The following is a 72089-nucleotide window of genomic DNA, read 5'->3' on the forward strand; positions in this document are numbered from 1 at the left end:
TTGTCTTATTTGCATTTTGCAAAAGACCTATGTAAAAGTTCATTTTTTTGTAATGATTGTATTCTCGGAAAAATGCAAAGTTTACCTTTTGAGCAAAGAACCATGTTCTCTTCTAAAAATTTTGAAATTGTTCATTCGGATGTTTGGGGACCCGCACCTGTGACTTCAAAAGGTGGCTTTTCTTATTATGTCATTTTTGTGGATGATTTTTCCAGATATTCATGGATCTATTTTCTTAAGTTCAAACATGAAGTTTTTTCGTGTTTTAAAACCTTTCATTCAATGATCAAGAATCAATTCAACAGTAATATAAAGATATTTAGGAGTGATTCTGGAGGGGAATATTTCTCTAATCAATTTAAAGTATATCTTGAGGATCATGGAATTATCCATCAAAGGTCTTGTCCTAAAACCCCTCAACAGAATGGGTTGGCCGAAAGAAAACATAGGCACATCATTGAGACCACTAGGACCCTTCTTATTTCCCAAAACATTCCTAAAAATTTTTGTGCAGAAGCAGCTCTTGCTTCTATTTATCTGATAGATCGCCTGCCATCTAGGATATTAGGAAAAATATCCCATTTTGAGATTTTATATAAACTTGAACCGGATTATAATAGGTTACGTGTCTTTGGGTGTAAGTGTTTTATACTTACGGATAAGAATGACAAATTATCTCCTAAGGCTATCCCTTGCGCCTTTCTTGGATATTCCGAAACTCAAAAAGGGTTTCGTTGTTATGATCTTCGAAATGATAAGTTATATGTCTCTAGAAATGTAACTTTTTTGGAAAATGAAAGTGGCTTTGAAAAAATTGTTTCTCAACAAGAAAATTTTGATTATTCCTTCTTATTTGATCTATTGTCTAGTAATGATGATATATCTAGTGATGATGATGTATCATCAAATCACGATGAGGAAAATGATGGTGACATTGGTGAACATAACTCACTCAATGAACAAGAAAGTAGACTTTCAAATGATCCAATAACCTACTCTCGTAGAAACCAAGACACCTTTAGAAGTGTTATTGACCAGTATAGTGAGCTTGTTCCTACTGTCGACCATCGAAGATCTGAAAGGAATAGAAGACCTCCAACTCATTTTGTTTCTTTTGATTCTTTCTCACCCCGATATAGGGCTTGCCTTAGTGTCATTCACTCTTATTTTGAACCAAGGAATTTTGAAGAAGCCAAAAAATGTATAGAATGGCAAGAAGCTATGCAAAATGAACTTAATGCCCTTAAAAGGGCTTAAACTTGGGATTTCCAAACTCTACCCATAGGAAAGAAAACTATAGGTTGTCGATGGGTTTTTAAGGTTAAAACTAAAAGCGATGGATCCTTGGAAAGGTATAAAGCTCGTTTAGTTGCTAAAGGGTATGTGCAGGAGTATGAGATTGATTATGAGGAAACTTTTGCCCCTGTAGCCCGAATGGTTACAGTTAGATGTCTTATTACTATTGTATCTATTAAAAATTGGAATATTTTTCAAATGGATGTGAAAAATGTTTTTTTAAATGGTGATCTTAACGAAGAAGTATATATGGATGCTCCACCAGGCATGAAGATTCCTAAAGATAAAGTTCTGCGTCTTCGTAAATCCCTCTATGGTTTGAAACAGGCCCCCAAGGCCTAGTATGATAGATTTACTAGTGTAATGTTGGAAAATGGTTTTTCCTCATGTTATACTGACACTGCTCTATTTACTAGAAGATCTAATGCTGGAATTGTGATTCTATTACTCTATGTTGATGACATGTTAATTACAGTTGATGATGTTCAAGGAGTCAAGGGTATTAAGTCAGTCTTGACTTCAAAATTTGAGATGTCACATTTGGGTTTTCTGACATATTTTCTTGGTATTGAGGTTGCCTATTCGCAACGTGGTTATTTTTTATCTCAGTCTAAGCTTGCTTGTGAGATTATTGACAGATCAGGAATTTCTGATGACAAAGTATGTGAAACTCTTGAAGTCGTGGGATCAAAAATGCAGATTGACGATGGTGTTCCCCTAACCGATCCTACTCCTTACAGGCAGTTGGTAGGCTCTCTAATGTACCTTAGCATTACTCGACCCGACTTGCCGCATGCTATTCACATCGTCAGCCAGTTCCAGCACGCTCCTACAACCGTTCATATGAGTGATGTCCTTCGCATCATCAGATATTTGAAGGGAATCATGAACAAGGGAGTATTTCTATCTTCTTCCTCTGAATTAAAATTGCTTGCTTATACTGACTCAGATTGGGGAGGTGACCCTAGTAACCGTCACTCCACCACTGGTTTTTGTATTTTCTTAGGGGAATCTTTGATCTCATGACGATGTAAAAAGCAACAGAAGGTCTCTTTATCATCCACTGAAGCCGAATATAGAGCCATGGAAATTGTATGGATTCGACGTCTTTTGGAAGATATGGGAGTAGTTGTCGAAGAACCAATAAAGCTATGTTGTGACAATAAAAGTGCAATCTACATTGCCAAGAACCACACCTTTCACGAGCGAACAAAGCATATAGAGATGGATTGTCATTATGTCAGAGAAGAATACTTGAAGAAGGTCATTGATCTACTATATGTGACATCTGAGTATCAACTTGCCGACTTCTTCACAAAAGCTCTCTGTTCGCCCAGATTTCATTTCCTTCTTGACAAACTTGCGGTTATCACACCGTAAGTTTGAGGGGGGGTGTTAAAATGTATCTCCTAAAATCATTATTGTAAATATAAATATATATATTTATATACATAGAGATACATTTACATATAATATATTATATGTATATATATCTCTATATATATAAATATATATTTATATATATTTACCTGAAAGCGTATTTTTGTAATTTCCTGTTTTGCGCATATTCCTTTTGGAATATGTTGTAATTTTCTTATTTATTTTTTGTAATTCTTTTTTATCTTTTCTTTTTTATTTTTTGATATTATTTAAAGTGCATTGGGGGTCCCCCAACAGAGTCGTTGGGGGCCCCCAACGGTCACAAATGTGACCGTTGGGGGCTCCCAACGACTCCTTTGGGAGCCCCCCCTTTGCACCTTTTGGCACTTGTATAAATAGGGGTGTTCTCCCCTTGTATTTCCTAAGCTTGAGAGTCTCAAGCAATTGTTCTTTTTATTCAATACATGCATTATTGCATGTTTACTACTTTTACGCTTTTTGCGTATTTTGTTCAAGTGTTGTGAGAGTGTTTGTGAACACTTCTTTTATAAAGTATTCATGCTTGTATGCATATTGTCTTTCCATAGACAATTTCACACTTTATGCAGGTATGACAACTCGAGAGAGAGGATTATGGGAAGGCTAGAGCTCGTTCTCTCTAAGGTTAGCGCTCAGACGTGGAGTTTTCAAATGATCAGGCTCCATGGGGAGAGCCCTATTTATAGTTTTTTGAGTGGGATACGAATCACTAGATTCTTTCGGGTTCAGATCCAGTCCCAATAGATTAGAGTTTATCCCAAATGGGGATAAGACTCATCCAAAAGAATCCTCCCCTCTTGAAAATCGTGCAGGAGGGGGGAGGTTGGAATGTGATAAGATTAGGATAACCCAAATGGCTTATCCTTTAATCGACATACTGGACGACGGAGATGTTTGCCAAACAAATTGACATCTCATTGGTGGGACAATCGACGCTAAGTATCGATGTCCTTGGGTATGGGATAAGACAAGGAGAATAGGGGTCGAACGACGGCAGTGTTGTCGTCCGGCAACAGAATAAGGAAGATGGGTCAGACAGTGTCAAGCCCACCGTCTGGACCGAAATCTTGACTGTGAGGGAGTTGGACGACGGGACTATCATCGTCCGGGTCCCAAATGAGGAAAGAGAGGGAGTCAGACGTCAGGATGGGCCGCCATCTGGATCCTAAATAGGGAGAGAGAGGGACGAATGGCTAAGGTACCCATCGTTCGAGACCCCGCAAAGGGGACAGCAGGAACCCAAAGATGACCGGACGACGAGGTACCCACCATTCGGGACCCCAAAGAGGGGAGAGAGAGTGGGGGAGGGTGGGGGTACCCATCATCCGGGACCCCCAAAGAGGAGAGAGGAGGGACAGCGGGGGTACTCGTTCTCCGGGACCCCCAAAGAGGGGAGAGAGAGGAGGGATGGTGGGGGTACCCATCGTCTGGGACCCCAAAAGATGGGAGAGCGAAGAGGGACGATGGGGGTATCTGTCGTTCGGGTTTGGCTTGGCCGTCGGACGGTGGGGCTTCCATCGTCCGAGTGTGGGCCGCAGAGAGAAAGGGTCGTCAGACAGGACCTCCTCGAGACAAATTGGGGTTGACAGTGAGTGTGTCACCATCAGAGACAAGTTCATGATGATAGGATGAGACCTAAAGGTGACGGGACAATGGTTTGGACAGGAAGACGACACACAGTCTGTCGTCCCCTGACAAGACCCAGGGTTTTTGGCAATTTGGAAAAAATGGTGTCTACATATGCCCCTCTTTGTCATTAATCGATGTGATTTAATTTATGACAAAAAAATAGACATGCCTTAATTTTCAAACACAACTGTGTTGTCGAGACCATGCTTGGTCTCGCCGAACAAGGTTGAGTCAGTTTTAAAACCACTAGATTTTGGGGACCGTTTGGGTCCCGTCGAACAAGGTTGGGCCAGTGTTTTTGGAGAAAAACCAGGTTGTCAAGATTGTGGTTGATCTCACCGAACAAGGTCGGGCTAGTTTGAAAACCACTGGGTTGTGGATACTGTGTGGGTCTCGTCGAATGAGGATGGGTCAGTGTTTTTGGAAAAAAACTGGGTTGTCAAGGCCATGGTTGATCTTGTCGAACGAGATCGGACCAGTTTTTGAAACCACTGGGTTTAGAGGACCGTTTAAGTCCCATCGAACGATGTCGGACCAGTGTTTTTGGAGAAAACTGAGTTGTCGAGATCATACTTGGTCTCGCCGAACAAAGTCAGATCAGTTTGAAAAACCACTGAGTTTTGAGGACCGTTTGGATCCCGCCGAACAAGGTCGGGCCAGTGTTTTTGGAGAAAAATTGGGTTGTCAAGACCGTTGTTGATCTCACCGAACGAGGTCGGGCCAGTTTGAAAACCACTAGGTTGTGGATACCATTTGGGTCTCTCCGAATGAGGACAGGCCCGTATTTTTGGAGAAAAATTGGGTTGTGAAGACCATGGTTGATCTTGCCGAACGAGATTGGACCAGTTTTTGAAAACCACTGGGCTTGGGGGATCGTTTAAGTCCTGTTGATCGATGTCAGACCAGTGTTTTTGGAGAAAACTGGGTTGTCGAGATCATACTTGGTCTCGCCGAACAAGCTCAGGCTAGTTTGAAAAACCACTGAGTTTTGGGGACTGTTTGGGTCCCACCGAACGAGGTCAGTTCAGTGTTTTGGAGTTAAATTAGGTTGTCGAGATTGTACTTGGTCTCGCCGAGTGTGGTCGGGCCAATATCCAAAGGAAGTGGATTGTCAAGACCGTTATGGGTCTTACCGAGCGAGGTCAGATCAGTTCAATGACAACTGAATTGTCAAGACCAGTGTTGTGAAAAGCGTTGAGGCGTAGCGAGGTGCTCCACCAAAATCTGAGGCGAGGCGTAAGCCTCAAAAAAAATAAATAACTTAAAAAAATATAAAAAATATCTAAAATTATAAATAAATAAAAAATGCTTTATTGATGAAGCAACAACCAACAAGAAATAAAAAATCTCAAATAAATACTGAAAAAATATGAGATTAACATGTAAAAGTATCTTTAATGCAACAACTTGATCTATGTAAGTATCTAAGAAATAAAATATGAGCATTCATTCAATAAAAAATTAACATTAATAACGAAATGCATATTAGCATTAACAACATCATGTCATAATTAGAAAATGAATGTTAGCATTAACAACCAAATGTTAATATATTTGTCCAAAACTCTTTAAAATGGTTTCTTTGTTCACATTATCGTCTGTTGATGATCCAAAATAAACACTCCTCCTGATATCCAACTTGTTTTGTTCTTTCTCTTATTTCTTTTGCTTTTGATCCTTTAGATTATTCTAAAAGAATCTTTTCACATCAGTTGGAACCGCTTCGCACATGCTTACACCATGTTTTGTGCCAGCTAAGTGACGTTTTAACCTATAGATGCCTCCTTTAGTCTGTTTATGACAGTAATTGCAAATTACATGTCCTACGAGTTTGAGATCTTTAATGAGATTTGGAATTTTAACTCCATGATCCCATCCTACATCTTTTCTCATTGTTCAACTGCAAAAATATATATAACAAAATATATATTAACACAAAAAATTAGATTCATATTGAATAAGAATCAATATATATAAATTAAAAACTAATGGAAACACAAACACATGAAGTCAGAGATGATCAAATACATGTCGAAGTTGACTTCTTACTACATAAACAAGATCAAAAGGAGCATAACACATGACAGACTGCTAAAGATCCTAGCTTGCAATTGACAGGGACACCAAATGTAGGACCAACATGATAAGTTGTGGAGCCTGATTTAGAGTTTTTGCTCTTGCAGGGAGGGGGGTCCGGGGGCTCCCCCCCGGTGCGGGTCCTGCTTAAAACAATAAATGGCAGGGGCCTTGGCCACTGCCTGACAAGGACCATAATTGGCAGGGGCCAAGGGCCCTAGCTGCTAGAATAAATCGCACAGTAGGGGTCATGCCCCTACCTGATGGAGAAATTGAAGAGAGGAAGGCAGACACGAAGGGAAAAAATGAAGGGAGTCGGGATTACCTGGGGTCTGGCAAGGGTTGTCGGCGTCGCAGCTGCTTCCGGCAAGGAGGAATCCGAGAAGGGTGAGACTATGAGAGACGAGAGAGAAAGGTGGGAGACTGTGAGAGATGGGAGAGAGGGGTTGCGAGAGACGAGAGAGAGAGAGGGAGAGACTGTGAGAGACGAGAGAGAGGGGCTACGAGAGACAAATTAGGGGCCCCGAGCCTCATTGGCGTCGAGGGTAGCATTTTAATGTTGGTCAAATGAGGGCTTTGACCCTCATTTGACCAACAACATGAGGCGTGCATGCCTCACCGTGAGGCGTGCATGCCTCACCGTGAGGCATGCACGCCTCACGATGAGGCGTGTCTCGCCTCAAAGCATACGCCTTAATGCTTTTATGCTTCATGACTGCGCCTCAAGGCACAAAGGCCCTCGCCTTGAGGCAAGGGGTGCTTTTTGCGCCTTGAGGCGCATTTTTAATAACATTGGTCAAGACCATTTGGTGGTCTCGCCGAGCAAGGTCGGTGCCAGTGCAGGGACAACTAGATTGTTATGACCATTTGTCAGTCCTGCCGAACGAGGTCGGTGCTAGTATCAGAAAGGGATGTGGAGACCATTGTGGGTCTCGCCGAACGAGGTCGGTAAGAACCACTTTATTTGTAGTAGAGAGAGAAAATGTTAGGCTTCAGGCAGGGGCAGCACAAGAGGAATGTATCTTCCTTTTATGCCTTTTAGGCCCATTTTGATTTTTGATATCTTTATAATAATCTTCTTTCAAAACTTTTGCAGAGACTACATGGGGACAAATACTATGAGTCATACATCTCCTGTGGGTTCGTGAATATGGTAGTGTTGCCCCAGTAAGGCCTTAGGGTGGAGGTGCCCTTCTTAGGATGATCAATTCAGACATGAGACTTTCTGCCCCAGTAAAGGGATTCAGGCATACTTTGGTCAGGTGGCACCGAAGAAAGGACAGATCTTTCTGTGTACTCTTTAGACTCAGGATCTCTATAGTTAAACTCTTTAGTGCATTATGATGCATGCAATGGGACTCATGCATTTGTAGTAGAGTTGGTAGCTTATGACAACCATGAATGATTGATCATATATGATCAGGGATTTTTGTTTTTTTTTTCTCTTCTCAAAAATTAGAATCTTTCTAACAAGTTGATTCTTACACTTGAGATTTCTATACTATACACTTTTCTCTTCTCAGGTTGGTCTAAGATATCGACACTCAGCTTCATTGGTATTTTTCTCCTCTAATTCTGTCTCGGTTTCAAATAACTAGTTATAAGGATATGAGATTAGGTTTCAAAGCATTTTTGTTTGGTATAATGATCCCCACTAAGGCTTGAACTCCGAAGGACTTGGACTTGATGAGAACGCCTTGAGTATACCTCTTGCCCCTAGGTAAGTTTTCTAGAGTCTTTGTTTTTACCTCGAAATGATTTATTCCTTTTTTTTTTCAAACCTCTACCTCCAAGGCAACCTCATGACTTGAGCCTGCTACCTCGCCATGGGCTCGGAGTAGGTGTCAGCCTAAATGCACTGCTCTTTTTTTGTTCTTTATTTTTTTTTTAGCATTTTTCTCTTTTTGTACTTTTATTTTTTTCTCTTTTTTTATGCCTTTTCAATGTCATTTCCTATCGAGATCCTCAAGAGGCCAACCTATGAAGTTTATTTGCATCGAAGGTATTCAATACCTAACTCTTTTCTTGGAAAATCGGTTGCCTAAGCGGGTTTTCATTGGATCTACATTCATGCATTGATAAATATCTCATGCCTCTATAATTTATTCTTATAGAATCATGGGCTAGAATCATTGGATTGGAGTGCCTTGGCCTCACCATATTGTTGCATATTCTCTCCTTAAGAATTGGATGTCTTATGTGATAAACTCTCGAGTGTAGGGACATAATTGAGGGAAGGACCATTTTGAAGAGAATTAGATCTATTTTGGGACAAGATTCTTGTCCTTTAATGATCTTTCAATGACATGCCTAGCATCATGATAAAGCTCTATCATCTTCTTATGACCATTAGAACCAAGGTAAACTGGACTGCTAAGACCATTATGATTCTTATTAGACCAGTTCAAGGACAACTGGAATGTGGAAACCGCTGTGTAGTTTCACCGAACAAGGCCTTCCTTTCAGATCTACTATCGATATACCCAAACTAACTGCTTAAAGGTAATCATAGATGGATTATCCACTTCAGAAGGTATCATCATTGATATACTCAAGTTCATCGCTTAAGAGTACTAGTGGGAGATCCAGAGATCCAAATAATAGGATAGGATTTTTTGAAAATTTCCAACAAAAATAAGGGGCTCTAATCCTAATTGAAAGATAAAATCAAAAGCACACAAAAAAGATCAAACAATGTCTCACCCAAAGATCCTAACTTATTGTATGTGATATTTTCCTAAATTTTGTGTATTTTTTAGTAAGGGTTTTCTAAACAGTATTATAAAATGTAGCCCTATTATAAATAAATGCAAGTAATGCAAAAAAAACTATACACAAGGAGAGAAAAAGAAAAACGATCCTAAAATTAATTAAATAAATAAATAAAACTATTGGAAAAATCACTAAAACTATCAAGTGAATGCAATGTTCTGGACAACGGGAGTTCGGACAGCAGAAGTTTGACGACAAATTCTTGGCGAACGGTGAGTCCTGCCGACATGTGGGTCTACAAACGGCAGGGGTCCAAGAACAGGGTTGTCAGATAGCAACTCTAGGAATAGACCGTTGTCTGAGACGCCAGGTCCCGGGAACAGAGATGTCAAACGGCAGCTCCTGAGAGGAGAATCCTTCTGACACGTGGGGTCTACGAAGGGTGAATCAACAATAGACTTCATGTCTACAAACGGCGAGTCCTAGAGACAGTGGGTCTGTGGATGGTGAAAGCCACACGATGGGGGTCTGGACGATGAATCCCACAAACTTTGGGTCTTCAGACGACGAGTCCCACAGACAGTGGGTTTACGTATGGTGAAAGTTGGACAGCAGGATCCAGATGGCGGCAGTCTGGACAGCAGGAAACCTAACGGTGAATCCCGTTGATGGAGCAATAACAGACTTTGAGTCTGCAGACAGCGAGTCCTGCAGACAGTGGGACTGTAGATGGCATAAGCCAGATGGCGGGGTCCAGACGACGGGATTCCAAACGGTGGATTCCTGACGGCTACAGGGTTTGACCGTCCGAATAAAAAAAATGGACTTTTTGAATCCTGGGATGCTTTTCTAACTATAGAAATTCAAGAAAAAACTACGAGGTCCCACCATGATCGCCAAAATTGTTTACAAAAAAATTTCAAATGGGGGAAAGAAGGGACTTACTCGGATTCGTTGAAATCATTTTTGAAATTATGGGGACATTGTATACGAGCCTCGATCGTCCTTCGCCTGACGGGAAGGTAGGATCCAGGCAACTTCTCCGATCTTTGTAGCCTGAATTGCACTGTCAAGACGCTCGAATATGCAAAGAAGATCACGAGTGTATTAGTATCCATTCTTTAAAATAATAAAAAATGAAATGAAAGAAAGAATACAAGAGAATGATATGGAAAATTACCTTTTACGGACTCAAGGGTCCGTTAAGCTTTTAGGTTCTTTTTTGGCTCGAACAACGTTCTTGCGTAGGTATGAAGTTGATTGCAACTGTTCTGGTAGCACCTTTGTGCAAATATGACAGAGAGAGTGTGTTATGAGAAGGTTAGGGCTCATTCTCTTTAAAGTCAGCGTTCAGACATGGAATTTCTACATGATCATGCTTCTAGGGGAGGGCCTTATTTATAGTTTTTGGAGTGGGATACGGATCACTAGGGATGCACATGAGCAGAGTCTAGGTTGTTTGAACTCGGCTCAGTGCAAAATATTTTTGTCCAAGCTCGGCTCGATCTCAAAGCCGAGCTTGAATGGCTTTGTCTGGACTCGGCTCGGTTCTAAGCTCGAGTCGAGCCGAGCCGAGCTTCAAGGCATTCCAAAAAAAATCATCTTTTCAAAATATTGTTGAAGGTGGGTTTCGAACCCTAACCTCTCTCAAGTTTCCCAAATCCCAACTGACCTACCACTATGCCAAAGCACATATTTTAGTCATCACTGAAAATATTATATACATACTAAAAGTACTCTATATTAGCAATGGGAAAAGTGAAAAATGGGATTCGAACTACGAACCTTTTGATAAAAACCTAAGGGCCTACCCATTACAGTAACAATAACTTGTTGAATAGAATTGCAAATATGTTATATATATACTTATATCCGAGCCTACCGAGCTTTATCGAGATCGGTAGGTTGATCAAGCTCGGCTCGTTCGAGCCTTAGAACCATGTTCAAACTCGGCTCATTTAAAGCACGGATGAGCTTCGGGCCGAGCTTGAGCCAGCTCGGTTCGTTGTGCATCCCTACAGATCACTGGATTCTTTCGGGTTCAGATTCAGTCCCAATGGATGAGAGTCTATCACAAATGGGGATAAGACTTATCCAAAAGAGTCCTCTCATCCTGAAAATCACACAGGAGGGAGGGATGTTGGAATGTGATAATATTAGGATAAGCTAAATGGCTTGCCCTTTAATCGATGTGCAGGGTGGTGGAGCTGTCCCAGGCAGGGATGGCCAAACAAACTGTCGTCCCATAAGTGGGACGGCCAGACGATCTGCCGTCACAAGATGGAACGGCACCAAGTGTCGCCCTCCCTTGGTACAGGATAAGACGGAGAATAGGGATCGGACGACAGCGATGTTGTCATCCGAGGCCTGACCAGACAAGGAAGAAGGGCCTGATGGCAGCAAGCCTGTCGTCCAGACCGAAAACAAGACTGAGAGGGAGCCGGACGACGGGACTATTGTCGTTCGGGTCCCAAATGAGGAGAGAGAGGGAGCCGAACGGCGGGATAGGCCGCCATCCAGATCCCAAATGGGGAGAGAGAGGAACGGACAAGGGGGTACCCACCATCCAGGACCCCACAGAGGACAGGATGGTGGGGGTACCTGCTGTCCGAGAACCCAAAGACGACCAAACAGCAGCGTACCCACCATTTGAGACCCCAAAGAGGGGAGAGAGAGTGGAGGACGGCGGGGGTATCCGCCGTCCGAGTTCAGCTGGGGCACCAGACGGCAGGGCTTTTGCCGTCCAGGTGTGCGGCCGCGGAGAGAGAGGGCCACCGGACGGGACCTGCTCAAGACAAACTGGGGCCGGCAGTGGGTGTGTCGCCGTCCGAGACAAGTTCAGGATGACAGGACAGGACCTAAAGGTGACGGGAAGACGACACCCCGTATGTCGTCCCCGTCCCCAGACAAGGCCCAGGTTTTAGGCATTTTGAAAAAAATTGGGTGTCTGCAATCATATATGGGCAGTAACCAAATTACTAGTAAGCAATAGGTCGATCAAGTGATACTCCCAACACATACATTCAACAAATTATCCAGTTCTACAAAAACACAAAAACACTAGCTTTAAATAAACTTCCGGAGAAATTTCCCAGTAAAATAAATGGTGTTTTACTGTTGTTGCTTGATTTATACATATTCATTTATTTGTAATCATGTGGTGGTTTTAAAAACTAAACCTATATATTGGTCTCTTTTGTGCTTCTGATTGACTTGATGTCTAAAAAATAAGGCTTCAATTTCTGCATAAAATCTTTTCTGTTGCAGTTGTGTTTAAACTAACTGGATCTGTTCATTTTCATTTCATGGTCATGTTTATGTTTTTTAAGCTTTCTTAAATCACCTATGCAAATGACCCTGACAATTTGCTTGCATTACTGGGAATACGGAGATATGGATAAACAATTGAAAGTTGTTTATCGTGGCATAAATTCTCGACTCTATGTTTTCCCTTTATCAAATTTGTGTCTCACCTAGGAAAATGTCACAAACGTTTATCCTGTGTGGACAAAAAGTACCTACACAGAGGAAATACTGCTTCAGTTAATCGGGTAGTATTCTATTTTTAGGTCCATTCCTATTATATGATGATCGGCCAGGCCATGTATTCTACCAATGATCTCTGAAAGTACTAATATGTCCCTGATCCATCATTCATATATTTCAGCTGTTTTTTCAAGATTCATAACTAAAGCTTCTCCGTCTGTGTGTGCATAATTCAACAGGCAACCCTGCTGATAAGCTGGTCGCTGTGCTGAACAGCAACCGCACTGCTCACAATTCTACTTCACTCTATGATAATCCTGGCCTAGGTTGCATTGCTTTGCAGTACATAAAAGCCTACCAGGGCCAATGTGGTGAAGTGTCAGGTCCTGATGCCAAGAAGCCTGCAAATTCTGATTTTGCACAAGTCTTTGCACCCAACTGTGGGGTTGATGCATCCACACTGGGCACCATTACTGGACGTCTAATTGGTTGCCAAACCAAATATGTCCATGCTCCTGAAGCTTTTTCTGAAATTTTGGTAAAAGATGCACCTGGCTTGTCCATTGTTTATGACAAGAACCACACAGAGTTGGGTGCTGGATTGAGTGGAACAGATGGTGGGTCACCATATTTCTGGTGCATTTTGTTCAGCAGCGGGGAACCGAATAACAGCTTTGTTTTGCTGGGAGGCACAGCCAAAATTCAGAGGCCTGGGTGCTACAGTGGCACCAATGACTCTTGCAGTGGTGCATCAAGGCATACAGCAGTTGGAAGTGTCACTCTGAGTGGGTTTTTTCTTGCATTGGGCTGTGCATCTCTTCTCTTGGTTGTATGATTTGACCGATTTTGAGGGCTGGAGGTATTATATATCGTGAATGTTGTTCTGTTGCATGTTTGAGAATTGTTTGATACTGTTCTCTTTTTCATCCATTTTAGTTTTGTGAGAGCGGCAGCAAATATTTGTTTGCTTTTCCTGTCTTTCTGTACATGTATGTGCACAAAAATATCAAGAATGCATGTGCTTCCTGTTCTTTAGATATATGTGCAAGCTTTGTTGCCACAGTTGAAGTCTAGCCAAGTCACAGGCTCAGGGCCTTGAGTATTTGCGTATCAAACTGAATGGATTCATCTTACATTGATAGGACTCGAGTGTAAACATATGGTTTGGTGCTCGAGTGGTATCTCCTACTTAGTTCCAGTGCAAAGTAGATGGAGTCATAGCTGGGCTTCGACTACTTGCTGCCCTAGCTAAATTCTTTTAGATGAATACATAGATACCGAGTAGATGTGCATTCATTGTTGATGAAATGTACAAAATTTTGTCAAAGTCAACTTTCTCTTAAATATCTTAGAAGCTAGATTTTATTTATAATGAACACACATTGAACCTTACAATTCAGATGGATTAAATATCACCTTGATATGAAGTTGCAGGGAAATTTGATTTCCCATATTTACTTGAATTTATCCTTCTTTAACGTTGAAATATCTGCCTTTAACTTATTGATATTTAAAACAATATTCATGAACCAAAAAGATGCAAGTTAAGAAAGTACAATCTAAGAATGCTACTTTTGACATTCCAAACTTTGGACCCATCATGTCTGAATGATGTAACATATTAAATGCAACAAAACTTTCAGCTTTAATATTTCATTTATTGCAGATTGTACCCTCAACTTTGAAGTCAAGTTGTTAATTATGATCAGTTTTGCTTGCAAATGAGTTGAGCCAAAGGCTATTTGATAAGAAATATTAGATAATCATTATATATAGAGAGGCGATAATATGTGCTCTTTTAAAGTTGCTTTTTTTTATCAGGATTTGATTTGGATCCAGTTTGATATCATATTGGGCTTGCTATAGACTATTTCTGTCAGTTTTCACTAGGATCGGTCACACGTAAAAAGAGAGATGAAAGAGAAAGGAGTTTTGGCTGTCACGATTTCCAATACTAAAATTGTGACCTAAAATTTGTATATATATCCTTCATTTACAGTATGGGTTGGGTCTGATATATTATCAAGACTCATAATACAAAATAACAAATACAAGTAAAGAATACATAGACAAATATATTTTTTCACCCCCTCTCAAGTAATCATGGTTTTGAACCATGAACAACTTGCCTTTAAGTATCCAAAAATGATCCTTGGTCAAGCCTTTTGTGAATATGTCTACAACTTGCCTTTCAGTGTTAACAAATTTGGGCTTGATCTCCTTTTTTTCAACCTTTTGTCTCACAAAATGTTGATCTATCTCAATGTGCTTGGCACGACTGTAATGAACCGGATTGAATGACATGTTGAGAGCACTTTGATTGTCGCACAACAAGACAGACTGAGATATCACTTCTCCCATTTCAGTTAGCAAATGCCTGACCCATGTGACTTCAACAATAGCGGCAACCATGGATCTGTACTCAGCTTCAGTACTTGATCTAGCAATGGCCTTTTATTTTCTACTGCTCCAAGATACTAAGTTTTTTTCAATGAAGATGTAATATCCTGATGTAGACCTTCGTTCATCTGGATCTCATGTCCAGTCTACATCACAATATACAGTAATCTCGCGCATGTCCTTGCCAGATGATTTTGGAAAATATATCAATTCATCCTCAACTATTCTTTTCAGATATCTGAGTATCCTTTTAACAGCCTCTATATGCCCAGTACGCAGTCCATGCATGAACTGGGACACCTGATTGACTGAATAACAATATCAAGTTAAGTGAATGTGAAATACTGTAACATCCCTATTAGGTTGCGGTACCTGGTGGGATTCTCACACAAGTCTTCATCATGGGCACTTATTTTTTGGTGAAGAATACTTGGAGTTCCTAGGGGTTTACAATCCTTCATACATGCTTTGGTTAGAACGTTCATCGTATACTTATGTTGATTGAGAGTCAACCCATCAGCTCGACTATCAACTTCAACTCCAAGAAAATAGCGTAGGGCTCCAAGGTCTTTCATTTTGAATCTTTAACTCAGTAGTTTCTTTACTTCTTTGATATGATCCTCAAAGTTTCATGTGATGACAATATCATCAACATAAATTAGAAATAAGGTGATCACATTTTGCCCTCTAAAGATGAACAATGAGTGATCTAGTAGGGAGTGAGCAAAGTCATGCTTCGAGTCTCAAGAGAGAAGCTATCAAACCAAAACGAGATGCTTGCTTTAGGCCATAGATAGCCCTTTTTGGTCTACATACATTTGTCTTACAATCTTCCTCATAGTATCCAGGTGGTTGTTCCATGTAAACTTTCTCCTTCAAATCTGCATGCAAAAATGCATTATTGACATCAAGCTAACTCAGTGTCCATCCGTGTTCAACAACTAAAGAAAGAATGATTTGAATCATTTTCATTCTCACCACTGGATTAAATGTCTCATCATAGTCTTGTCTTGCTTCTTGTGTGAAACCCTTTGCCATGAGTCTTGTCTTGTATCGTTCAATGGTCTCATTTGGTTTATATTTTATTTTGTAGACCCATTTACATCCTACCACATTTCTGTTAGGCAGTATGGGAATAATTTCTCATGTTCCACATTCATGCAAGGCTTTTATCTCATCATTCATGGCTTCTACCCATTTCTTAGAAGTGGTTGCCTGGTAGTACATAATAGGTTCATCTTCCTTGTTGAGAGCAGTAAAAAAGAGTTGAAAATCCATGGAGAAATTATTGTAGTTAACCCACCTATCAATAGGATGTCGTATGTGATTGGATCTCTTGACGTCAAGGGTGTGTGAGGAGTTAGGTGCAGCCTCTTGAGCCCGATTTAAGAGTCATGAAGCAGTCATTCTCTGTCTGGTGTAGGAAATGCCCTTATACCTTTCTGATTCCAATGGTGGTGGTGCTTCACAGTTTTGTGATTCTGATGTACCAACGATTTTGGGACTCTCTTCTTCATGTTGCACACAGTCTGAATGACATTCTTCATTCAAACTATCAAAGAGCTCTGAATTCAGCCAAGGGTAATAAACTTTAACTGAGGTAGAGGACATGACACCTATGTCAATTTTATGATCGCAGTTCAGCTCATCAAAAATAACATTTCTTGATATTTTGATGCATCTGCTAATGAGATCATAACATATGTATCCTTTGTAGTCATCCGCATATCCCATAAATCTACACTTCTGAGCCTTATCCTAAAACTTGTTTCTCAAGGACTGATCAATATGCACATAACAAATACATTCAAAAATATGTAAGTCATGATAATCAGGATGAATTCCAAAAAAGCAATGATAAGGAGACTTGTTTTCTAAAGCAACCATGGGCAATCTATTTATCACATGTACAGCAGAATGAAAGACTTATGTCCACAGATTGATGAAAAGATGATTGTCATGAAGCATACTCATCATACTTTCAACAATATGCCTATGTTTGTGCTCAACAATCTCATTATGTTGTGGCGTGTGTGGGCAGGACACTCTTCTTCCAATCTCATTAATTTGAAGAAAGAAAATAAAGTCACTGGATGTGAACTCCCCTCCTCCATCACATTGAAAAAATTGAATGGACTCGGAGAATTAATTTTTTACTAAGGACAGGAAGTTCTGAAACAAAAGGAAAGCTTCAGACTTATTTGTCATGAAGTATATCCAGGTGTATCGGGAGTAACTGTCAACAAAAATTAGATAGTACTTGCTTTCATATCCAGAGATGACTGGAGCAGGCCCCCATACATCAGAACATATTATCTTAAAAGGCTTTGAAGCTCTCTTATTAATGGAACGAAAAGGTAATACATGACTCTTGCATAAAAGACAACTAGAACAATTTTGACTTCTCTCTTCCACATTGAGACTTTCTTTTGGAATGAGATTATTAGAAACAAGTTTATCGATAAAATAACTCCCACAATGTCCTAAACAATTGTGCTATAGAGAAGGCTTACTATATTCAGAAATACTAAGAACATTTTCAGAAAGACATAACTCTAATAGAGACTTCAAAACCAGGTGAGTAGGATAGGCCGAATGACATGAATCTTCTTGAAATACATATATATTGTCTTGTCTCTTTCCTTCAGTGAATGTTTTTCTCGTACGAAGGTCCTTGACCTGCACAGAGAAGGGAGCAAATTCGACTGAAGTATGATTATCATCAACAAGTTTAGAAACATAGATAATATTTTTCTTGATATTGGGAGCATGAAGGACATTAGAGAGTTCAAGAGTAGAATGTGACATGGGAATGATAGACTTTTCAATGTGAATAACAGGGTGGTAAGATCCATCTTCATTGACAATTTTACTTTTTTCAAAATAAAAAATAGGTTTGAAAAGTTTACCTACATCACTAGTCACGTGAGTTGTTGCCCCAGAGTCAACGAACCAAGTTTCTTGTTCATTCTGCTTTAGATTCAATCCCGACAAGGCAGATACTAACAACTCTTTAATCTCTCCATTGTCTTTGGTGTTGTTGAACTTCTTTTTGGATGTTTTCTGATGGGACTTTTTTTTATTTTCAGGATTAAGCTAATAATTCGCCTTAATATGCCCTTTTTTTATGCAAAAGAAGCATGTCAGAATAGGTCTTGATCCCTGAGTAACGGTGGGTGTGGGAAGTAATTCACGTCCCCCATATCCATTTTGTTGTTGTCCTCCTCGCCCTCATTCTCGATCATAAGTCATTCCTGTGACAAAGATCTCTTTGGTATTCGTATGAGTGTGAGTATCTTCAGAAAAGCCTTTCAGGGTCATTTCATACTAAATTAATTTAGCCTGAAGCTCATTAAAGGTGGGAAGAGCAAGTAAACACAGTAATGAAGTAACAATTATGTTATATTCTGATCCCAATCCACTCAAGGTTTGTTGCATCATATCATTGTTGCTCACAACACATCCTATAACCGCAAGTTGATCTGTGATGGTTTTCATCTTGTTTAGATACTCCATGATGGTCATGGAGTCTTTTCTCAGTAGCTTAAATTCTCTCTTGAGAAAAAACATTCTTGCCTGAGAAACTTGTGAATATGTTTGAACCAATCTCTCTCAAAGTTGCATGGTTGTATAATTGTCAGAAATTACAATAAGTACCTCTTGAGAGAGTGTAGAGGTAATGTACGCGACCACTGACTGGGCTTTCTTTTCTCAGTTGAGATATTCTGCATTTTTTAGATACACAATTGAGACTGCCCCTTTATCATCCTTCTCTTCTTGCGCAACAAATTTCAGTGGAGTTGAAGCAGTTTCATTCAGATGACCTAAGAGACATTGACTCTTTATAAAAGGAATGATGTCTTTTCCAAATCAAGAAGTTTGAGGTGGTCAATTTTTCAGAAACAAGTTGATTGAGAAAACTCGAAGAGAGACCAGATTAGAAAGAATGAGAGGAATCCATAGCTTAAGGTTAACAAGGTATTCTCGAGATGCACAGTCCACTGCTTGAGAAACTTGTTGGTCATTCCTTCTTGCCTTTGTCCTTTTTTTTATTTGCTATGATAAATGCAAAAAAAGGAGCAGAACAGCTCACGCTGAACAAACTTTCATAAATCGCAGATGGGAACTATGTTGGTTCAAGAATAAAGAGTTTCGTGAATATGGAATTTGACAACAAGTGTATTTCAGGCATAACGATTTGTAGGCACAACGATTTACAGACACAATGATTTGTAGGCACAGCGATTTGTGGACACAATGATTTGTAGGCACGACGATTTGTAGGCACGACGATTTGTAGGCACAGCGATTTATAGACACAACGATTTGTAGGCACAACGATTTGTAGGCCCGATGATTTGCGTGATTCAGCAATCAAGAAATATGGTATTCCAAATCTGATATTGATGGATGATCAAACCGATTGTTTCAGACAAGGTTTGGCATAAATAAGAATTGCGAGACCAAGAATATTCACGATCAGAGAGTATTTCAGATCTGAGAAAATTTAGGATCTGACGCAAGGATTAAATATTTCAGATTTGACGCATGTACACAATCAGATCTGAATATTCAATACAAACCGTGAGACGAGAGTAAAAAGAAGAACTGGGAGAAAGAAGAAATGGAACCTTTCAGGTCTAACGTAGATTCACATCAAATCTGAATACTCAAGCACTAAAAATAGTAGAGAAGGAGTATATGAAAGAAAGAAGAAGAAAATAGAAGAAAAGTGTGGAAGAAGAAAACCTCTTGATTGGATGCAGGTCGATCTCTCAGGTCAGACCTTCTGGAAGCAACTTCGAAGCCCTAGATTGATCTCTGCTCTGATACCATGTCAGTTTTCACTAAGATCGATCACACGTAAAATGAGAGATGAAAGAGAAAGGAGGAGTTGCGACTGTCACAATTTCCAATACTGAAATCATGATCTAAAATATGTATATATATCCTTTGTTTACAGTATGGGTTGGGTCTGATATATTATCCAGACTCGGAATACAAAATAACAAATACAAGTAAAGAATACATAGACAAATAGACTTTTTCAATTTCAACCCAAATGTGGCCCAAAACTTAAATGATTCAGCTTTTGAGCTTGTTCCCAGCCAATGGTGTCAGAATATGTTTATAAATTGAACTAGTTTTCAGAAGATAAAAGGCTGAATTGATTGAAATCAAATGCGAATAGAATCGTTTTGAATTGGTTTCAAAAAAATTAAGTTTTTGAATATATATATATATATATATATATATATAGAGAGAGAGAGATAGATAGATAGATAGATAGATAGATAGATAGACAGATAGAGAGAGAGAAAAATGGGTACATGCTAAATGGGTTTTTCTGCTCTTTCGGTATTTTTTCACAGTTCTGACCCCATAAATGTATTGGGCATGGTCAATTTATGAGAAATTCACACCTGGATCATGTGTTTTCGATGAAAAAATGATATTTGGAGCCTCAAAATTTTACAAAGATTTTGGACCGTTGATTTTTCGAACCTTATAAAAACCCACCATGTGTCCGAATCGAACAGTTCAATATGATCAGAAATTAAAAATAAAATGAAAAAACCTGAAAAACTCATTTAGCATGTTTTATTTAACATATTTCATTTAACACTTACCCATCACTCTCTCTCTCTCTCTCTCTCTCTCTCTCTCTCTCTCTCTATATATATATATATATATATATATATATATATATATATAGTGAACTGTATCATCAAACACATAAATCATCTGACATAATCGCAAGATGAGTGGCGCAAGTACTGAAAAGATTTTTTAGCGGCAGTCTTGACCGCCCTAAAAAACCTGAGCAGAAAAAAGATTTTTAACGCTGGTCATGACCGCCGCTAATAATGCCTTTTTTTTGTGCGACTGAGCGTCGTTCAATGCTTATCCCGTCCACTGTTTCTGGATTTTATATATATATATATATATATATATATATATATATATATATATATATATATATATAGAGAGAGAGAGAGAGAGAGAGAGAGAGTTGGCCTGGCACTGCCTGAATTAGTTCTTTTTCGATTCAGGCGGATTCAATTAGATTTTGATAACATTGTACCCAATCCAACTTTGAGATGAAACAAGACCAAGTCATCTTATGGCCTAGGTTTCACAAACATCAAAATCAACTGGTGTCTCAACCATATAGATGAAAGAAGCCTGACCAATAATGCAATTTAAGCCTCCCATAAGAGTTGAGAGAAATCACGAAAGAATATGGAAGAAAAAGAATCGAGAGAAATCACGAAAGAATTATGGAAGAAAAAGACGAAGATAAAGCATTTTATTCCTTTCTTTTTTCTGCTGTTACAAAAAAGGCATAGCATCTGCAATTAGTAGCAGATCAATCAAAAAACAGACTGGCATCAACCCATCGACAGCTTGCACCAGGAGTGCAGATGTAAGCCAACATGCACTTTTGTTAATCAATAATGGCAGTAGGTCTAATTTCTCCCCACAAGGACTGTGGTTGCGCTCATCTTCGGGGATCCAGCACAGAAATTGTTGCTTTTTTTTTTTACCTTGTTTACCTTAGTTATTAGGGTCTTTAGGGAAGACCTGTGTGGGACAGTTTTCAGGTGTAGGATGCTTTATTTACCTAGGTATACTGTGTTTTCAAAAGCTTCTTGTTGAACCAGCTCCCATTTCAATATATACCAACAAAATTGTCTTCTATCCACTGGTCGAAGACATCGCATCAACCTGAGAGCATTAGTAGATCTGATAAATCAATTCATGTTTCTCTGTCCATTCCAATCTTTGTCCAGCTTTGCTAACTCTAGCTTCTCAACCTGTATCTTCTTCGTTATGGAAGCACGTATTCTTATTCCATCTTTTCCCAAATCTCCTTTAATGGAAGGAATATAAGCTTAAGATGAAAGACCTGCTACTTAGTGCACTGGCTATTTATTCCAAAATTTCAGACATGGAAGGATGTCACGAGTTCAAAGCCCAGGGGGCCATCCATGCCACAAGGGCTAAGTTGGGTGTATAGAAAGGTTCTCAATAGTTTTATCAATCAGAGGTCTGCCAATGTGCAGTTGGTGATTTGTAAAGGGAGTTGTTCAATTTGACCGGGACAAAATAAAATCTAATTTCTGATGTCTGATCGAAATCGATTACTGGTCCTTAGAGAGAGAGAGAGAGCACTATCGGCAAGAGACATGATTGAAAAAAATACTAAATTTTCTCATAAAATGCCAATTGAAGAAAATATCATTTATTCAATGAGAAAACCTGGGGGATGGCCTTGGCCCCACTTCCATTTATTAACCACAGAAGAATACAACAGTTTGCTTCACCCCACAAACATGACAGTTTTTCTAATAAGAGCTGCTCGGTTTTTGCAAAACAAATGAAAAATGATCATACAGGTAATTTAATGTGTTTCGCTAAAAACCCTATAATTTTTTATATTTTTTCTCATATCCAAAATCGCAAATATCTGCATTTAGAATAACCTTTTTACCCTTCGCAAGTGCAATTTTTAAAATATATATGAATTTTCTTTTAAATATGTGACTATTTTTTGAAGACTAGTCTCTATTCTCAGGTTTGTAACTCTTCGCTTTGATATCGAAAACGTGTATTTTTACTGTCATTGAAAACCTGAGACATAAGCCTATAACTTTTCTGTTTTGAGTCAGAACTGAAAACCCCTTTAGAGCTCTTGGTTTTTACCTCCAAAATAGAAATAAAAGCATATGTGCAGATTGGAACATACACAATTGCGGCTTTTCTGTCTCTTTTATGCTATTTTTTTGTCACATGTGTTGAAATGAAGAAAAATATAAAAAAATACAAAAATATATGAGGACGTTAGATTTTCAATGCCACTAAGATTACTTTGATTTGATGAGCGATTAGGGAGAAACATTATCTGAAATATAAAATGTTTGATTGTTTCAATCTACAGAGCATGCTTTTATTCCAGTTTTTTAGGTCAAAAATAGAAACCTCAGCTTTTCAATGACTATAAAAACATAGGATTTTGACATCGAAGCAAAAAGGACTTAAGAAACAGAAAATATATATGTAATTTTTGCATATATTTTCTGTGATTTTTTCTTAAATATATGTGATTTTCTCCTATATATACGTCATTTTCTCCTATATATGCAATTTTCACATATATTTTCTATAATTTTCTATTAAATATATATGATTTTCTTTTATATATGTGATTTTTCTCGTATGTGGTTTTTTTCTATATACATAATTTTTTACTTAAATATATATGATTACCTCCCAAAATATATAATTTTTCTCTTAAATATATGAATTTCATGCATAAAAATTTGCATATATAAAAGAAACTCCATATATATTTTGGAGAAAACTATATATATAGAAGAAAAATCACATATGTTTAAGAGAAAATCACATATATTAAAGAAAATTTGCATATATTTAAGAGAAAATTGCATATTTAAGAGAAAAATCACATATATAGAAAGAAATCACATTTATTTAAAAGAAAATTGTATATATCAAAGAAAAATTGCATATATTTAAGAGAAAATCAAATATATAAGAAAAAAATCATATATAAGAAGAAATTGTATATATTTAGAAGAAAATCACATATATACAAAAAACTCACATATATTTAAGAAAAAATTTACATATATCTAAGAGAAAATTACATGTTTAGGAGAAAATTTGTATATATTTAGAAAAAAATCACATATATAAAAAATATATATATATATATTTAATAAAAAATCACATATATTTAAGAGAAAATTGCATGTATAAAAGAAAATCATGTATATAAGAGAAAATTGCATATATTTAAGCAGTCATAAAAAAATAGATGTAAAACCTATATGTAAAAAAATTTAAGCAATCATAAAAATCATATATATATATATATATAGTCGAACAATCATTGTTCTCATTGTTCTCATATCTATATCTCTCTGCTTCTATGACGAAAACCTACATTTTTATAATCGTTGAAAAGCTTAGACATAGGCCTATAACTTTCGTGTTTTAAGTTAGAGCTAAAAACCTTTATAGACCTCCTATTTTTCAGATCCAAAATCGGAATAGAAGCATGATCTACAATCTGAAATAACTGAACAGTCTATCTTCCAAATGATGTTTATCTTCAACCACTTATCATATCAAAGTGATCTTGATGACGTTAAAAAGCTAACGTCTTGATTTATATCATCTTGATGACGTTAAAAAGCTAACGTCCTGATTTAGATCTAAAATTTCTTTTGTTTTTCTCAATTTTTAATACATGTAACTAAAAAATAGCATAGAACATACAAAAAAAAATAGTTCTAATATGCATAACATGCTTCTATTTTAATTTTGGAGCTCAAAAACAAGAACCTTAGAGAGGTTTTAGACTCTTAGTCAAAACAGAAAAATTATAGGCCTATGCTTTAACTTTTTGACAACTATAAAAAAGCAAGTTTTCAACGTTGGAGCGAAGAGATACAAACCTAAGAACAAAGACCAAAAAAATTAGCACAAATTTAAAAGAATGCATGTGCAAAAAATAAAAAAAACTTTTTAAATCTAAATATTTACAATTTGACATGTTAAGGATATCAAAAATTGTAGTTATTAGAGAAACACGTCAAATTAGGTGTACAGTACGGTTTTTCGAAAAACAAACTAATGTGGGGAAACTGCTCAGTTTATCACCTAATGCAGTGAAATAATGAAACCTCAAGCACCAGTTCTAGAGACATGACCAAAAAAACAAAATATTAACTCTTTTTTAGGTCCTCTACGGAAGTTTGTCTTTGTAATACATCTCCCGGAGGAGGGAAGTACTAATAAAATCATTTTGACTTCCCACGAATCACCAGTGTACTCCAGGAATATGATTCCTACCAGTTCTGGAAGTTATCATATGCAAATGAATACATGAATCACTCTACACATAGTATTCCAACAGGGAAGAACATTATTAAATAATCTCAACCAAAATCCCGAAATGGTGGGAATGCTGTTTACAACTCTGTCGTATCAGCAACTATACAATCTGCAGAAGAGATGAAAGCACTATTGCTTGACACAAACGTTACCCATGAATTATCGCTGTGGTTACTCGCTGTTTTATTGCATCCTTGCAAACTAATATTCTAATATACAAACCCCAGGAAGTTCTGCCATGGCTTCTGTTGTTGAAACTACCGAATTATCTGAGTCACTATTCCAACAGCAACTGTTTGACCAGACGCTCGCAGGTATGCCCTCCCAAGAGCCCTATAGTTTGAGAACTCCTCAACACAGAGTTCTTTACCCAGAATGACCTGATGTTAACAATTTCACTGACATCAATCTTATTGATGTAGCTTTTACAGAATCTGTTATTGTTACTAACGCAAAAGCCAACAAAGAAGTGCAAAGTAACTTATAGAGATCTAGGTTACCTCGACCATAGCACTCTGCTTGGAGGTAAGACACCGTGGGGCTCTTTTTGAGATCTTTGCAGTTTTAGGATCAAGCAAAGATACAATCTTCTCGATTCTTGCAGCTTCTTTGGCGTGATGTATGTGGAACTCAACCTACAATTTTGCTTATCACACACTGAACAGGATGTCTTAAAAAGGCAAAGAAAAGCACTCATGGACATTCACCTGAGATCCAACTATGATTGGCATTTTAATGTCCAAGACCAACACCTTAAGCTCTAAATGGGAAGCCACTGCTACTGGAAAATCTGGGTGGCACAAGACCCCACCCGTCATCAAAGAAGTCCCATCAACTCCTTGCAAACCAACATCCACATTGTCTCCTGCTCTGGCTATACTGCATGCATGTGAATCTTGTTCAATGCACCGTACTGTTGCAATGTCTCCTGACGGCATTACCAGGACCTGCAAATAGCATGCACGTAAGCCATCACTAGGTGAATATGCAGGCTATTTTGAATATTCCCACATTCCGTATAAATCATGTTACCCCGAAAACAAAGAATGACATAATTGCATGAAGATGAGAAAGGTTACCATGAGTTTAAATCAAATAAATGCTTAAATTTACATGAAATCAAAAGGTTTGGACTCTCTCTCCAACGTGACCCAAGTCTTTTGTGCATAGCAAAAGAAACTAATGATGTGTCGGCGTCAATTTCGCCGCCTTCATTGAACAGTCTCACATGAATGTCAAACCTTAAAAGGGCAACAAAATGCAACAAGACAAGCAAAGCAGAATGTCGTAAGAGCCTCACCTTTGTACCATTTCTGATGGCTCCAGCCTCCACTTTACCACTGACAGCTGCCTGTCCCAGTGAACGAGACTTTATAACATCACATATAGGCAACCTTAGTGGTTTGAAAATCTCACGTTCTGGTGGCTGCAAAGAGTCAATGGCATCCAGGAGATGAAATCCTTTGTACCTGCCACACACCTCATATAAGAGAATTTCTACAGTTGTATGCATGAAATATCAAAATCAATAGACCAATCAGATGAATATTTTGGTCGATAAATATGCCAGATTTTCACACAAATCTAGAGGTTGAATGCACTTGTAGTCAAGACTTCATTGAAGGTAAGAAATGATTCTTGAGCCAACTATATGAAGGCCTAGCACAATTTAGTAACCTCGACCGATGGTGAGTGATGAAAAAATTTCATCTGGAAGATAAAATATTTATTGCAAAGATATAGAAAATTATGAGTAATTTTCAAAAGCCACCTAACTTATCAGCTATTTTCTAAATCCGCCTAACATTTTAGTTATTATATTTAATCACCTGATTTTGTAAGTCCTGTTCTTAGTTGTAATTTGTGTACAAGTCTAGTACTAATTTAGTACTAAAATCTACCAAATCCACTTAGCATATGTTTCTTTGGTGGCATGTTTACACCGTTTCAAGGGTCACAAATAGAAAAGGTTGCATTTCTTGAAGTCTGGTTGAATATGCCTTCCACCCTAAACAATATTGTACACCAATATTCTTCCTTCAGATGGCATTTCTTATAAACTAGGCAGAATAAATCAAAACAAGACCATGAACCATGAACTCAAACCCTCCAATTAAGATAATACCAAGATTTCAAATATCTGAGTTGTGGAAAGATGGTAAAAAGTAATAACTATACAAGTCGTGGAATAACATACACCCATTTAGAATCTGGTTATCAGGGGCAAGAGAGAGAGGGGGGGGGGGGAAACAGATCAGTTTTTGCTTCGGTGGAGAGATAATGACCTATCAATTCTGGGAAATTTATACAGAAATAGATGGAAATGGTTTCACAAATTAACTTTCATTCTTCACGTCAATTTTAGCAAAAAAAAATGCAAGCAGCATTAACTATTTCCAGTGATGAAGAAAGTAGCACAACAATTGAAACAAGACTATAAATGAACACACACCATGAAAAACGAGGTTCAGTTGAAGCTGCAGCAAGATTTTGGTTTTCCATAGCACTCAAGGGGACCCATAAAAGAAGTGATTCCTTAAATCCACAGGAACGGAGAAATGCTCCAAGCTGCACCTTGATGGAATCAAACCTTTCTTTAGAATACCCTACTGAGTCTATCTTGTTTACAGCAACAACTAGCTGCTCAACACCAAAACTGCGGACAAGCTGTGCATGCTCCTTTGTCTGTCCTCCTCCTCCATTTAAACCCATACCTGCCTCAAAGGAACCAATAGAGGCATCTACAACAAGAATAGCCGCATCTGCCTGTGTAGCACCAGATATCATATTTGGAACAAAATCTTTATGCCCTGGTGAGTCAAGCATAACAATATGAAATTTCTTTGATTCAAAATGAGCAACAGCAACAGCCATGGTTATTCCTCTTTCCCTTTCCTCAACACTTTCATCCAGTGCCCATGCATAGGCAAACGAACCTTTCCCCTGCATTAAATATAAGGACTAAATTTGAGGTTCTTGTTGAAATGTCAACCATCAAGCCACAAATAAACATGCGAATAAAGTATAACACCTGCTGTTTAGCTTCCTTTTCATTCTTATGCATATCCTTCTGAGAAATCCGCCCTAGAATGTGCAGAAGTCTTCCTGACAGTGTTGATTTGCCAGAATCAACATGGCCAACCTATGTGTGGTAATGAAAGTGAAAAAAAGGATACATAAGTCAATCTACAGATATTTTAAAGTAGAATTTGTTACATTGTTCAAGCTAAAAATTAAAGCTATATAAAAAAGTGAAAAAAAGGATACATTAGTCAATCTGCAAATATTTGAAAGTAGAATTCACTACTTTATTCAAGCTAAAAATTGAAGTCTATATAATAAAATATTTCCATGCACTTCAACTAGAGTCAATGGCCTTACAATGGCAACATTTAGCTGAGATAAGCCCCCTTCTTTTTTATCAGGAAACATCCATGTCTCTGGTTTGTATGCATCTAATGAAGCAGCTTTTCTGGTATCTTTAATTATCTTTGGAGAATCAGAAACTGTATTCAGTTTCAAATTACGAAAACCGCCAACTGGACTCTGTGGTTGATTATCTTTGAGGAAAGCTGAACCATTGCTTGTGTACCTCTTGTTATCTGCTCTCTTGTCATCTGCCTTTAACTGTACAACTTCCACAGAATATTTAGATGATGAAGCCCCTATTTTTGAATCATTAGGCAAGAAATCAACAATCCCCTGCTTTTTGTTTGTGCCCAAAGAAGTTTTTGATAATGCAACTTGTGAGCTTCCTGTCATGAAGAGAGAAAAAAGAAAAGCTTCTCAATGATCCATAATTAGATCAAAACACTCAAAGGTGATGGTCATTGTGCCCAGAAAAAAGAAAAAAAAATACAGACTTTAAGGAAACATGTATTATGTATTATAGATTCATGCAACCTACATTCAAAAACAGAAAGGGTTCAGACTTGAATGGCAACAAAAAATGAAGGTGAAAATTATACATTCACACCATTTTCTTCCATCAAGGGGTTCAGCAGGTGGAATTCTCATCATGTGGTGCTACCCCAAGAGGGTTCCTGGGGTTCGATAGGGGACTATTCGATCTCAGTAGAATTTTCCCCAACTTTACTAGAGGATAGGTTTAGATAGTGCATGTTTATATATATATATATATATTTGGTTAATTAAAGGGGTAAAAAGGGGATCCCTTAAGAGTCATTGGGACTCTCCCCAACGGTCACAAATGTAACCGTTGGGGAGCTCCCAACGACTCTTTTGGGGGCTCCCCTTGGCCCCTCTTGTGGTGTATGTAAAGGGGACTTCTCCCCTATTCTTCTTAATGCTTTTTCAAGCATTTCAATAAATGTTCCACTATTATTTCAAGTTCTCTTTTCTCTTGTGTGTTTTTGGTGTTTGCACCTTGTGGCATATTGTATTTTGTCCAGTAGAGACATTATTCTTATGTGATTGTGACTTCTTGTAGTCACTTTATGACATTGTTTTCGGCACTTGAATTTCCTTACATGGTATCAGAACTCTTAGGTGTTGGAAGCACTGTTGGGACTTCTTTCTCTTATGTTGGAGTGTTATTAAGCCTCGTACTCTTGTTCTTCCGCAACGGCCAACAAAGATGCAAAGATAGACCTCTTATTCAAATTAAATGGGATCAACTATAGAATGTGGACGGCCGTTATGGAAAACAACCTCAAAGGTAAGAAACTTTTGGGATATGTATGTAGAACCGTTCTGGAACCACAATTGAAGTTCACCGAGAAGGAATGTAATGAAGAAAAAGCGGGTGATAAAGAAAAGGCCAAAGCTATTGAAGTTTGAGAAAGTGAGCATGCCAAAATATTGGACATGGTTCATGAATAATGTAGAGCTCAAGACTTTTGCTAATCTAGTCAAATTTAAAAAGGTAAATGAAGCATGGTTCTTCATGAAAGGTATGTACACTCAAAAAGACTTTGCTAGACATTTCTTTTTACAAGAAAAAGTAAGAGGAATCAAGCAAAGAGATATGAGCATAGATACTATTATAGTACTTTATCTCTTCTATGGGATAAACTTGCTCCCCTTGAACCACAATGAGAAGGAAGCGCTATTGCCATGAGGGAAGAGAAAATTGAGAGACAAAGATTTTTTCAATTTATTCATGGGCTTCGTCCCGAATTTGAACAACTAAGAGGATCCCTTCTTCATAAAGCTTCTACTCCTTTACATATCATGAAGATAAGGGTTAGCTTAACAAGAACATTATGAAATGTGATATGAGAATAGGAAGAGGGATCAACTGAAAAGGAAGGAATATGAATGGTCAGTTAAAGTAAACGACTATATGCTAATGATTAAGATGTCAGAGAAAAGAAACTATGCAAGAAAAGTAATAAAAGAAGGATAAAGAAGATGATAAAAATAATGAAGATAACAAATAAAGACATTTCGGGGAACATTTCCTTAATCAATCCAGGAATCTGTCCAAAAGTATGTAGATCAAGCACTGTCTATTACTACATGAATACACTTTGGATTCCTTCAAAATACCACACACCCTTTTTATATACTACAACCTAATTTCCATCTTGAATTGGAGGAATAATTACACGGGTGACCAGCAATGTAAACATACAATTTCTACAAATTCTAAAAAAATAATTACCAAAAAAAGAAATATTGAATCATCACATGCAGTTGGAAGAAAAACGTGCCTTTTTTACTCTTCCCAGAATGTTTTGCAGCAGACACCAGGTCATCCGGGGAGGAGCTATCAAATTTGAAAGGCGCTGCAATGCATCAATTCAGTTATTCGATGGTAATAACAAATAAAAACAACTCAAATTAAGAATGCAAAGCTCATATAATTGAGGAACTCATCTCCAGGTTTATGACAGATTAAAAGATACTAAAGATTAGATTTGAGTGGAGAGCTAGAATTTGTAAGAACACAAAATAAGTACAAAGGCACTAATTCACCATTAGCCAACCTATATTAAAACGGCATCTTAAATCAGGAATAATAAAAGCATCCAGAAAATCAGAAAAATTCCCCTGAATCTTTCCAACCCCATGGGAGTTATCAACTTCTTTGCTCAAAGAATATAGTGGCTGAAACATAACACCCATTTTTGACTTCTGAGCAGGCAATGCTGGGAAAAGAGATTTGGCCAATTTTGAAGCTCCCAGACCTTTGCATAATTCATCAACTGCATGAAATAGACTACAGTGACAGTTTATACGGAAAAGCAGAAGACTTTCATGAAGTTCAACTGAAAATATCAACTCAGCATATGTTTTGGAGCGGGGGTTGGGAAGTGGGGATGCATGCTACCCAAAGTAAAAAGTTAATACACATTCACTAACCTGCTTCCTCATTAGCTTTCCTTAAGGATTCGACAGGCAAATCACGAATTACACCACAAATATCACAAGATGTTAAGTTCTCATCGTTATCATATGTGCAAATTCCACAGCGCCAAGAACCAGGTTTAGGCAAGATCTCATCAACATTAGACTCCTTACCTGTTAAACAACAATAAGAATAGCAGATAAAAAGATTATTTTGGAGTCATGGACAAGAAATGCTGACCACACACAAGCCTAGACTGTTTATCTAATATGAATATAAAATGCTTAATGGAAAATGCAACAATTACGAAGTGGAAACATTCAGACTGTAAAGCCAGAAGTTTTTCATGCTAACCATAGAATGACTAATCAAAATATTACAACAAATAGCATAATGTACCTGAAAGACTAATGCTTTTTAGTCACAATGACATATACAATGTAAGATTGATGAATTGCAGTTCCCTCGTATCCATATTATCTTAACAGAAGCTTCTGATAAGGTGAAACAAAATATGGAAGAAGTTACTGATTCTATGAAAGTATACCCATTAAGTTCTCAGCTATGCACAGCAAGAATCATTTTTTTTATTATGTCAATTAAGTACTCATATTGAAATGCCAGGAAAGATGAAAGTCTATTTATTTCAACATAACATGAATGGTAATGTTTCATGATTTTTGTCATCTTACTGTGTGTCGCCCGGTTGAATTGAATAAACAGCAAAGTTCATTTATGCAATTTACCATATCAATTAGTATAAGTAACAAAACAAAAAAAAGATATATGATTATTTTTTCTGAATATAAAAAAAAGTAACAAAAAGAAAGGAGATATAGAAGTCTGATATTTCCAAAGGTAAGAAAAAGTTTATATTTAACAAAGAGACTGCAAAAAAGGGGGGGAAAGGACAACCAATGAACTGATAAGAAAACACGTGAAAGAACAACTAAATTGATGGAATAAAGAAAAACAGGAGAAAATGAGATCAAAGAACAAGACTCACCTTCACAGATACCTACTCCAATGCCATTTAGAAATCCACTATAGAGTTATGAAATAGAGGAAAAGATTGCCTTGAAGCCAAGAGGTTCATCCTCTAATAGATTGGATGTCCGCAGCATTATATTGTAGACAACTTAATTTTGATCAATGGGAGTTTTGGGAATCCGACCTTTGGATTAAGTTAGAAACAATTGGGACTTCTACAGAGATTGGATGCAGTTACTATCTGTACGCGGAATCCCTAACTAAAATGGATATGTACAAGATCCTGGTTTTTCTTGTATCAATTTTGATATTGTGGAATACTCCAAAAGCATGGTGTTTCGAATAAAAAATAAAGTTGATCCCTCTTTAGTTGCAATTTTTAACCTTTGAAAAGATATTTTCAGTTTTCGCCTAAAAGATGAATTAAAGTAGGTGTCAACTTTCAAACACATAAAATCACTAGAATCCAACACCAGGATCAGGAGTTATGACCCAAACGAGTTGTTTCATGTTTGGATATCAACCTGTATAAAAGTTAAGCCCACGTTGGGAGCAATTTTTGACAACCAAAATGCCTTTTTAAGGTTTACACAAAAAAGAAGAATTAAAGTACAAGGTGCTAATTTTCCAATGCAAAAAAAAACACCTAAATCAGAGATAGAGATCAAAAGTTATGGGCAAAACAAGATGAATTCTCTGAAACGTGGTTTAGAACTGCTAAAGACAGTGTAGGTTGTCATTAGCAATTTCTTGAATTCTCATTAGCATGTCTAAGAAACTCTAACAACCTAGGATGTCGTCATATGAATCATACCTTATTTGACTCAATCTCGCATGAGGAAGGAGAATAATACTGGAAAAGATTTCCTCGCAGCAAAGAAAGCTCATCTTCCAATACATTGGATCAAGGTTGTAAGTATTGTATCGTTACCCATATCGGTCGGGCCCAAAGTAATACCATATCGTATCATAAATTTTTAACAAAAAAAATCTAAAAAAAAAGCAAAAATTCTAAAAAAATCATATCACATTAAACAATGATGAATTGCACAAAATACAATCATAAAATCACATATGAAGCATTTATGTCTCTATGAGCCGCATAAGACATCATCAAACATCAACCAATACAGAATCATAGATAATATTGCATGCATATCTCACAAAAAAAATGCAAAATATTAAATATCTCATAATTAAGAACATGTCACAAGACTCATACTTTCATATTACATAAACAAAAATATTATGACAATAGTTGAACTCGATTTTTAATCGGTTTTCACTCATTACTTGAGTGTGTCATTGCCATGCCGGATCATCTTATGCCATCTTTGTAAAAAAATTGTGAAAATGCACTTTTTTTTACCTTAACCCACTTCTTTGGGTGAAAAACGGTGAAAATGCACTTCTAATGGCCTCTAGACAAATGGAGAAGTCGGCCCTCAAAAGGTATTTAAAACCCAAAATGAAAAAAAAAAATTTGTCAACATTTTTAAATTGCGCCGAAGATGTATCGTACGATACACACTCGTATCGTGATACAAGTGTGTATCATATCGCAAAACACAAAAGTAACAATATGGATCGTACCATGCCATCCTATCGCAAAACCCAAAAGTAATAATACTTACAACACTTCATTGGATGACTCATATATTCACTTTTCAATTTTAAATTACTAAAAGTTCAAGTTGTCACTTTTTAAAAATTGAATTTGGAATTGTGTCTCTCTAAAATAAGACTCATTTTACCCCAAAATATAACCACAGTTTCAAAAACACCATTTTGGGCGTGTTCAAGACATTCCAGCCAGTTGATGCCTACTAACATTAATTTAAAAGGTCTAATGTTAGATAAACCTCATATATATATATATATATATATATATATATATATATATATATATTAGTCATAAATATCAGTCTCGATTATATCTCGGCAAGGTTATTTCTCCCTATAATATAGGTTAGGTTGATAAATCTCAACCCTTAAAGAAATAAAAATTGCAAAAATAAGTCATAAAATCAGACGTTTAGATAATCAAATATTACATGTATAAAAATATAACAAAAGAAATATGTAAAAAAATTTAAAAGAAATAAAACATATTATTAAGATATAGAAAAGACATAAAAAAAGTAAAAGTGACTGAAAATATCACGATATTATTGTGATAATATCACTATAATTTTTTTATATCTCACAATATTTTACCTTTAATAATCTTTACCCATTAAAAAGTTATATATAGCTGACATCTGTAACTATGATAATATATATATATAACATAGACACTTCTAGGGGATACCACACCCACGACAAATGGGTGCGGCGAGACTCAGGTCACATCGCACGGGTGTGGTCAACCTCCCCCTGGTGCAGTCAACATGCACTGATGCTTAAATGGTCCAAAATAGACTTGGTCAACTCTCACCGAGTCCATTTTTGTTCAACTTTTTTTAATAATAAAAACTTTTAAAAAAGTGTAAAATTTAAATAAAAAAAAAGTGTAAGTAGGGGCACCATTCTCCCTGCCCTAGAAGCTCCTCATTTGTGTTGTCCTCTGCCTCTCTGTTGCACCCTTCTCCCCACCAGCAGTGGGTCTCCGGAGGGCTATGTCACAATGATACGGGTACGTATGAGTACGTGACTCGTGTACGCGATTTCAGAAAAATTTTCAAAAGATATTGTGACACACATACATATATTTGTATGAAATATTTTGTATTATTTCTTTCAAAAATGTTTTTATTTAATACTTATGAAAGCATGTTGATATTAATAATATAATTAATATAACATATTTTATATAACTCACTTAAAGAGAATTTTTGTAATATTTATTGAGAAGACTCTTAAATTTCTCATAAATCATAATGTAATCACATGATTGATAAAAAATAGGGAAAATTCCATTTAGTGGCCAACCTTTTGCCCCTAATTCTAAATATGGGGCCTCACATTTCTGAAATTCCAAATATGGGTCAACCTTTCCCTATAAACTGCCAAAAAGGGCCTGCATTTAATATTGTCCTTTACCTCAGCTTATATCACAAGCCAAATTACCACAATCAATTTTTAAAATTTCAAGAGACAATACAAGAAAATGAAAAGGAGTCATATTTTCCAAGATGACATGTCATCTCTCTCTCTCTCTCTCTCTCTCTCTCTAAGGTTTTATATTTTTACAACACGGTGCAAGCAAGCAGCCAGGTGTTATAATCTGGATCATCAGGCCTGATTAAGGCCTGGGTCTGATCAAGTTCTGATTGACCTGGATCCTTTGAGACCCAGTTCTGATTCAGACATGGGTCAAAGCAACTGAGATCTGAATCAGACCTGCACCTATCTTGGCCCAGGTCAGAGTCGGACCTTGGTCAAAAGCAACTCAGGTCTCTCTCTCTCTCTCTCTCTCTCTCTCTCTCTCTCTCTCTCTCTCTCTCTCTCTCTATATATATATATATATATATATATATATATATATATATATATAGTAGTCAGTAGTGTTTGCTACCCTCGTGGGTAAGGAACCCTCTAGTGAAAAAATGTAATATTTTTAGTTTTTTCAGCTTTTTTTTGCACATCTGTCCCTCGAAACTGACAGTTGGATCCTGTTTTCCTGACATATATATCAGATTTTACAAGGGTTGAAAAATCAAAGGCTTACAATGTACCGAAATTTCAAACCTCAAGAAAGCATATTTTTACGTTAAAAAACTACGATCCAAGGTCGATTCCTATTATTTTGACCATGCTGAACACATCCATGAGGCCAGATTTGGTCAAAAGTCAAAACAACTTCCCCTATGAGTTCCAACTAGGGGGGTTCCTTACGCATGAGGGTAGTGATATATATAGGGATAATCTAACATTAAACTAGTTGTGTTTAACATTAGATAGATTCAACCTTATGAAAATGATTAAAACATCTTTAAAATAATGGCATTTTTAAAATGCAAGGTTACTTCTTGAGGTCAAAAATGTAATTTTATAGCTTCGTAAAGTTACTTTTTTGGAAAATGTATTTGACTTTTCAATTCCCTCCAAGTTCAAAAGACCTATAATGCCCAAAAAAGTAATCATGTGTTTTAAAAATACCATTTTGTAAGGGTATTTTAGTCATTTTTATAAGGTTAAATCTATCTAATGTTAAACGTAACTAGTTTAATGTTAGATTAACCCATATATATATATATATATGGGAAAGCATATGGTGGTTCAGTATCATGATAGCACACGGTGGTTCAGACTCTTGTTTGTATAGATCTAACCACCAAATGGTAAATCTAATCATCCAAATGTTTTAACATGGTTTATTTACTATATTGGAAGGTTTTATCATGTCCAATACACCATAAGATTCTATTTATAAGACAGGTACAATCAACTGCTCACAATTGATGAAAATAAGGAGATATAAAACATCATATTCAAGTCAACTTTAATACAAAAATAATAAATAGAATATGTTAAACATGATCCAACAATAAGATTTTGCTTTTGGAGCTTAGATCTACGTAAATCAAGTGTGTACCACCATAAAAGTGTTGTGTGTGTGTGTATATAGCGAGAGAGAAGGGAGTAGCTGCCAACAGGGTTGGCAGGCAACCCTTGCCAGCGCACCAGCATTGTCCATCGTGGGAGATGGACGGCACTAAAGCACCCCGCATGGGCGTTGCGCATGAGCAGCCTCTAAAGATCGTTCAGCAGAAAAAAACTAATGCACGACGTCCATCACGAGGGAGTTGGCACCTAGTGCCATTGCCAGCTACTCTCTCTCTCTCTCTCTCTCTCTCTCTCTCTATATATATATATATATATATATATATATATATATATAGTAGAGCATAGGTGATATGTGCTTAATGGGTTTTTCTGCACTTCCATTGTTTTTTTGCAGTTCCGATCCCATAAATGTGTGTGGCATGGTCGATTTACGAGGAATCCACACCTGGATCAGGTGGTTTCGATGAAAAAAATGATATTTGGAGCCTCAACAATTTACAAAGATTTTGGACCATTGATTTTTTGAACCTTATAAAAATCCACCCATGTGTCAGAATAGAACGCTTCAAGAGCTGATCCCTATAAAATCAAGTACATAGATCACATATGTACAGTTTGAATTTAAAGATAAAACAAAAAAACCTGAAAACCCCATTAAGCATGTACCATTAAGCACCTACGCTCTAATATATATATATATATATATATATAGAGAGAGAGAGAGAGAGAGTTTACTAAGTACAATTACAACAATGCCCCCAACTTTACATACAGTTCCATATTATATATTACGCTAACTGCCATCAAATTAAGAAGAGAAAACCTCCTATGCATCCCCGAAGTTTTGCAAAACTCACTCGAGTCAACTGTTGGTGAAAGAACTAAAATACTACTGTCTTGCCAAAATATTATGGAACTGCAAATGGCTCTTTTATGGACTTTCCACTGACTTATAGGCCTTCTGGTGACTTCTCTAATACCTGACACTGCTTTGTAAACCTGATATGAACATGGTTTATGGATTTTCACTAGGTTGACTCAATATACCTGATTAAGAGCATCATCCAAATGGGACCTTAGTGTGTGGTAGCATCTGACATGGCTGTAGCAAGGAAAAAGGAATATCCTCGGAATATAATGCAGGTCACGAAATTTAACCACAATAAATTATTTAAGAAAACAGCACCTACTGTTTTGCATCTCAACACTGCACGGCATTAACAAAATCCAATTATCATGTTAAACTGGCCATAGCTGCATAAAGATTGGCAATCGTACAGCAACATTATTCATATGGCTTTTGCAAGCCCTTGCCACTGTACATTGAAATAGTACATGGAGGTGCTTCGCACATAAAATGTCATATGGCAGTTCAATCTTCCAAACGATGTGTGAGAATGGTACTGATGATCTAACAGCTCCCAACTGGAATTAAGCATCTCGAATTAGATGTTATGGATTGTAGACATCAGGCAGATCATGGAACTGCATAATCATCTAATTGAAGATGTCAACTCCAAGCAGTTGACAACAATCCAGAGAGAACTCTCTAAGCTTTAAGTTTCTAAGAACTTGGAAATCAAATTCATCATTGATTACATTAGAAACAGATAAGGGAACAAAAATGGAAAACAAAATGTTTTCCAAATGACAAGAAGACAAGAAACCCCTCATCATTTATGAATAAGTAGTGATATCAACTATTAAGAATAAAAAAAAATTATTTGAACGCACATGAGAATTCATGTATAGGTAATCATCCAAGGCAGTGAGAAAAAGTTTGGACCAATCAAGAATATAATCAACTAAAGAAACTTTACTAAAACCAACCATCATCAAAATCATAGTCATAGTTGTCATAGTTGTCATAGTAGTCATAGTCCTCGTCATAGTCAATCCCGTATTTCACTTTTCGAGGCATGGTCCTACAAAACAAACAAAGCAAAGAAGAAACAATTCCTTGACAGTAAGAAGATAAATAGATGGACTGTGCAGAAACAGAGAAATGTTATAGTTTGGCATCTTGGATATAGTAGCATATAGATCACATAAGAATAAACAACCATGGTTAATCAGCTAAGAGCCTAAGACTGTATCAAGACAGTATCAGACATTGAATACAAAAGAAATAAAGTTCCTTTCTGTAACACTACAATTAACCATAAAATCATGAGTGGGTTTTTTATGTGAAACTGCAAATATGAGAACATTTTGCATAATGTAGATACACATTTTTTTGAGACGGTAGCAGTGTAGTTTTATTATCTTTGGCCCACTTCATATGGTAACCAAAGTGACATTTATGTTATATTTTCAGAAATATCTGTCAATCTCTTAGAGAGTATAAAATGAACATTCACCCTTTATCATAATCAAGATATTAAGAATTTCGGACATCTAATGCTTTCTCAATTTTACATAATACTTCTTGCCTTTTATCTAACTTAGATGTAGCAAACATTAGCAACAGTGCAACCTTGATAACATACTGGAAAACTATTTAGCTATAATACAATCTATTAAAAGAGTAAGGAAACCTACTATAGAAAGAAAAACAAGCTTCTCAAGAGATAGAAGTCACCATTTTTAAAAACCAGTAACATCTGAGGTATATCCTCCACACACTTTAAGAGTTTAAATGGTGGTGTAGAGTTGGAGGTAGCCCCATCAGCATGAGTTTGGAAACCCAAGATTGTTGCAAAGGCCAAGCACTCCATTGTAAAAAAATTAAAAGGGTATGAAATCTATTATATATATATGAAAATAATGTAACAACTCCTAAAAATCATTACAAAACTAATACAATGAAATTATCAATTATGTCATTTGGACACCACTTAGCTTGCAGGTCATGTTCTAACACGACAAGACCAATACCAACACTAGACCATAGTTCCAGAGTGGGAATCGAAAATGGGAAACAGTACAGAAAATGGAATCGGGAATCAGTCATTTCAAATTTTAAAGTGGGCAGGAAGCGATATGTGAAATCATATGACATACTGACAACTTAATGGAGATAAGAAGAAAACTTTGAAGAAAGGAAGATCACTATCAAGAACTATATCATTCTATTAGAAAATATCTAAATCAATTAGTTAAGAGAATAAGATACAAACATACATATATAACAAAAGTACAAAATATTGAAAAAACAATGTCTTAGTAAGCTTACTTTGGACACTATACACACAATAATGAGTTTGTGCAGTAATGTATGCATACTTTATCACATATTCCAAATCTACGAAAATCGTTAATTTTTTCATCTAAAAGACAAACTTATGAAGCAATAACAAAATATATTTATATCATCTCAAAATTTGCAAAAGAAATTTTACATCCAAATAATGTCATACTTATATTACTATAACTTTAAAAAAAATTCTAACAATCAAATAGTGTCATGACAATAGCTTAAAAACTCGTTGAGTCAACCCGGAGACTCGGTTCAACTCGGACAGTTACTGGGTCAACCCAGTGAATGACCGGAAATGAAAAAAAAAACTCGACCGAGCCAGCCCATGACTCAGCTGAGTCAGCAGACTTTAGGCATGAGTCATTCAAGTGCTACATATATATGACATATATTTTATATACATATCTATATTATATATAAATATATAATATGCAGACTATACATAATATATTAGTAATAAATATGTAAGATTAAATACATATTTTACATACTTTATGTAAAATATAAAGTTGACATGACTTGGTCGAGTCATCGAGTTGACCCGTCTAAGTCACGGGTCAACCCATGCCGGGTCGAGTTAGGAGTGTCACTGAGTTTCAAAACTAAGTTCATGACTTGAAATCGAGATTCCCATGACTAAGAATCGGGATCCTCATGATCAGGAATGAGGATTCCCACCTATCATAAGGGATTCCAGTAACTATGCACTAGACATGCCACACAACACTACTTGACAGAATCAAACCTATTCTGGAGATAATTTCATTGACTTCATCCATAGTGAAAATAATTTCACTGACTTCACCTATGTTCTTCGCCCTTATTTCTTAATTTATTTCCTATTTGTCTTTTTATAAACATTTTCAATTATTAATGAACCTTGAGCCTTGTCTTGGTAACTTGCAATTGTACAAGTCGATTGTCACCTATGAGGATAATTAAGTATTTTCACAGAAAAAGGCACATTCCCCAGTTCTACATTTAAAACTATAGCCATTTTTTTATGTGTACATTATTATTTCCTAAAAGGCCTTTGGTGGTGCAAATTAATGCAAGGAGCCATCATGGCAATGAAAATTGTAGTTAATTTGCGCAGGCCATGGACAACCTTTTTAATACAAACATGGGTGAATACAGAATCTCGACAACAAGATAAATGGCTTTTGTGGTCTGATCAAACACCAAAAAGGTGAAACTTAAAAACAAGAAATAAGATGTAGGCTGTGTGCCAAACAAACAAAAGGGAATGGGTAAACCATCTCTTCAAGTCCTACAGGAGTTATGCAGGTGCGGAGGTGCAGAAATAAAAACTACCTACTAGCCTCATTTAATTGGTGTGGCAGATTAACTAAAGTACTTACATTTAATTTATACTACTAAAGTAGGTACATTAAAATATAGAAAAATCAACACACATCAACTATTTTGTATTCTTCTTAAAGTAGCCGATCCTTTTGCAGTGACAGAACTTTTAGTTGCAGAATGCAGAGGAACCAAAGTATTCTCAGATACCGTCATCTTCTAGATAACACTCTTGTTGAGCTGCATGTTGTCCACCGAGATAGATTGCAATTGTTTACAACCATGATTACTTGGACAGTAATAAGACACTTACAATCATTTGCATTGCAACAATGCCCATTAATGTCCTTTATTTTGAATAAATTTAGTCTCATAACTAAAGTGCGGACAAAAGAGAAGTTCAAATCTCAAAAACTAATTATATAAAGCTGGATAATCAACTAAACTCAAGTTCATCAATAAAGAACTTCAACATGTCTGTTGCTTTAGCACTTTATGGATTATAAAAATAAATTTTAAAGTTGGTGATATTTTTGCTCTTCTCCCCCCATTATTTATCTGTAATTAGATACAATGATAGTAAACATTTAAAAACATAGAAAAAAATAAAATAACAATAATAGGCATAACAATTTACATATACAAAATACACTAAAAGATGGAACAAAGTAGCAGGGAAAATAAGACTAATACCTTATTTGGGAATGCTCAAAGATACTAAGACAAGTACCGGGAACCCAGAAACTCTTTGTCTTCAAGGCATGTCTCCAGGTGCATCTTTCTCAGCCATAGCTCATTCTACACAGATTTTATATCATGGAGTTGGATGACATATATATAATGGTTTCTTTCAAAGCTCAAAAATAGAAAAGTATAACATGCATGAAACATAGGCACCCTGCTGGTTGTCAACGTTAAACTACTGGAGGAGTTTAAAACTTTAAATGAATTGATTCCTGTAGAAATTTCAGCAAAGATCCACATGTTTTTTAGAGAAGTGCATGCCAAAAGCGTGTAGAGGAGCAAGAAGGGGGCCACCTCAAGAGAAGATAGGGAGTAGAAGCGTGATACACAAGCATAAAGCTGGCAAGATTTTCATCGCATGGCTCGAAGTCTCTAAATCCCTCAGTTGGACCCATTTCACATCTTTTGAATGCACTAGCAATGCTAGTGGGATAAGGGTCATTGGCATGCTGAACTTGCCAAGCAATGCAACAAAAACAAAAAGAACATGAAAATGTCCTAAATGTCCACTGAAATTCATGCATATTATACAGCCAAAAAGAATAGAAGTGTATAACAGGAAAAAAAACCTACAGGACATGGTTGATTTTGTGTATCTCTGGTTTGCTAGCACACTAGGATAGGATCACTCAAACTATAGGGATATGGGGCACTGGAATAAGATTATTTGTACTAAACAATCACATTAGGAGGTAGGATACCACCATTCATCTATCTAAGTATAGAGAACTGGAATATAGGTCATTTGGTCTCATTGATATCGCACACCTGATATGATGGCTTCGAATTATGACAACCACGGTAATGTGAACTCTGATATTTTTGAATGACAAAAAGCTCAATTGGGATCATATCAATTGAACTATGGAGACCAAAACATCAAGGCAGGATCATCTGAACCATGGATTCCACAGTATCATGGGGTAGTATCATTCAAAGCATAAGGACCACTGTGTGCTAGAATAGGAAGGTAAGATCATTAAACTATGTAAACCTGTTAGAATCCTGGTGGTTTAAGGACTCTGACTTTATGCACCTTAATCACTCTAGGGTCTTTTGGTGTATCGGTTAGGCACCTAACATTTGGTATCAAAACCACCATCACATCTCAACTCCGGAAGGGGTGACCTAGGAAAAGCACTACCTGGACCATAGTGAAAGCCGCCAAAAAATTGAAAGGGCTACCTGGAGTTAGAGGTGGGTGATGGGTTAGGCAGTCTGCCCGGCCTGGCTCAACCGTCCACGGGCTGAGCTTGGGCCTGTAAATTAGGTCCAAGCTCAGCCCAAGCCGGGCTTTGGCCCGGCCTGGCCCAAACCAGGCCGACACAGGCTGGGTCTGCCTGGCCTGGCTCAACCCTCCACGGACCGAGCTTGGGCCTTTAAATTAGGGCCAAGCTCAGCCCAAACCGGGCTTTTGGCCCAACCTGGTTTGCCGACACAGGCTGGTCCGCAGGCCGACACGGGCCAGCCTGTGGCCTGGCTCGGCCCGTGCATATATATAACATAAAAATATATTTTTTATATATAATAAAATAGGTCTGGCCGGGCCCGAGGTGGGCCATGGGATGGGATTTTCAAACAGGCCGGCCGAAACCAGGCTTTTGGCCCGGTCCGGCCCGTCAATGACAGGCAGGGCCATTGACCGGGCCAACCCATTGTCCACCCCTACCTGGAGTTAAGGCTAGAGTGAAAGCCGTCCTAGAGTGGTCCGCAGAGTACATCGGCCGCGAAGCATGGTGTATTTTTTGGATCCTGGTAGATTAAGGACTTGTCTTTGCACACCTTACACTATGCCCTCAACTCAAAATAGAAAACCTATAAAATATAGCCTAAACTATGCAAAACTGCAACCACAACAATCAAAAACATTGCAGCTACACCTTTCTGATGTTTCAACGACCTATTTGGTGTCACACCATCGGACTTGAAATATCACAAATTTCATGCTATTTAAAAAATAAACTAAATGGATAACCTATATCCTAAAAAAATATCATACATTATGAATATCATACATTATGAATATCATACATTATGCAAATTGAAAAAAAACAAATATAACCCCTAAAATCAAAACCGTATCCAGCACTCATTTATGGTTTGAAAAAAATAGAAAGAAAAGGAAGAGGAATAAGAATACCCAGCGACCAGCCACCAGGGGTGCGTGCCTGAGAGGCCTCCAGACCGCAGATGGTCAGATGCAGTCCGACAGATTATAGAGAGAGACTTAAGGGGCGCAGCGTGCGCACCACCAGAGAGGCCACCGAACGGCGGATGGGCCACACAGGAATCAGAGAGAGATAGAGAAGTCGGGGTCGACAAAAGGGGGGGTTGGGGTGTCGCGTAAAAGACGACACTGCCCGCCCAGTCGGGTCAGGATGGGCACTGACCTGACCTGTTGAGGGATGTTTGGGTCAGGGTGGGCACGTGACCACCTTAACATCAATGTGGCTCCTGGCTCCGCCCTGAGAATCGCGAGAGCGAGCAACGATAACACCCATGAACTCAAATACAAACAAACCAATGACAGTCAACCAAAAAACACTGAACCAATTCACGAAAAGAAACAACTTGCAATGATTTACCAGTAATACTACAGGAAGTCTCTAGAGTTCTTCAAGATCAACAACTAATCAGCAATTCATGAATCTTTTAAGTGGGTTTCACCGATTTTGGCGGTGGGTTCCAGTGGGAGCTTCATAATCCACAACAGAATAGCAGAGACAAAGAAAAGAGAAAATTTGTACTAGATTTGCTTACTTGATAAGGAAGCCAATGGGGAGAAACGGGATGGAAACACCCGAATTACATAGACGATACCTTCCTTCCTTATTCAGGAAACTTAGCGTTTGCCTTGCCGTTTGGGACTCCGTCTCTCAGAGTATGTCCGGAGAGGTGTTCAACTCAACCAGGTATGGATGCCCCCAACATCGACGGCGGTGAAAACGAAATTCAGGAAAATCGAGAGGGAGAAGGAGTCCAATTTTGTACAAGATTTGCGTACCTGATAAGGAAAGCCGATGGGGAGAAAGGGGATGGAAACCCCGACTTATAAATACGATACCTACCTTATTCAGGAAACTCGGCTCTCAACAAAAGCATGTTGGGAGAGGTGTGCAACTAGGATGCACAACGGGCCCAGCATGCTTAGGCTCTGCTCAGGCTCGACCCATTTAAGCGTGGTTCGAGAACTCGTTGGAAAAATAAATGAGCTCAAGCTCAGTAGATGTAAACGAGGCAATCCAGCTCAGATAAGCTCGGTAAGCCTGATTAAGCTCGCTGATATAGTTACGTGAAGAAATTAAAATTTATATATGTATATACTTTATTCAAAAAAAAATGTAGATACAAAGAAAAGTCTTAACCGTGAGTTATCGATCACCTTTGAATAAGGGTGGGCAACGGACCAGGCTGCGATGGGCCTAGCCGTCTCGGCCTGCCATTGGCCGGGTTTGGGTCAAGTTTTTAACCCTAGCTCATTAGTTACTAGGCCAAAACCTGGCCCGTTATGTACATGGGTCAGGCTCAGGTTTGCCTACGGAATACTGGGTTGGCTCGACTGGCTTGAGTTATCTAATTATTTTTTTAATAATATATATATTTAAAAGCTAGTTGCATAGTAATTTGGTAACTATTGTTGTTTACTCAAATAGTTGCATTCATTTTATGAAAACTATAAAGATAATTAGTTTGGTACATGTGAAGTTGTTAATTATTAGTATTTACCTAATTAGTTGCACTAATTTTGTGAAAAATATAAAGATAATTTTATAACTGTTTTTTAAATATTTTTTGCATTCTTTTTTAGGTTGTGTTGCATAATGGGTTAAATTATTTCAGTGGATTGAAGAAACCATGTTGTGTTGCATAGGATGACTTTAAGTCACGATCATGCTTTATGTTATTTTGAAGAAGGATGTTGATTTATTTGTTCAAATGTCATGCCATGAACAAAATATTTTGCTATTAATAATTTATTTGGATATTTTGTAGATTATTAGATGTGGAATTCTAAAATTTATATTTTTTATTTAATTCATTTTTTTTATATTTTAAGAATTAATTTATGAAATTTGTTTGAAAATAACCTACAAAATGGGTTTGAGTTGAGCTGCTAAACATGGAAGCATATCAGTTCATGCTTAGCATGAGCATGGCCGTTCTTTTTGTATTTTGAATAGTTAAAAAGTCAACAGAACAGTTATATGCTATGTGCCATTCATCCAAAATGCAAACAGACGGCCACGATATTGGCATGAGCAAAAAGTTCATGTTCAGCATGACCTGATACATTGGTCCATTAGGCCAAAGGGCCGGGCCATGAGTTGCACTTTGACCCTAAGTCCATTAAGAACCGGGCCAAAACCTTGTCCGTTAATAAATGGGTCGGGCCATCTCTGGGGCCGGCCACAATTAAAACCTTATGGGCTGAACTTTAAACAGGCTTGGGCCGGGGCAGCCCAATGCCAATCCCTACCTTTGAAAGTGGCACGTGTTCAACCCCCACCAGTTTTCTCTATTTCAAAGAGCATTTTACACAAACTTCAAAACCTTTATTTTTAAATTAAAGGTGTTCAGCTCGAAACAATCCAAGCTCAACTCGAATTGATCCTGGACAATGGTTGTTCAAGCTCGTCTCGAGCTTGAGCTGAGCTTGAACAATCAGATTTTCTTTTCAAGCCAAGGCGAGCCACCCTGAGCTCGGCTCGAACCGGGCTCATGTGCCTCAACATTGATGGCGGTCAAAATGAAAATATAGGAAAATCAAGAGAGAAAAGGGGCAAAAGGGACATTTTAGATTTTAGAGTTTCTAGAATTTGGGTATTCGATGTGGTTTTTATTCAAGAGAGAGAAGCTCTGGACCCGATCAGTTTGTGTATAATCTGACCTTGAGGAGGACACATGTAGTCCCAAATATTGGCCCATATTTAAAAAGTATCAACAATTTCAAGATGGTAAAAACACAATATTTTCAAAAGATCACTTATTTATATCGATTATATATACTTATAAACAAAATAATAAAATAAATATAAAAATTTATAGATAAACCAAATCTCACTTCAAACTCAGGTAGTCCTTTTTTGTGACAAAGATGAATGTGATGACAGACGAGTAAAACCTTGGCTAAGCAGAGACTCTGGAAGAGTTGGTGAGATAAGAATCTAGATCTAATATGAATGAAGCTCCAACAAGGAGTGCAATAGGTTAAGTTCAAATTGACAAAGTCCAGGAGATGAGGCTTCTAGAACATAAATGCAATAACATGGGAGGTAAGACCCCTATTTATTGGTTTGTAATGGGTTTTGCACCTAAAACTTGAGATATCTAAGCCAAAATATTAGAACCTAATTGTCTTGCAACAGTTTGAATCCGATTGACCAGAAGTTTTTGGTGGCACACCTGATTGAACACTTAATTGCTTACAGGTTAAGATAAGAAATGAGATTTAAGCAAGTTGGTAGGGTTAAATCTTGGCTTTTATCAGGCTGATTCACGCAATAATAGAAATTTGGAAAGTTGGTTTTGGCTTATACGCATTTTCTTAAGCAAAACATGTCCAAAATGACAGGTTTTGAATTTGTTTGCTTGTTTTTATGATCATAACTCCTATTTTAATTGTTTGAGGATATTTTTCTTCATTTTTTTTCTTTTATGTTCAAGATCTGAAAACATTAATTGATAGGTAAAAAATTCGTCCTAAGTAGGCCCCCAATTAAAAATCAATGTCTATCTTAAATAGACCTTACTATAGTGGCCATAAATCCTTCCCTAATAGCCCCAAAATCGAGTAAAATTTGTTTTTTTTTTCAAGCTGACGTACTGTACATTTCGGCCTTTTTTCTAGCAGTGTCAAATATGTCATCTTGTAGGTCAAAATTATGTTACAAGTTAATTATACTTTGTTTTAAACCTTAAACATTCTATTTAAGAAATCCGATTTGCAATAATCATTTTGGCAATCACATTTACAACTTGAACTTTTTCATGTTTAGCAAACCTTGGGAAAGTATTGTGATTTACAATCACAATATCTAAGAATCACAGTGCATTAAAAGCATGCCTTAAGAGACTATTGACAACGAAGAACAGTTAAATCTAGTTCTAATAACTTAAAGAATCACATACTAAACTAAATAAAAAAACCTTCTCACCTTAATAGAGACACATTAAGCTCATGAATTGAAAATATTGCACAATGTTCAAAGAATAAAAATATATTTTTAATATGTATAAATATCAAACAAAAAACACTCATTGATCATGTCCATGAACAACAAATATAATCACCAATAAATTTATAACTATTTTACTTATAATTTTTTAAGATGTAGCTCCCCAAAGGTCAAAATCGTTATTCCCAAGCCACACCTAACCTCACAAGATCCACAGGCCCGGCTTCACAAAAATATCAATAACATAAATTCAAGGGTTTTTTACAAGAATACATTAAAAATGTGTATCTAAGCTAGAAATAAAATAAATGAACCCAAAAGTGTACGAGATACCTTGTGACGTGAGATAGAGAGTATAATTTTGATAACTTATGGATTGAGTTGAAATTAATAGAACTTGGGGATATGAATTAAGAAATGTCATACTTTCTCAAGGAGGTCATTTATTAAATATTTCTTTTATTAATCTCTTACTTAGCGAGAATGATACCTTAAATATATACAAATTAGAAAGAAAATAAAAGAAAAAAATAAATATAGAGCATACCTTATGTGTGTGTGAGATAGATAGAGAGACGGAAGTTTGGTAACTTACATATGGGAATCAAACAAAATTTTCAACATAAAAATGAGTCTTTAATCTTTTACTCAGTGAGAAAGATGATTATCAAGTAAAGAAAACCATATTAAATAGAAAAACTATAAATCTAGGACAGTCAGTGATAGAGAACACACCACTTGTCTAAAGAAATGAGCTAAAGGGTTCAGCTCATTTTGTTTCGTAAAAGCAGATGAAAAATCGTAACTACTTCACACATCCCTAAGTCGAGCCCACACTTGCCATCCCACAAAAGTTGCTTAGTCATGCCCCCAACAAAAGATGCAATTGATTGCATTAGATAGATAAAAAAAATAGAAGAAAATGTATGTATGCATATACTAGACGAGTATTGTGGAACAACAAAAAATCAAACAAAGGTCGAACGCGCAAACTCACCCCAACTATATCTAAAAAGGCTAAGCGATTTTTTAGTGCCGCTAAAGGTTTTAATAGAAAGAAACCTTTAGCGGTGGTGTGGATCTTCAAATAAGGGTTTTTACACAAAAAATTAGAAAAATGGATAAAAAAGCTAGATCCAAATTTTAGAAGTTGTGGAGTTCGTTTTTCAAAGAAGCGCATTTTTTCTGCTTCGTTGAGCAGGGATCAACTATTTTAGGAACTATAAATTTGTCTTTGGGGTGACACCTTGTGAGTGTTGCACCTTGTATTCAAATCTTAAAAAATGTGAGTTCAGCGGAGAGAGCCACAAAAACTCAAGAACAAATATGGAACAAACAAAATATACAAATGTCAAAGCTTTCAATACTTATAAAAATACAATAAAAATAAATAAAATAACAAAAAGAAGAGGAATTGAATCTTACCTAAGGCTTAGGTAACCCTTTCTATATTTGACCAGTGCGGGAGAGCACGAACAATACTTCGGTTAAGTGTAGACTCTAAAGAGGGTGTAAGATAAGAGATTTGACTCCTAGGCTAGGGTAGATAATGGCGCACTAGGCTAGATTATGCAGAGATTTCAACAGAGTAAGGCTAGAACTAGGAGTGAGAAATCCATATCTCGAAATAAGGAGAGGCCCCCATATTTATATATTTTGGCCTATTCATATACGTTTTTTGTGTATCCAAGATTTGTTGCTCCAGATGTAACGACCCCAACTTATAACCTTTGAAAATGTGAAATATATATATATATATATTTATTTATTTATTTATTTATTTATTTTATAATAGTGCGAAAAACTTCTCAGAGACTCAGGGTCCTCACAGTTCCAATTCCAACTGGATAGCCCAATACCACAAACGAACTTACAACCATCATTCATACGAACCAAAACAATTTTTTTATTTATGAATAAGAGTAAATTTCAGAGATAATGTTTTATTCAACAGAAAATAAAGTAATAACTGAAAAAGCAAGAAAAATTGAAACAAAAGAAAGAGTCACTTTGTCTCCTGTTGAAGTTGTCAAGCCTAAGTATGAATCTCATCCATTCTCAATAGTCAGTCCAACCTCATTGTTTACCATTTTTTGTGAAAAACCAACAAAGTAGGGTGTCAGGACCGAAATTTCAAGCACAACTACTTCTAAAGAAACCAGGTGAGACAAAAACATGGATAAGATTTCATATAATGATTTGAGTGAGTGCAGATATAACAATTTGCAGTGTCTAACAATTCATACATGTGATAGATTGCATATACTCACTAGTCAAAAACAGTAAAGCAGTACCATATATCAATAACTAAATAATCAAACCATGCAGCATGCTTTCAGGAAGTAAATTGCATACCACCACCATATCATGTCATGATGTAGAGAACAATTCAAATATACATGATCTAATGCATGATTTCTTTTCAATGCACGAGTCCTTTTATTATCTTACCTTTAAGTTTTATTTTTCCTTTGCATATGCATGTCCTATTAAATGCACGCAACTTTAAGTTCTTCTTTTTAATTACCGTTGCTCGCAGATACACCAAACGGGTACAATCTCTGAGGTTAAGTAGGTTCCTAGGATAGCTTAACACACAATTTGTATTTTATTACTAGGTTCTAACTTAACCCTCGACCGAATCACCTTCGGAACATTAGACCTCTACATCTAATGTCAGGGACACAAGGGATACCCCACGCCCATAAGTGTCACTTCTTTGGTACTAAAACAATCACAGTTGTGACCAACACACCACCCCAGGTAAAGTGGCAGACTCTCTCTAAAACCGTGGTCAGAAAAAGGAACCTCAATATCGGGTTCAGGGAACAAAATTACAGCATACGGAGTTTTTGTATCCTCACAGTCTCTCCAATACTGTATCTCTAAGATCTACATTCTTTAGATGAAAGATCCCAGAACATATGTTACATTGTTCTTTATTATATTTTTAATTTACCTCAACTTTTAAGTTTGCAACACCATATGCAAAAGTAAAGTGAAAACCGGCATTCTCCCTTGCGAGAACCCTTACGGAACTCCAACCCGTGAGGACAACTAGAACAATGTAGTAGTGTGTCATACCAACTTATGTGGTTTAAGTGATGCAATTAAATTATATGTGAGACGAAAATCATCCCACGACTCTCCAGGCCGATGATGGTTCATTTAGACCATCGCTGCATCTTCTGTAAAAATCCTCTCAACTTGCAATTTATGCAATGAGGTCATCAATGCCTCCAAATGCACATCCATTCAAACCCACTTAACAATGTGCATGAGTTATCACAACTATATGCATGTGCTATCCACGTGCAAGTGTTTCCATGCAATCCAATACACAAGCTTTTAAATAACACATGGAACTCTAGACAGGAGTATAATGTTCAGCTAGAGACAACAAAGCAAGACACATTACGTATAAAATTTCAGTTTTATGTGTCCATCCTCCCTAAATAGTGTAAAATGAACACTATTATACACAGCTAAAAATTTCAAGTTATGTTTCAATGATCCCACGCTGCATCTTACAATTTTGAGCTTAAACCACACTCAAGCACCAACTTATGCCAATAGACATCCTAAAGCAAAACATTAGGTAACACATGCAAGATCCTGTCAGACCTTAATAATTCATGTACCTAACAGAAGTGTATCACACTATTCATGTTTTAACGGTTTAGGATTGTGTATATCCATTTATGAAAATAGGAAATCAGATTAACATCATTTAACTAACTATGAAAATGTATGGAAATCAACCCTAACAATAGTAACCAAGACATGTATATATATATACATAGTCAGTTGGAACATATACTGACTTTAAGTCTAATTCAAAACATCGTATGGTGCTGCATCGTCAAACACATCTATCCCCTGTTTCGGTATACACAACATTGTTCCATTTTGAGGATAGCAAGATTTCAAAATTAAAGGAAATCAATTAACAAGAAATTGTCTATATGTAGATCATCACACAATCCCTTTTTCTCCCATTTCAAATTACAATCATAGACATCCCCTTTGATATCATAATAACCAAATGCAAACAAAAAATATGGCTTCAAATTTTGAAAATCTAACATTCAGTGCAGAATACAATGCTCCATTATGGAAATAGCAAGTCAAGATTTTGCAATAAAATTTTGAGGCCTAATTACCCCATTATCAACAGCAACTACAAGTCCCCAAACAATCTTTATATACTCGGTTCTCAAGATTACAAGTACTCAGATTCAAATACATCATATTTTCGATAAGTAACGGTATCAAGACCTAAATCCACACGCAAGATCAACTGGATTCATGACTTTAAATTATTGTTACCATGTTATATCCAAGAATAGAACATTTGGCAGGGAAAACAGAGGAAAGACTCGTGGTATATGCTACTAATAGGGTTATAAAAAAAATTAAGAATCTCCATATTCGAATACATCTTCTCATCCTACCTGTGTTCATCGGTTCCCAGCTAGAAAACCCCTAAATCTAAGGTATCCATGCAAGAAGCTGGAGACCTTCACGGCTGAGACCATCCCCTACCTCAGCCAACCTCCACAATAGGCCTGATTTGGGGATTTTTCGTGTTAGGGTTAGACCCAAGGCTTTCCCAAAATCAGATGCTACTACCCCATGAAACCCCCTTTTTGTCCCTTGAAAACAGGGAATACATCCATCGACAGGGTTCTGTGGATGCTCACCTCAAACCCCACACACAAGATCGAATCCATGTTCGATCCCTCACCCAAATCCAAGAAGAGTCATACCTTATCCGACGATCAGAGGCTGGAGACGTGAGGACAGAGCTACTGGTGTCGCTCCTCACTGCAATCGTGGCATGTGGACTCGCTGTGGTCGGTGATGGCTGTTGGTTGCTGCATTTTTTCGGTGACCACATCTTCTTCGGTGCACACCCAAGAGAGAGAGAGAGAGAGAGAGAGAGAGAGAGAGAGAGAGAGAAGAAAGTGTTGGGAAGGGAGTTTTCCCCCTTTTATGGCAAGACGCTGCTTCCCCCTCTCAGAAAATCGAAAGGGTTGGTTACCCCCCCCCCTTTCCTTTTCTTGATTTTGCCTGCAAGAATCGTGCCTGAGGCACGATTCTGATTTTTGTTTTCTTTTAAAAACAGTTACACGGGTCCGGGTCCCGCAACCCGCGATACTGAGTCAATTTTAAAAATGGATCCGGATCGCCCCTGAATAGCAGATCCTCGATTGGATCCATTTGGGTCCAACTATGGATCTGTCCCCCTTTATACTGATTTTTTTTATTTTATAACTAATATTAATTGTTTATTTCTTTATTTCATTATGATTTTATATATACATATTACAATATATGTATATGGATCCAGAAGGTGGATCCCGAACCCATCTACGCACCATCTTAATTTGTTATCATGTGAATTATTTAATTAATTAAAATTATTATGCTTATATATACATATAAGATTATACGAGATAAATTTATTCGTAAAGATCACTTTATGGGTCCTGGATCCGAGACTTGGATCCCAGGCCCAAATCACAATGTTATGAAATTAATATTATAATATATTTAAATAAATGCCTAAAAATTTGTGATTATTACATCAGACCAGGTTCATATTGTGATGGGCGACTTTTATTGGGCAATTTTTTAACAAAGGGTTGAGATTCATCCAAAGCATGTCTAATGAGTTTTGATTTTATAAAGATTTTCTTAGCTCAGAATATTTTGTTCTTAATTTAGAAAGAGAATATGATAGGGTAAGGGCGGTTTTCTCTCCATATGTCACACACAAAAAAGTGGTTTGAAAGTGCAGTAGGATCGAGGCAACGAGCACTAGAGGGGGGGTGAATAGTGCTTTTATAAATTGTCTGTGGAATTTTGACGGATTTTGCAATTCGCAAAGCAAACACACAAAGAACACAATAATTTATCTTGGTTCGGTCTTTCTCGACCTACATGCAGTCTCCAAGCAAAACCCGCTTGAGATTTTCACTATCAACCTTGTGTAACTACAAGATCATACAGACCAAATTCGGTCTCACTTTTAGTAACACACCTACTGAAAGCAAACAACTTCTTTAAACCAAGGAGTTCTTCCTTTTACAAAAAAAAGTAATAACTTACAAACAGCCTATGAGCCCTTCTTATGAATGCAAATGAGATGCAATTGACTTTTGAGGTTGTTGGAATACTCTACTCACGAATTCACTATCTCTCAAAGGAATTTGAGTAAAAAACTGAAGTGAAAAATATCACGTGAGTGAGAAACTGAATATGAGTGAAAAGCAAAGGATAATAGATTCAAATTGATTGAATTGTAGTTGTTTTGAGTGTAAAATGCACTCATATTTATAGTTGAAAGTTTCCATACGTTGAGGGTATGAAAGGGTGTCAAAACAATCTATTTTAAATGATCAAAATGTTTGAAAAATGAAAAGACACGGTTTTTTTTTTAAGTTTCAGGAAAAATGGCAAAATTAGTCGACTGAAACAGTAGTTAGTCGACTAATAGTTAGTTATTAGTAGTCTGACAGTTATCGTCGGTTGACTGGTTTGTTTATCGAGCCGTTTGAAAATCTGAACTTTTGAAACTTAGTCGACTAGAGAAAAGTTAGTCGACTGAAAATATCATCAGTAGACTGAAAAACTTTTCAGTCGACTGCTACTAAAATCTTCCGAAAAACATACATTCTGTCCGGTCGATTAATAAAAGCATTAGTCGACTGCTGCTAAATTTTCAGAAAACACATGTTCTGTCCAGTCGACTGATAAAACCTTCAGTCGACTAATTTGACAAAAATGACTTATTAGAAAATATGGCGCGAAAAGATTAGTCGACTGGTTAGTCTATTGGTTGACTAATAAACACAGAAATTTAAGAAAAGAGTTTTCTAAAAAGATTTTCATGAAGGGTTCTTTTAGAAAAGTTTTTCTAAAGATTTTTTAGGTTAAATGCAATCTAAATATGCACTCTAAGTAAGGCTCTTACAAGAATCTAAGACTTTAAATAAATTTAACATTTGCACACTAGTCTTCAAAGATTCTTCATCGAATTCTTCAATTCTTGTCATCTTTCTTCATCGCCTTAGCTGAAATACAGTTGTTTTACTTGTTCATCATCAAAACCTTGTACTTGAAGTAACATGTATGACTTCATTATCGTAACACGGTAAACGACAAAATATAATGATGACAAACATGGTTTGTTGTTAAAAAAAATGTTGACGACAAATGGTGTTGATGACACATCCACAATGCTAACAACACATTGGGATTTGCTAATGATAATTCATCATTTTTGGATCTCCTTGATGACACATAAAAAAATTGCTAATGACAATCCCAAAACTACTAAAGAAACATAGATTGTTGTTAGTAAAATCTGGCAAAATAAGTCCAACACGTTAACTTGTTTTGGCCATAGCATCCTATTTGGATGTTCATTTGAGGTGATTTTTTATGCATTGAAAATCTTACATCCTCTACTCCAATTCATATTCTAATTAGAAAACCAAATTTGATGGTTTTGTTGATAAAAAAAATGCACTCATAATAGGCTCTACTTAAAAAATAAGATTTTTACTAAATAAGTTACATTGTTTTGGCTATAACTTTAAACTCAGATATTGACTTGATTTTTTGCTTGTTAGGAAGCTAAGATCCTCTTAATTAATTGATTGGACAAAAATCTTGAGGATACAAATTTGAACTAAAAAAATAAAGTTAAAATTAGCAAAACTTTGAAGTGGGTTGAAAACACTAGAATTTAGTTAATGACTCCTAACATAGATTAAATTCTTTCTGTCTACAAGCATTCATGACCACCAATAAAGGGCATTTTACAACACAATTAGTGTGTGCCATTGATTGTGTGCATGATAAGCAACATGCGCTCATTTGACATAACATAAGTTACTCCCATCATAAAATAAAAATAAAAACTTTAAAAAACTATTAGTTTTTTCAAATGTCTTTTTTATTACGAAAAATGACCATACTGGATGGGTAATTTGATGTATTTTCTTAAAAAACTTACAATTTTTTATATTTTTTCTATGTCCAAAATTGTAGACAGTTAGCATTGAAATATCTCTTTTACCCTTTGCATGCACGAAACTGATGAAGTTTGCACGACTCCTTGACTGTCGCATACACACACTTATAATGAAGTTTGCATATTTTTTTTTTACAGACTTCACGAAGTTTGTATAAAATTATATACAAACTTCCCATATCCAGACTTTCTCAAGCTAAGTCTGCATGAAATATATGCGGACTTCCTCAAGTTTGCATAAAATATATGAGGACTTGAGAAAATTTGCATATATTTTATGCATACTTGAGGAAGTCCACATAAAATATATGCGAACTTCTTCATTTGTTCAAGTTTAACAGAAAGTTCACATATAATTTTATACGAACTTCGTGAAGTACACACAAAAATGAGTGAACTTCATTTTAAGTGTGTGTATGTGGCACCCGAGGAGCAGAGTGATATATCGCACAAACTTCTTCAGTTTCACATATGCGAAGGGTAAAAGGGACATTCCAATGCTGTCTATTTGCAATTTTGAACATGAAAAGAATATTGAACATGATAAGGTTTTTAGGAAAACATGTCAAATTACCCATACAATACATTACGGTCATTTTTTGTTTTTATTATTATGATGAATTTTAAAAACTTTAAAAAATTTATTTAAAAATACAAATGTATATATAGATAGATAGATAGATAAGGAGGTTAATCTGCCCGTTCCATTTTAGCCATAAACTACTTATGAGCTGGTTGCCATCTTAGAACTCACTTCTAATGACCTTTAGGGTTTAAGGAAAAATAAACACACATTTAAGTATATCTCTTTGCACGTATAACTAATAAACAAAAATTAAACAAATAAACCTCTTCAAAATGCGTTCCTTATTTGAGTTTTATATGTGCACTTGAGGGTTAAAGTGTGTTCCCTTTTAAGGTTTTATGGTAGTTTCAAAGCAAAGTGGCAAAGGAGACTTATGTTAACAGAGACAAAATAGACCAACGGGGGCTCCGCGAGCAGTTGGTGCACGTCACCTTGTGTTGGGGGGCGTTGCATGTATGAACCGTTTCTCTGTTGAAAAAAAAACAGACACCAATAAACAAATAAATAATAGAATGTTATCAATGACAACACATGGGCAAAGAGAGAGAGAGAGAGAGAGTACACAAAAAATTAGTGGTGGCGGTTAGTAGGGGCAATGACTAGTGGCCGTCACCACTTTGCAATAGATTTCATCGTTGTGAGAAAGTCCTTATTATTTTGGTTATATTCAACGTAACATGTCATGGTTACTAAAAAAAAAAAATTAGGCCAAAAAAAGGTTGGGAATATGTAGGTGTTTCTTGCTATACAAAAACTGAACATATCCTTCCCAAAAAGATTATTCCCTTTCCATCATCACACCCATATACCTGCTACAAACCTGAGAAGACTCTCCTTGCATTTGGTTTTGCTCGTGTGAGGTGAAGGGAACAATCCAAAATTGCCCCCTGCCTAACAAAGGATTAGAGATGTAAATAGTGATGGTTGAAGCCATCAACAGTAACAAATATTTGTGACGACAAAACCGTCACCAATACTCATGAAGAGGTCACTTGAATGGACCTATAGTGATGGTCAATCAAGGGATTAGTGATGGCTCCACATAGTCACTGTAAGTAATAGTGACGAAACTTATAGTGTCAGACACTAAACCATCACTTTTACTTACAGTGACGGTGATGGGGTCCCTGTAGAACGGATGAGTAAATCCATAGGCATGCACATAGAAGGGACCACAAGGCATAAGCTGGCAAAGCACCGGTCTAGCCCATGCTTGTAAATGGGGTGCATGTGGCAGGTGAGGGAACATATCCATCCTTGTATAGGATATGAGTCCAAGCAGTCACACACACAAACCATAGGCCGCAATATATATATATATATATAATTTTGCAACATACTACAGCAATTTTAGCAAAGTACACGTAACATCATGTACAGACCTAGCTAAGCATTAACTAAAGTTGAACTTGTGTCATAAACAATACTCGAGTTTTGGGTATAATATCAAGTTGAATCTAGATTTAGATATTGCTAGAATTGCAAAGCCATGGTTTGAACCTCTAAATTTGCAACTCCTGTACTTAATGATGATTGAAGTGAGCAATGGAATACCATTTAACTAGGGATGGCAGTGGGGCGGGGCGGGGGACAAGGTTTCCACCCCCGCCCCGCCTCAAAATTTTATCCTCCACCCCTGCCCCGCCTCCGCGGCGGGGATGGATTTTATCCTCCACCCCCGCCTTCATCCCCGTTTCATGTCCTCCACCCCCATCCCGTCCCCGTCCCCGTCCCCGTCTTGGTGTGCATTCGCACCCAAGCGTCGCCGAGGACAAGTCAGAGATCGGCGACGGCCCTGCGACGGCCAACGGTGGAGGCCTCCCCCTGCGATGGCCAACGGTGGTCGGCGACGGCCCGGCTCAGCGGCTCCAGGGTTAGGAAATTAGGGTTAGTAAACAGTAAAAATATAAAGGGTTGGGGGCGGGGATGGGGCGGGGCCGGGACGGGGATGGGGCGGGGCGGGGCGGGGCCGGGACGGGGATGGGCCGGGGCCGGAGCGGGGATGGACCGGGGCGGGGATGGGGCGGGGCGGGGATGGGGCGGGGCGGGGCGGGGGAACGTGCCAGTCCATCCCCACCTCCACCCCCGGACGGGGATGGATTTTAACCTTCGTCCCCGCCTCCATCCCCGTTTCATACCCTTCATCCCCGGTCCAAACGGGGCGAGCCCCGCTTTCCCCCGGTCCACTGCCATCCCTACATTTAACATATACCAGAGATATTTTTGAAAATATGATGATTTTATGGGATGCTTTTATACATCAGTATAACTTCAAAAACATCACATTGGTTATTTTAAAAATATTATTATAGTAACATCACACTTTATAAAAATTATATTTTGAAAATTTTAAACATTATATATATATTTTATTTATTTTAGTTTTTAATATTTTTCAACTAATAAAAATTTGAATTGATTGTGAGTTTTGTATTTGCAAAGAAAATCTCAATACCAAAGACTCATATTGTTATAATCCATTAAGTGGGTCTGAATTCAGCTTTAGATGAGTGGTAAGCCTTTCCTCAAGATCCCAACTACTGGACAACCAAATGAGAATGCTATCATCGTAATATTTGCTACAGACAAGGATATTTGATGAGAAGCTTGCCTAAGACAGCCAAGCCCCAACCCTTCCATGAAGACCAAGCCAAACGCGGGAATTTTCCCTCCCAATCTCCAAACAAAGCTTCCCCAGGAAGCTACCCCTCAGTTTCCACCATCTCCTTTCTCGGTTGTTCGCTTGAATTTTCTTTCGCAATTATCGTCCAGCGGTTTTTTCAGGCGACCCGATGCCGATTCTGAGGTCCGCCACCAGGAGGGACCCGTTGCTTTCCTTTGTGGTGCCGGGAGTCGACGGCCCGACGCCGGCGAAGGCACGTCGTCGTAGAGCTCCGCGTGACCTCCCGTCCGTCGATCCTTCCGTATTAACGGTCGACGGAACTCCGCCGAACTCCGATGGTCAGAGGAAGGAGTTCCTAGGGTTGAGCCCGTGTCAAAACCCTAGGGGTCCGGTTTTCACGAGGAAGAGCCTCCGGTTTGCTTCCAAATCCGTCGATGCAACTCTGCCATCGCAGGAATTTTCCGGTGACGGAGAGAAAATGGCAGCGAAAGATGATAGGGTTGGGAATTTCTCCGGCAGAGGAGGAGGAGGAGGAGATCTCGATGCGAACGAGTCGTCTGCAGGTGAGCCCGAGTCTCTTGATCGTCCTCTTTCTTCTGTTCCAGTTTGTTCTTCTTCTTCTTTTTATCCGGCTGTCGTCGAGAGCGTTCCTGCGTCTGCTTCTGGTAGAGTTAAAGATAACTCAAAGTTAGATTCGGATGGACATCCTCCTTCCTCGAGTCAGAGAAGAAGAAGCACTCGTCTTTCGTCGAAGGATTCTGTAGTCGGTAATAGAGTTGATAATTCCATGAATGAGTTCATTTCCGCTGCGTCTGAGATGAAATTCGCAGAAAATGACGAAGCCGATCATGCAGGAGATCTTGGTCTGGTCCAGAAGCTAAAGATTGTTGAAAAGAAAGCTGTTAGGGTTTCAAAAACCGCAGATAGCATGCTGAATGCTGTTGATGTCTCAGATTCGGTTCTTGGGCGTAATCCTCCTTCAGTGGGGGAAGGTCCCTTGGCAAGCGATGGTGGGGGCAACGAGAGAGGGACGAAGTCTGACCGGAGAGGAAGAACTGTTGGGAAAAAGAGGATTAGGGCTTCTAAAGGAACCGTTCATCTACGAACGAGTGAAAGAATTGCATCTAAGCGTAGGGTTTTGGAATCTCCTAGATTGGACATCTCTGGTGACAAGGGAGGGAATGAAATCTTAGAGGAAGGGATTACCAACCCTGAAACGGGGGCTATAGACTTGAATCGTCCTGCCACGGGCGACGGCGAAGATGTAGGACCTACGGTTATAGATTTGAACTATCCTTACATTGCAAACTGGGCTGATGGGGAAAATCGAGGATCTTGTTTTCCAGTTTCTCTTGATGATGGAGTCGGAAATGGTAAGGGGCAAGGAGGTCCTGAGTTCAATGTTAGTGCCATGGACTCAATGGCCACTGATGGTGTAGTTTCTGCTAATGGTGCCGAGACCAGTGAACAAGGAAGAGGATTTTGCTCCAGAAACAGTGTTATAGGTTCTACATCGAGGACATCGAAGGGAAAGGGCAAGGAGATAATTGAGATAAGTGACGGGGAGACGGAAGCAGATGGAAGTGACGCTAAGATGAAGAGCGGTACAGTAACAAGTGGGGATTTTGAGAAGCTCCATGAATGTGTGGAAAGAGATGAGGTGACTGATCGGAAAGCAGAGGAGAAAAATTCGAAGGCTCTGGATAAAGTCACAGTTTTATATCCAAAGAAAAAGAAGAAGATGCATCCTGGAAATATCCGACAACAGCATCTGGAGATAGCAAGAAGCATGGCCCATCAGTTTGCCTATTATAATGCTGAAGAAGGGGAGCCATCTTCACATTTCCCAGGACAAGGTGATAATCGCAGTCCTGAACCCGAAGATTGGCCTGGTCCATTTTCCACAGCCATTCAGGTGGTCAAGACACGAGCAGAAAGATTGGCTGCACGTCAAAAGAAACTTGCAAGCGGTCCAGATTTGGCCCCTGTTCTTGGATGGACACCTTCCAGAGAAGGTGATCACAGGAAGTTTTGTAGATCACATCCTTCTCTTAGAGAATTGTGTCTGTCATATTTATGTAAACACATTGAAGATGTGGAATCACTTGAAGGGATACCTGATGAGTTCTTAACTGAGATAGGATATGCACTTTGTACTTCAAGAAAGATGGATTCACGGGCTCTGGGCCTGATTTTCAGGGCATCCCAAATGGAAGTGCGTATTTTGGATTGCTCATACATAACAGAACAGGGATTTGAAGAAGCATGGTTTGCAAGGCGTTGCTTTGATGAATTAAAGGTATGTGTTTGGTTATAATCCTTTTTTTCTGATTATCTTAAATTTTTTTGTTATTTTTGAGCGAGTAATTTCCTGTTAGAAGTATAATATTATGGTTTCTTTGAATGGTGATACATGTATCCTGTATTAAAAAAGTTTTGATAAATAAGCTGAATTTTCCTTTGGTGTTTCTTATTGCTAGTTTTTCTGAAAACTCTGGAGTCCCCCCCACCCCCCGTATATTTTGATAATTGCAGTGCCTTCATCATCACAAACATGGTATTTATGACAAACCAATTGCATGCACATTCCTTAGCATTTTTTAAGAGTTCACAGATGAAGATACTGAAGAAAACTCCTACAATGATTCGTAATTTTTAAGAATCTATCTGATAATTTCAATGTTTTTGGCATTTGTTATGATAACGATGATAAGTCTATCTTGTGCATTTCTAAGAGAATATCTTTAAAGAAATATGACAATCTTGTAAATGTTCTAAATGTTGTTCCCTAGGAATATCTTTTATTTCTTTAATACAGAAAAATAAGGGTTGACTTTGTCTCCCAAGTGTGTTAGTGGCACTGCAAAGCATGATTACAGTTCCTTTTTTTATTTTATTCTAAAGAAATGCTGATTCCTTTTTACGAGGGAAATCTGTTGTAGTGTAGGTCACAGGTTGTATTCTTATCAAGCTAGGGTGTAGGCCCACTTGTGGTACATCGCCACTGTGATCCAGGCATTAGTGATACTGATGTAAATGGGTTAGACCATCATTGAATCCATATATTGCAAAGCAAGGTGCAAAATAAAAGATTTAATAGAAGAATTCATGTTAAAATTATTGTAATTTAGCAAATAGAAACACCAGCTAGATCTGGATCCGACATAGGGCATGACATCTCGTTCTTCATTGCATCATATATATATAATTCTCATCATGGATTCGTGGGTTGGGTCTTTTGACATCTGGTTCTTTTAATGGGAGATATTTATTTTAATTCCATACATGATACACAATAGAAAGTATCTGCAGTGCCATAAGTTAATAGAATCCTGTCCATATTTCATCCATGCAGTCCTTGCTGCTATGGGTTCATTTTCATCTTCTGATTATCCTTCTTTCTGTCAATCTTCTAAATAGTCTTAATCATCTTTCTTTCTCTTTCTTGGGTTCAAGCCTTTCCCCTTTAACCTCCTTCACTTGTTGTAATCTTCCTCTAGAAAAGGAGTTTTAATTCTCCAAATATTGTATTTAAGTTCTTTTTCAATAGATTTTATTTTAATTTTTTCTTTTTTCTCCTTTCATTTTTTCCCTTACCCTTTAGGAGAAACTCATTTCTTATCATCTTAGAAGTTATCTCATTTACTTCAATGAAAATTTTTCAAAGATGCTTAATATTTTATTGATTCCTTTTTTGGTAATATGTAATTACCATCTAGTCTGAAAGGTCAGTTTTAACTCATTATCTCTACCATTAGCTTTAAAGAAAAATAATGGCTTGTCATTCTAGGGTTTGAACTACCTATCTCACTGTACTCTTGGTTCATTTCATCTAATTTACAGATGATACCAATACTGGAAGCACTAATCATTGAAAGGAGAGAGTTGAAACCATAGTCAACGATATGGTTGATATTTTGAAATATTGCGATAATATCAATCAATTTAGGGTAAGTCGATAATATCAGCAAAATATCACAGCATTTTCAAAATATCACCAGGAATCAGAGTATCACGATATTATCATGATATTTTTGATATGTTCTTATTTCTATATATTTTAAGCCCAGTTTTTGTATTTTTTGTTTCTTTTGTGTTTGATTTTTTTTCAAACCTATTTTTTTATATTTTTGCAAGAAAAGTGATACAAGACCTATTATTTTCTTGTCTTTATTATTATTTTTTGTATTTTTAATTTTTAAAATTCCTGATGTTTTCTCGAGAAAAATGACTTATTGAAAATCCCTCTGAGAAAAACCCTTTGTGAGAAATTACCTTGAATGATACATGTGACTATGGTTAAAATTGACACTGAAACAGGGACATTTGAGTATGGCAGCAGTATAAGCAAACTAACATTTTTGGTGGTCTTATGTGTTTATCTCTGTTGGTTATATTGTGTCTGTGGTCTGAGATCTGCTTGGTTGCATCTTTCCATTATTTTATATAATGGGACAAATTGCATCTGATGTAGTGTTCAAATTTCTTGTTTTTTTTGTTACCCTCTCAGAAATCTACTAGGAGGGAGATTAAGGGATCAGATTTGATCGGAGTTTGACCTGATCCAATATTTGAAATGTGTCAGACCTTGGGAATCTCCTTTGATCTAGTCCAAAATTGGGTTTGGATCAGTTTGGTAAATGGTTTTGGATGGAATCATCCATCTGATGATGCTCAACCTGGATTAATTTGTCGTAATTGGATTTAAACTTTGAAGCATGGGTGAGAAAAACGTGTTGTTTACCTCTGAGAGGTCACAATGTTTACTGCATGCACAGTAAATTATTAGACAGGAACTTCTCTCTATTCTTTTGTTGAAATTTGATTCTGAGATGAAAGTGAATTTGGTTAGGAGATTATTATCTTCATCTGCATCAAGGTAGAGTGGGAAATGATCTAATCTGATCTGTGTTTATGGTGATGGTTGCACAGCAGATTATGATTTTTCTGCATTGGCTCTGGGTCTATTTTTTATATCTTATTGAAATAGTGATCAGGAATACCATGCTTTGGTTTGTTGATGCTTCTATGCTTCCCCCAGGTACTTCATCTTGACCTATGTGGCCGTTGTATATCAGACAATAAACTGCAGGCTGCACTCTTCTCTTCTGGAAAGTTACTTTGCTTAACTTCTCTGTCACTGAAGGGTGCATACCGTCTTACAGATGTTGGTTTACTGGCTCTTGTTTCTGCTGCACCTGCACTGACTTCTATAAATTTGTCTGAATGTACCTCTCTCACTGAAGCTGGGATCTATGAGCTAGTTGACAAATTGAGAGCATCACTCAAAGAGTTGTATATTGATGGCTGTCAGCAGTTGGATGTGATGGCTATCCTTCATTCATTGCTGAATTTAAAAAATTTGGAAGTATTATCAGTGGCTGGCATCCATACCATTTCTGATACATTTATCTCTGAATTGGTCTCTGTACATGGTCCAAAAATGAAGGTGCTTATACTTGCTGACTGCTGGTTAGTGACGTGACAAGTGCCTTGTTTCTATATGCTTTGGGAGTGGAATTTCTCTTCAGTTCCCCTGAATTGGAACAATGATGGTCTCATAACTGTTTTTACTATGTAGGATTTAAAAGTAGTGGTATTGGAGAAGCAACCATGTATAATGTTGCGATGATCAATTCAGTTTCTTTTGGTGCAGGCAACTGACAGATGGTTCCATTAAAGCTATTGCGGCAAAATGTTGTGGATTGTGTACTCTTAATCTCAAGAACTTGCGTAACTTGACCGACACTGCTATTAGCCACCTCGCTGATGGTTGCCGATCAATCCAAGTGCTTACAATCAACCACTGTTCATTCAGGTCTTTGCACATAATGCTTCCAATCATTAGTTTATGTTACCTTGCAGTTTATGCTTTTTAATATTTAACTTTAATCACCTGATTGTAAATTGCTTTATGTGTTTGGTTGTAATGATTGTGTAGCATTTCTAGGAACTTCTTCTTTCCTTTTTTTTTAATGGTTGTTGGTAGTGAATGCAGTAGCCTCCGGGAATAATTGGTAAGAGCTGTAACACTGCAAGAGATTTCTACCAAATAAAATACAGAAAACAATTTCTTGTATTCACACCGTGTTTTCTACATTTGTGTTTTCTGGGAAAGATGGGCGCTCTTTGACAATCTTCAAGCATTGTGTAATTCCAGTTGATCAGGATTTATGGTGATTATGCATCTCATATATTAAATGTGGGCCTGAGATGTTGTGTGTATGTATATGTGACTTTGCATGTAAGTAGGCATGCACATGTGCATGTATGTACACAATAAACGATGAAGTCATGTATAAAAGTTCCTTGATGTAGGGGCAACCATTTAATATGTGCTAATGCTTCATGCAAAGACAAGGCATTACAGGCTAAAATTGTGTTCAACATTTATGGCAGAAAATTCTTTTCTAAATGTTGCTTTTAATATTAGGAATTTATATGCTTTTTGCTCTTTCCTTTCCTTTTTTTCCTTTTATAATAATTGAAATATGCAACCCAACCTTTTTCTTTAATGATCAAATTGCTGCTAGAAGATTGGTAATATTGCCTGCTATTCAGGTGTCAATTCCATAAATGTTTGTTTTCTCTATAATGTTCTCGAAACCATACTCATTTTTGGGGTGAGTGATTGTATCAATTTCTTTCAAATTGCAGTGATGAAGTCATTGCAGCATTTTTGGGAGCCTCTGGACAATCTTTAACTGATTTTTCTGCCAATGGAGTAAAAGAGGTACATCATAGACTTGTAATATTCTCAATCATCTCCATCTTTAAACTGTTTCTGTTTGTTTTATGATTTCTTTTAAATTTGACCAAATATTTTGTTTATTATGACTAGCAGAACATGATCAAACATTTTTCTTATGTATCTTTTATTTAATAACTTCTGACAGTTTTTCTCTGATTAGCTTTTGTTGTCTTGTGCTAATTTCTTTATTTTTTGAGGGGAAGGAGAGTCTAATTTCTGTCATTGTAAAATTCATTACATGCTATGTAAATATCTTTTCCAAAATCCTTTTGAAAGTAAATGCAAATGTTCAGTGTTAGCAGCGTTCAGTTGATTGAAATGACTAAAATTAGTTTTCAAACTAAAACTAGAAAAATACAGTTATTACTTTTTTATTTTTTTGTTAAACTATTTTTTAGCCTCTAAAATGAAAGACCTAATCTTAGGTGTGGGGCAATGTTCCGGCTCGGTCCACTAATGAACCGGGCCAACCGGGCTGGGCCTGGTCAAGCCCCGTCAATTGACGGACCGGGCCATAAGCCCGGTTCGAGCTGGTCCGTTACTGAAGGCTCGGCCCACGGCCTGCCCATTGGCTCGTCGGGCTTATTGGGTCGGGCATTGGTTGTCGATCAACCAAGTAATGGGTCCACACATCAAGCCCATGAACCAAACCGTTTTTAGTAAAAGATGTAGTATGGAGCCATCCTTTTATAGATAGTAGGGAGTCTTCCCCCCTCTTGAAACGGGACTATGTGGGACTGTTCTCAAAGGTTGAGTGTTCTTTGCACATGCACATTTAATGAATTAGTACCAACTCTCTCATTAGATGAGTAGAATATAATGCATTAATGTTAATGTTTTTCTCCTACATGTAAAAAAGAGACTTTACACAACAGAAGTTTAGTCCCATATCTAAGAATGAGAAGAATAGAAGCCCACCCATGCTTATTATGGGATAGATACCTGACCCAATTATTAAACTAAGTTTGGGTTATATATATATACCTTGGACAAATGAGGATTTGATAGGGCTACTGAAAAATCAGGAAAAGTGTTAAAGAATATTGGCCCTTGGATTAAGCTTGCTTCTTCTAAGCCTAAAAGAGAATCTGTATATTTTAGATTTCTGCAATCCCGTAGATTGACTAATAAAGCTGTGTTTAGTCCTTTTCGGTTTAAGGACTTTACTGTGACTTGTACTAACCCTAGGTGTACATATTTGTTCATAGGATTAGATGTCATAGTTTCTATGTCCTTTATATTAAACAATTGTAGACTTGATTTTCTGATATGGGGAGAATTTTCTCTGTTGAAGGCACAAAACTATCTTAGTATAAATCACCTTCCTTTTGTATTTTTTGGTAGATCGGACATTACTGATGCTATCTAAAATGTTTGTTTAGTAGAAAATGAATCATGTGATTGTGACATGTAAGCAGATTTTTTAAGAGCTTAAAAAAATCAATGGCTTGCAATGCATTAAAATTTTACGACTCAAAAAATCATATTTTTAGATCTAAATAACACAATCCAAGGTTTGATCCTTAGCAAACAAACCATGCTGAACACATCTATGGGGTCAGGTTGAGATGATAAAGCTTGAACCTGTGATTTCTAGTTCAATAGTTTCATGCCTTCAATAGCACCATATATATATATATATATATATATATATATATATATATATAGAGAGAGAGAGAGAGAGAGAGAGAGAGAGAGAGGTTGGAAGTTAGAACATGAATTCCTGTGGAGAAGCTTCACAAACAAAGGAAGTATGTTATGTCACATGGAGGCACCTAAAAGGACATTGGACACGACATTGTAATTTCCCATTAAAAATAGCATATCCATTAAAAATAGCATATATGGTAGAAGGGGATACTACATGGGAGTGACTTGGAGTGTCTGTTGCATAGGAAGTGTCGGGCGTGGCCGCATGGCAAGAGTTTCAGAAATAAGAAATACTGTGGTTAAATTCTTTCACACACTAGAAAAGACAAGTTTGGAGTTGATCTCATAATGAAGTAAAGTAGTGGGTGGAGCTGATGCATTGATATACTCATTCAGGCAGTTATGGTGTTTTCTTTTTTCTCTCAAGTATAAATGCAAACTTTGTGCTTTTGATATTAGTCAAATATTATAATTCAAAATTGGGCCTATGGTTAGACATGGTCAATTGTGCATTGGACACACATCTGGCAGGATCTTAATGATATCGTGTTGACCGTCATGTTGGTTAAAACTTAAAATGGAGTGTGCTGGTAATGCGGCACACATGCATGCACACACACACAGACCTAGCCATCTATGCCTGCATTACTCTTTTTTTTTTCAAATGTGTTTAGACCAGTCATATCTGTGTCTTGCTATGTACCGGTACTGGTATTTATTTGGGGGGAGAGAGAGAGAGAGAGAGAGAGAGAGAGAGAGAGAGAGAGAGAGAGTTGTACTGTTGTAGTGATTGTTCTTTTGTTTTTGGCTCTTTTATCTTTTTGCTACTTGTGGTTTGGCTCTGAAATTTTTGTTGTGGCATTTGGTTGCAGGTTGCACACAACACTGCTTTGTCAATTGCAAGTTTTTGCACAAAAAGATTGTTGCGATTGGATTTATCATGGTGCCGCAAATTGACAGATGAAGCACTTGGATTGATTGCCGATTCCTGCTTGTCACTTCAGGAGCTAAAGCTCTTTGGATGCACTCAGGTATGCTTTAATACATATCAGAGGAAATTCTGGATGTAGTTTTATAAAGAAAATTAGGGTGAGTTTGAGTATCCTGGTTATCAGAACCGGTGTATACTTTGATATTTCCAGTCTGAAAACCTTGGTTCTCAGATCATGAATATCTGGCCCCATCCCACAAGGTGGGCCAGAAAACCATGTTTTTCAAGGTGAAACAGGGATCTGAGATCCCCTGTTTGAGTGAACTTCAGATCTGGCATCAGCCCCATTCTGGATCTGTCCTTCAAGAGCATGCCTGAGTTTTTTAAACACACACTTAGTAAAGCTTATTTTTGGATGGATTTGGCATGTGCGCAATCCTCCAGTCTGTTTATATGTCAATCTAACCCTGCCAGTTTTTTTCTTATTAACTCAAACACATAGAGACCATGGTACTTTTTCGGACCAACATCACTTTACTCCATAATTGTTTGCAATGACAGTGGTTATACCTTGTCTTTGCACTAATAAACTGATTGCATACCTTGTAACTTATGGCTGTGTTCCTTATGGCTGTGAACACAGCGTCCTGCTGTTCTTTCATCACTCTTGCTGGGACTACAATAATTTCCACCACAATAGATTCACTGTGCAGAAAAAATTGTTTAAAATAACTTGGGAGACCAGAACAAGAAAACTCGATGGCAACAAGCCAACTTATAATTCTTATTACTCTGCAGGCTACTAATAAATTTCTGGATGGCCATTCAAACCATCAGCTGCAAATAATCGGATTACGGGACCACTGTTTGATTCCAAAGCAATTGGCTACTTCTGCATAAACTCTTTCCAATTCATATGTGAGAAGAATGAATCTGGAGAAAGCATTTAATTGCTGCTCAAGGAAGATATATGGTTGTATACATATTGCAAGTTGGGAGGCTGGCAAGTGCTGCCCCTTCTTTTCCCTTTCTTGCCTTTCTGCTCTTATTCTTTGTCCATATTAGTTGCTGGAATTTTGTTCCCTTCCAGCCAATTCGGTGCGTCAGGATGAGATGTATACTTGTTTTGTATTTAATGCACTGGCATGTAAAAGCAATACATTTCTGTTGTAATCATAGCATAGCCTCTACATGAATGATATTTGGATCAAGTAATACTGAAATTTTAGGACTTGCCAGCGCAAACCAGGTCTGTAATCTAACCTGCCTCAGTCTCTGTTTGGCATCAAAGTTGTATGAGTTTGTAACTTGTCTGGTCCCTCATATCCGGTTCAAGTTGGCTAAGACTAATTAAAGCTATCTGGTGAGTTTGGACTAGATTTAGTTCAAGTAGTCATGCGTAGGGGTGGGCAACGGGCCGGGCAGCCTGATGGGCCAAGCCGACCCGGCCTGCCATGGGCCAGGTTTGGGTCAAGGTTTTAGGCCTGGACTTGTTAGCTACCGGGCTGAAACCTGATCGTGGGCTGGTAACTATTATTATTTACCTAATTAGTTGCATTGATTTTATGGAAATTAGAAAGATAATTAGTTGGGTACATGGGAACTTGTTAATTATTTATTATTTATATAATGAGTTGCACTAATTTTAGGAGAAAGAAAAAAATAATGTTGTGAGATAGGTTTTATTTAGAAATTAGGTTTTTTGATTTTTTTTTTTAAGTTGTATTGAACTTCACCTTTGTACGTAGAACTGTCTGTAACTGCCTCTAAAAGTGAGAAGTGAAACAACTGTCTCTAAAAGTGAGAAGTGAAACAAGGGTCTCCGTCAGATATAATCAATAAGAAAATATCATGTAAATGAACTATCTCTCGAATGTAAATGAACTATCTCTCGAATGTAAATGAATTAATCTGTCTAACGACTGATTGATCCGAATCGGTAAAAAGTGTGTCGATTTGGTGAGTTTGTCGATAATCACTCAAATTGCATCATGCTGTCATCGAGTCTTGGGTTGACCTACAATGAAATCTATTGTGATCTTTTTTCATTTTCATTGTGAAACCTTTAATAACTACATCGTAGTACCTGATGTTTGATGTTTGATTTTGACAAATCTTGCGAAAAGAAACAATCATAAGGTTATAAATCTATGATATATATTATCACGTTATTCAAAATTATTTAAGATTACCTACCTTATAATCTCCTGCTTCATTCTATTCCACCAATACTTTCTTCGTAAGTCTTTAAACATCTTAGTACTCTCAGGATGTATGGTGTACTTAGCTCTATGAGCCTCCTCTAGTAACTCTTCTTTAAATTTGAGATCGTTGGGAACCTAAATACACTCATCTATCCATATACTTTCATATTCTTTCCGCTTAAAGGATGAAGACTCCAACCGAGCAAGAGCTTGCTATCTCTCATATTGAGGATCTTCCTTCTAGGCTTCGATGATCCGAACAAAAAGATTAGATTGGACAGTCACGCTAGACAACTGGATCACTCCCACATCAATTTTTAAGGGCTTCGAAACCACGAAGTCTTTCAACAATTTCCATCGTGTTATCAACAAACTGGTCGAAATGCCTTCTGACTTCCTACTAAGTGCATCCGCTACCACGTTGACCTTCCCTGATTGATAAGAGATGTCGAAGTCATAGTTCTTGATGAACTCCAACCATCTTTGCTGCCTCATATTGAGCTCCTTCTGCGAGAACAAGTATTTCAAACTCTTATGATATGAGAATACTTCAACTTTTCTTTGTATAAATAGTGGCACTATATCTTTAGTGCGAAGACAACTACTACCAATTCTAAATCGTGAATAAGGTAATTCTTCTCATGAATCTTAAGCTGACGAGATGCGTAAGCAATAACCTTCTCATGCTGTATAAGGACACATCCTAAGCCAGTGCCTGATGCGTCGGTATAAACCACAAAACCTCCATTGCCAGACGGTAGAGCCAAGGCTGGGGCTGACGTGAGCTTTCTCTTCAGAGTCTGAAATCTCTCCTCACACTTGGCGTCCCACTCAAACTTGGTTTCCTTCCTCAGAAGCTTCTTCATCAGCATAGCTATTCGTGAGAAGTTTTGGATAAAATGTCTGTAATAGCCCGCTAATCCAAGAAAACTTCAGATGTCACAAATATTTTTCGGCAGCTCCCAATCTAGGATGACATTCACCTTAGCAGGGTCTACGATAACTCCCTCCTTCGAGATCACATATCCTACGAACATAACTTTAACGAGCCAAAACTCACACTTAGAGAACTTAGCATATAACTGGTGTTTCCTAAGTGTATTGAGGACGATCCACAAGTGATCT

At 37.3% G+C, this 72089-nt stretch overlaps 3 protein-coding genes across 6 annotated transcripts; 2 read left to right on the plus strand and 1 right to left on the minus strand.

The window, feature by feature from the left end:
* Positions 1-11720: 11720 nt before the first annotated feature.
* On the plus strand, positions 11721-13473 carry LOC149846850 (uncharacterized). The gene is made up of 2 exons (XM_089992697.1): positions 11721-12021; positions 12858-13473. The coding sequence occupies exons 1-2, from the start codon at positions 11721-11723 to the stop codon at positions 13451-13453; spliced, it is 897 nt and encodes a 298-aa protein (XP_089848823.1). The 3' UTR covers positions 13454-13473.
* An 11430-nt stretch (positions 13474-24903) lies between these two features.
* Positions 24904-44871, minus strand: LOC149846851 (Translation elongation factor EF1A/initiation factor IF2gamma family protein). The gene is made up of 12 exons (XM_089996611.1): positions 44760-44871; positions 38585-38679; positions 31270-31428; positions 30894-31112; positions 30618-30692; positions 28324-28697; positions 27974-28084; positions 27395-27885; positions 26243-26411; positions 25650-25889; positions 25443-25577; positions 24904-25322 (listed from the first exon to the last, which is right to left on the minus strand). The coding sequence occupies exons 2-12, from the start codon at positions 38673-38675 to the stop codon at positions 25200-25202; spliced, it is 2187 nt and encodes a 728-aa protein (XP_089852737.1). The 5' UTR covers positions 38676-38679; positions 44760-44871; the 3' UTR covers positions 24904-25199.
* Positions 44872-59473: 14602 nt separating this feature from the next.
* LOC149846852 (uncharacterized) lies at positions 59474-69983 on the plus strand. 4 transcript variants are annotated; one of them, XM_089996615.1, is made up of 7 exons: positions 59509-59991; positions 60283-61727; positions 64470-64900; positions 65085-65246; positions 66086-66176; positions 68702-68860; positions 69559-69983. In XM_089996615.1, the coding sequence occupies exons 1-7, from the start codon at positions 59598-59600 to the stop codon at positions 69658-69660; spliced, it is 2784 nt and encodes a 927-aa protein (XP_089852741.1). In that variant the 5' UTR covers positions 59509-59597; the 3' UTR covers positions 69661-69983. The 4 variants fall into 4 exon arrangements, 3 of the variants coding, with proteins under 3 accessions (XP_089852740.1, XP_089852738.1, XP_089852741.1); XM_089996614.1 differs by having other exon boundaries at positions 59474-61727; positions 66086-66161; XM_089996612.1 differs by having other exon boundaries at positions 59477-61727.
* The last annotated feature ends 2106 nt before the right edge of the window (positions 69984-72089 follow it).

The sequence above is a fragment of the Nuphar pumila genome, chromosome 2 (genome assembly GCF_984573655.1).
Source record: "Nuphar pumila chromosome 2, dmNupPumi1.hap1.1, whole genome shotgun sequence".
In the NCBI taxonomy this organism is placed as follows: Eukaryota; Viridiplantae; Streptophyta; class Magnoliopsida; order Nymphaeales; family Nymphaeaceae; genus Nuphar; species Nuphar pumila.

Excerpts from the sequence above, each read along its gene's own strand:
- LOC149846852 (XM_089996612.1), top strand. The coding sequence starts at position 59,598 with ATGCCGATTCTGAGGTCCGCCACCAGGAGGGACCCGTTGCTTTCCTTT. Across the intron at positions 65,247-66,085 it reads ATCAACCACTGTTCATTCAG|TGATGAAGTCATTGCAGCAT; the intron begins GTCTTTGCACAT and ends TTCAAATTGCAG. Across the intron at positions 68,861-69,558 it reads AGCTCTTTGGATGCACTCAG|GCTACTAATAAATTTCTGGA; the intron begins GTATGCTTTAAT and ends ATTACTCTGCAG.
- LOC149846851 (XM_089996611.1), bottom strand. The coding sequence starts at position 38,675 with ATGCCTCGAAAAGTGAAATACGGGATTGACTATGACGAGGACTATGAC. Across the intron at positions 27,886-27,973 it reads AAAAGGAAGCTAAACAGCAG|GGGAAAGGTTCGTTTGCCTA; the intron begins GTGTTATACTTT and ends TATTTAATGCAG. Across the intron at positions 25,323-25,442 it reads AGCAGAGTGCTATGGTCGAG|GTCATTCTGGGTAAAGAACT; the intron begins GTAACCTAGATC and ends TGTTAACATCAG.
- LOC149846850 (XM_089992697.1), top strand. The coding sequence starts at position 11,721 with ATGGTGGGGGTACCTGCTGTCCGAGAACCCAAAGACGACCAAACAGCA. Across the intron at positions 12,022-12,857 it reads GGGAAGACGACACCCCGTAT|GCAACCCTGCTGATAAGCTG; the intron begins GTCGTCCCCGTC and ends ATAATTCAACAG.